General features: G+C 38.4%; 1 protein-coding gene and 1 pseudogene across 6 annotated transcripts; one reads left to right on the forward strand and one right to left on the reverse strand.

Annotated features, from left to right (window-relative positions):
• Window positions 1–1976: 1976 nt before the first annotated feature.
• On the forward strand, window positions 1977–59479 carry LOC118982062 (integrator complex subunit 6-like). Of its 6 annotated transcripts, XM_037038951.1 has the most exons (19): window positions 2013–2035; window positions 2373–2458; window positions 2589–2666; window positions 26618–26767; window positions 27758–27847; window positions 28081–28264; window positions 28519–28647; window positions 31028–31191; window positions 33504–33656; window positions 37988–38120; window positions 45182–45276; window positions 46284–46394; window positions 48559–48777; window positions 49670–49793; window positions 52366–52508; window positions 54155–54389; window positions 57136–57510; window positions 58382–58475; window positions 59266–59479. In XM_037038951.1, exons 2-19 carry the CDS (start codon window positions 2387–2389, stop codon window positions 59372–59374), a joined length of 2658 nt encoding a protein of 885 aa, XP_036894846.1. In that variant the 5' UTR covers window positions 2013–2035; window positions 2373–2386; the 3' UTR covers window positions 59375–59479. The 6 variants fall into 6 exon arrangements, with proteins under 6 accessions (XP_036894850.1, XP_036894845.1, XP_036894848.1 ...); XM_037038950.1 differs by having other exon boundaries at window positions 1978–2458; XM_037038953.1 differs by having other exon boundaries at window positions 1978–2458; window positions 54155–54257.
• LOC118982086 (coiled-coil-helix-coiled-coil-helix domain-containing protein 2-like) lies at window positions 18370–21963 on the reverse strand (annotated as a pseudogene).
• Window positions 59480–72089: the final 12610 nt, after the last annotated feature.

Here is a 72089-nt window from a genome sequence, read left to right on the forward strand (position 1 = left end):
TCAGCTTTGACATAGCCGGAGTCTTCATTCTGTCTGCAAGAAGTCTCCTAATCTCTTGACTGCCTTACTTCCCCTGTCTGACTTCAGCCTGAAACAATGCCGGAGGGCCATGCAGTCCTGGGTGGTTCCTGGGGGTGATCAGGCCTAAGAAAGAATACATAAAATCCTTCAAAACCTGCTTTGCTAAGAATGCCCTCAATTTTCTAATAAGGGTCCAAGCCTGAAATAAGTTTGTTTCCCAAAGTTTTATAGCCCTTTAGCTAACTGACCCTGACTCAGAATAAATTCTCATAATTCTTTGTATGTTATCTATTGTTCAATCCTTACTGCCTGACAGTGATTGATTAGCTTTTCCTGTATTGCTGTGCAAATTGAACCCAATAAAAGCCCATTGAGGAAAAGGGTTCTGGCCCTTCTCCTTTGAGAGTTCGGCCACCTTTCCTCCATGAGCAGCTCATGTCTTGGTAGACTTATTCTCATGGCAGATGGGGGGCTCTGTGGGCAAAGCTCCCCCACACTACTGAGTTTATGGTAATTTGTCACACAGAAATAGAAAACTGACACACCAGCCCCCACCAGTCCTGTACTTTTTGGCACTGTAGCCCATGTAGGCATTGCCCTTCTCCAGTAATATTTGTGTCAGAATGGAAATGGGGACTTTCAGTGTCTATTTCCCCATTTATCCCCACCAGGTGTATCCCACCAGACTTGACTGAAATGCACCATGCATATTACTATCTCTGGCTGGATTTTGTTTTCACCATTCCTTCCAACCCAGAATCCCACTCTCCCTGCTTTGTATCTCATCTATGAAACCTTTAGAACTTCTAGACAACTGGACCATCGCTTCCATTGCAGTTTTTGTTTGCATCAGTTGTTTGTCCTTCATTCACATACTACCATCTGGCTTCTTCTGAAACCTTACTTTTCTGAAAATATTATTTTATGTGTGCACATATCTCTAGTATATAATACAAAGACCATAGAAAAGATAAGTTAATGATATACATATTAATACAATTACAAAATTATTGAATCGTAGGAGTCCACATTATGCATAGCATCCTGCTAGGAATACACACCTCCACAGTTTAAAAATTGTGTTGCATAAAGTAGTCAGCCAAGTGTGGTAACCAGCCACATATTGAGCCTCTCCTTGGAGCCAGACCAGAGAGCATCCCTCCTTGTTGCCATAGTCTGGCTGAGCTGCACTTCTCTTTACTAAAAAGTGTAGAGTAGATGGCTACTGTATCATTTCAAGGATTAAATGGGGCTAATGCAGGTGCCTGGCACTTCATGGATGCTCAATAAATGAATTGAGTCCAATCTTGGTTGGCAAACCTTCCACGTGCAAAGGCTGCACAGACACAAGAGTGGATGAATTTATCACAGGCAGACTAATACTTCAAAGAGCTCAATGAAACTGAAGAAGCTTGTGTACACAAAGGGACATTTTATATAACTGTGTTTAAATTTCAGTTTCCTTTAAAAGTAGATATATGTGGAATGCAAGGCCAGCGACTGACATAAATACCGGTCAAGAGTGAGCATAGGCTAAAGGAATGCGAGTATGTACTGACAGGAATGATGTTTCTGCTTCTAAAGTGCTTTGATCTTAGCCACCAGCAGGATTGATCGATTGCAGTTAGCAAAGCATTTTCTGTGCAGCCAGTCCAAGCATCTGCTTCTGTATTTCTGTAAAACTGTTGCTCAAATTCACCCTTCCTTTGGAATGAATCAACATCTTCGAAGAGCAAGAGAAACTCCATCCAACTACCCTAAGTAGCCTAACACCTCCCAAGGCCTTTAAAGGAGGGTCCTTAACATTTCCACTCGCCCCTGCCTGATCCAAACTTCAACTCCCAGGGTTCGCCCAAATCCCTCCCCTCGCTTTGTCATCTAATGAATATGCAAATATCACATAATTGCCAGCCAATGGCGTAGGTTCTGGTCACATGGTGCCGGTGGTAGGTGAGCGAACAGAAGTTGTGTGTCGGTGAACGGAGACAGTTCTCAGTCTGGGGCGAGCGCTTGAGTGAGCTTGGACGGATGCTTGGGCAGTAGTCTGCGGCAGCGGTGGCGGTGGCGGCATTAGTGGTGGCAGAAGAGAGGAAGGGAAAGGGCCCCTGAGGGCTACACACGCTCACACTTTCAAGTTCCCTGGGAGGTGGAGGAGGTGGGGCTGCAGAAAGAGGAGGCCAGGAGCAGTTTCATCCTCTCAGTCCCGTCTCTCCTCTGGCTCCCTGAGCCCTGGTTCTGCTACAGTTGAGGGTTCGGGTGGCAGTACACAGCAGTGAGGGCAAGAGGGCCAGGAGAGTGGGTAGCGAAGCCAGGGGCAAGGGGGAAGATGCCCATCCTGCTGTTCCTCATAGACACGTCCGCCTCTATGAACCAGCGCACTGACCTGGGCACCTCCTATTTGGACATTGCCAAAGGCGCTGTGGAGTTATTCTTAAAGGTAAAAAGAGGGGAGGGAAGATATGGGAAGAGCTCCTGTGGGTGGTGGTGGTGAATTTAGGTGCTTCTGTAACGTTTGTGTCGCCCCCTCCTCCTCTTCGTGTCCCCCTCCGTCATCCCTCGTCCCGCAGCTGCGCGCCAGGGACCCAGCCAGCCGCGGAGACAGGTACATGCTGGTCACCTACGACGAACCCCCATACTGCATCAAGGTAAAGGGGCCATCAGGGGGTGGGGCGGCCAGAGATCGGGAGCCAGTTGGCTAAAGCGGCTTCCCCTTCTTGTCCTAATCTGAGCGGTCCTGCGTCCAGAGAGGGGTGCGGATGGGAGGGCGCTGAGGGCTGGCGGAGATGTGTGGTGGGTGGTTTCGAGTCGCTGCGGTGCTGGAGGCCAGGGGAGGGGCAGCCCTGGGGAGAAACCACAGGAGAGCTTGGCCAGTGGTGGCGACAACCACTGTGGCCTCTGAAGATGGCGGACATTTTGCTTTTGTATGAGCCAGAGAGGGAGACTGTGGGCGCTGCTGAGATGGAAAGGAGCGAGAAGAGGGAGGGGAAGAGACCCGCCCCTTCGGGGTACACCCCGCGGCTGCGGCCGAGGGGCAGGGCTAGCCTTCGACTCCGCCCAGGTGCTCTGGTCTGGCTCAGGCTTGCCTTTTGCCTTGGCTCCTCCTCTGGCTCCTCCTTCCTCCCCCGTCCAGCTCGGTGCTGCATCTCCTCCCCCCAGTTTCATCCCGCTTCTCCTGCCCGCCCCCTTCCTGCTGAGTGCGAGGCAGCGGCAGCGTCAGCCAACGGCCTTCAAAGATTAGACTACTGCTTTTGCGCTTCTGTGGTCTTTAACCCGCCCCCGCCCAATGGAAAATCTGTCTGCTGAGCAAGCCTCTCAACCTCAGACCAGAAAAACTGTTTTTGTTTCTTCTTCGGAATTGGTTTGGCTGTCGATTGCCTCAGCTACTGTTAGTGTTTCATTGGAGACAAGCCAGGACAGGATGGGGCGGAGAGATGCCCAGTTGGAATCCACACGGGGCAGCGCTTTTTATAGGAACCTGGCCTACCTATTTACATCTTAAGTTAGGTTTGTGTTAACCTTGTAGGGATTTGTCCAGTGAAAAACAAAGGACGGAAGAGAGAACTAGACTGCACAAAGTTACAGTAATAAAATTGGATGATTTGATCCACAGGATTCAGACCTACAGGAGAAAAGTAGGGAGAACTTCACTTCCATGGGGTAGTTAAGTATGTTACAAATGGAGACGAGATAAAGAACTGCTTTTCTTGCAGTGAACCGATGAAATAGAACTCAGACTATGAAATTAACCGGTGTAAGAGTCCTGCTTGCATATTAAACCTTAAAAATATATATTATCATAGTCCTTGAAGTCTTTTGCTAGAAGCCCTCATCTTCTCATAATCATCTTAATAGTGCTGGGGAGGAGCCATCTGGATGTGTTGTAATTCGTGTCAGCCAAGTAAGGTTTTAAAAGAAGGGAGCTACCAAACTGAATAGCTGGTTAAAGAGAGCGTTCCTTCAGAAAGAAAACCAAATGGGGGAAAGAACACAAAAAAGGGGGAGGCTTTAACTTTGTAACTTGCAGTTTGAACAATTTGATTACTACATTCTCCTTAAAACTTCTGGTTTTGATACTTTGTTTGCAGTTTTCAATTTGTCCATTTAGAGAAGTGGAGCAAGTGGACATCTTTCAAAATGCCATAATCTTTTTCAAAATGTCAATTTCCCAAAAGTGTGTGACCATTTCTTCCCCCTACAAGAGCAGATGTTTGCACATCCTAAGTCTAAAGTTCTACACCCCTTGAGTACTCATACAGATAAGAACCAGATAAGAACCCACCATTTATAGTGTGGCCATTTAAAGTCCTTAATTTGAAATAGTAAAAAGGATAAACTACAAAGAGTGTGCCTTTTATTTTCTTTAAAGAAACCAATTGTTAAGCATTTTTCTGAATGTCAAGACTCAATTTAAAAATGAATTTTGAACAAACGAACAAACTCATAGATACAGACAATATAAAATGTAATAAAAATGGGTTTTAATCTATAAAAGTTTCATGGTAATATTTACAAAATTTTGGGGGGAAAAAGAAAGTTTCATCCCCGCATCAACCATTATCACATCTTTTTACCAAGCTTTGTAATCACAGTGTACACATTACTTTGTGTTCTGCTTTTTCCACCTATAATATCCCACAAATTTTTCTGGGCTGCCACATAATCCTTATACTTAAAATTTTTAGTAGCTGTGTAATTTGTTCATGATATTTTAGAGGCTCAAGACAGTTCTATGAACAGAGGGGGAAACTTGAATATGGTTTTTAGGGGAAATTTCATCTGTTAGTTCTTCTTATTCTGCTGTCTTATACACTACATTTTTTCCTGAAGTAGAAAAAAAAGAATTCTTTCCAGTTGAGTTTAATCTTTTTTCCTTATGTAGGCTAGGTATGGGAAGATACTTTCTATAATTCCTTTAATTATTAATCATGTTATTTTCTTATTTAGTCTTTATGCTTTCCCAAGGTTATTCAGGTTTTTCATTTTAATCTTACATAATTACATGTGCTAGGACATGGCTAATGATCTTAATGATATTCTTGTCCTGTTGCAATCTATACTTGAATTACTAATGATATGCCATAGTATGAGAGTGTTTTCTTCTTCTGAATTTCTTTCAGCTACTCCCCCCTGCTCACCCCAGCCCTCCCCTCAGCATGTGGTAACTATTTGTTCTTTTGCTGTTAGGATCTGGCCATTTTGGAAGGTCTGAAATTTTAGAACAGCTGTTGAATTTTTCTTAAAATTTAGTCTAGTTTTGTACTTGCTCATCTTAGTTCCTACTTAAATCTTCACTCTTCATTAGCAGCCTTATGTCATTTCAGCAAAATGATGTTAGGGTTTGATTTGTAGCTTGTTTTTCTGCATAATAATGTGAAGTGTATTTTTCAATTTCTCTATGGTTGGAGGGCCTTTGTTTATCTTTCCTCAAAATAACTGTTTATTTCTTGAGTGTTGGTTATATCCAACTCTAAACACTGCAAATGAAAGGTGTTTTTTTTTCTACTAGACAATTCAGTGTTATTGGTGTTATAGCAGGAATAAGTTGTACATTTTGGTTGGGAGGGTTTTTTTTTTCACTAATAGGCATGGAACTATTCCCAGTGTATCCACTTACACCCTCTGACAATAAATCTTGTTGTGAAAAGTTACTGTGACTGAAACTTTTCACTAATGTACACTGTTGAGTACGTGAATATAGTATTTCACCTAGTACTTAGTAACTTCTTACTGCACATCCCTTAGGACATGATATGCACTCCTTTTAAAATTAGTCATACCTGTTACTTGAATTCAGTTTTGGATAGATGGAATTAAGTTTGATTTGGGGGCCATATAAAATTATACAAATTTTAAGCATTTTGTGCCACATCTGTTTCAAGTATTGCTTTGCAGACAGTTTTTTAAGTATTTATTTATTTATTTTTGGAGAGGGGAAGGGAGGGAGAAAGAGAGGGAGAGAAACATCAATGTGTGGTTGCCTCTCATGTGGCCCCCATTGGGGACCTGGCCCATAACCCAGGCATGTGCCCTGACTAGGAGTCGAACTGGTGACCCTTTGGTTTATAGCCCGCACTCAACTCACTGAGCTACACCAGCTGGGGCCAGACAAGTTTTATACAGTGTCACAAGTGTTAACACTACATTTATACCATGATATCTTTAGTGTACACTAAGGTGAAGCTCTAATATTTTAAAATTTCCATTCTATCCTCATAAGACTAAAATATAGTTTTTTTAAGTGGGGGTTTTGGTATACTAGTTCTTAATAGTTTTGTCTGTGGTTCTGATGTCTTGTATGTTTTGTTTTGTTATAAATCAAAATTTCATCTTATTAAGTGAATAGCAGAAGTAAGCTTGTCACTACTACTAACTCTGGGTAAATTAAGGGCATCAAGAAGAAACAGCCATATGACTGAGGTATATAATAATGGAAAGATTCAAAGTAGTTTCATGTTTGAAGTCACTTTCTTAAAATGAATTTTTATCGAAGGAAATACTTTTCAAATGTAAAACCAAGGCACTTTTCCTGAAATGGCTGAAACACATGTATACATAGTGGACAGAAGGTTTTTTTTTAAATGAATAGGAAGAGTTGTTTCAAATAAACATCCCGAGTCTATAATTTGAAAAAAATGAAAATTTCCCTTGAGTGTTGCTTTTTCAGGTTCTGTAGCTAGCTTGTCAGCATGTATCAGTAAAAGATAACTTTTTGGCTTATATATTTTGGAAGTAAACTTAGGCTTTTTTCAATTATCTGTGTTCCAAACATAAGTTTTTATATGCTCATTAATAGATTTATTGGTCTTATTTTTTAAAAGAATGACTTTTAGGGGAGCCTTTTATTGTGGTTGGAAGCTAAGGAAGTGCTTTTGAGTGAAATAGTTGCAACATGGCCTGTGAGAGCAGCCTGAGACAATAGAAGGGGCATTTAGATTTAAAACTCAAAATGCTACAAAGGCAATGCAGTGACTTATGATGAATTATTTCTTCCCTGGTCTTGTTTCCTCTTCACCTTCCTCTTTGGCCATGTGAAGTATATGGTGATAGATATTTTGAAATGAAAGGGGAGAGGAACCATCAAGAAATTAAAAGGCAACCTACTGAAGAAAATATTGACAAATCATATCTCTGATAAGGAATTAATATTCAAAGTATACAGATAACTCATAAACTCTATAGCAAAAAACAAACTGATTTTAAAAAAATGGGCAAAGGATCTGAGTAGACATTTTTATAAAGAAGACATACAGATGCCTAACAGGTACATTAAAAGATCCTCAACATCACGAATCATCACAGACATGCAAATAAAAACCACAATGAGATATTATGTCACATCTGTTAGAAGGGCTACTATCAAAAAGAAAAGAGATGTGTTGGTGAGGATGTGGAGAAAAGGCACCCTTGTGCATTGTTGGTGGGAAAGTAAATTGGTTCAGCCACTATGGAAAACAGTATGGAGCTTCCTCAAAAAATTAAAAATAAAACTACCATACAACCCAGGATTTCCACTTTTGGGTATTTATCTGAAGAAAATGAAAACACTAACTTGAAAGGTATTTCTACCCCCATGTTCACTTCAGCATTAATTATAATAAGCCAAGATATGGAAACAACCTAAGTGTCTACTGAGGGATAAATGGATAAAGAAAACTTAATTATATTAAAGTTCATGCATGCTTATGTCACTAAATTGATCATTCTTAAAATATAATAAAGTAAAATAGAAAGTTACTCTCCTACTAAAAATTCTTCAGTGGCCTTCCATTACACTTCAGAATAAAATCCAAACTCCTTAACCTGGTTTTCGAGGCCTTCATGATCTTTTATCAGACCTTTCCAACAATGTCACCCTACTCTCTTCTCTTCTCCTAGACCTCAGGCTCCAGCCACAATGAGAAATTAGGCCATTTCTCCAAACTAATTCTGCCTCTTGCTTCTGTGCCATTTCTGTGTTTTCCTCTGCCTGGGACACAGTGGTTGGCCTGACATGCCTCACCTCTTCATTCCACATTCTCAAAAGTCATTCTGCTTCTCTGTCCCACCACTACTCCAGTGTAAGAACTCCCATTGTAGTTTCTTAACACTTTGTCAGACCTTAACTATAGCAGTTAACGTGTTATGTGTTGATAGTGTTCGTGTTGGCCTCCCTGATATGAGCTCTTTAAGAACACATATTTGAACTTCTCTTTATTTGACCTCAAATACCAAGGGAGTGCCTGGATTTTACTAGGTACTCAATGAATTAAGGGGGGGGGGAGATTTCAAGTAATGAATAAATGTGAACCTACTCAGCCCCACCTCCCATTTTCACTACTCTTCTCTAGAGGGTGATCACCATTAACAACTGCATATGTCTAATATTTATTACAGGTAGCATTTTCACCTAGGTTCAGGTTTATAATATGGTAGAATCATATTTTTACAAGATCAGTGTATTATGTGTCCCCATTCTTTTGTTTATTGAAGTATAATTTATATAATGAAATACATCAGTCTTAATGACTTGATGCTTTTGTATGTCTTTGTACATTCATGAAACCACCACTCCAAGCCAAGATACAGAACATTTTTATCAACTCATAAAATGTCTCTTGCGTCTTTGGGCAATCCCTTTCTTCCCTACTGATAACTGCTGATCTGACTTTTATCAGCAATGTAGCAATATGATCAAAATGGTGTTTGTGGAAGATAAGTCTGACATTAGATTACTACCACAGCAATGTAAGCATTCATTTACCCTATGTTTATTGAGCACTATCTCCGGACCAGGCTTCATTATAGGGGCCTAAAGTGACATCAAGAAAGACCTGACCCTAGAAGAGATCAGAATAGTTCTATTCATCAAGGGTCTTGAGAATACTCATTGTAGAAAGGTGACAAGATGTGGATTAAGGTGAGGGAGATGTGAAGATGGTGGACTTTATTAACCAACAGATTAGAAGTGGGGGAGGATGGGCAGGACCCAGTAAAAATTCAGTTTATCTAGCCAAAATTGTGATGACTTTAGGACTGTATTACAAAAGGGCTTTGAAACCTGCAAGCTATAGTTTGCATACCTCTCTTGGGTTAAATCACTGTGATGGATTTGAAGAGAAATAGGGCAAGGCTTGCTGTTTGTATGCTTGTTTGGCTATTACATAGAATCATATGTTGTGGTGAGGTGGGGAGAGGGGATAATTAAATGTGGGGGAGACTCTAAAGGTATAGTTGAAATTGTGTAGTTTTATATTAGTGCTGGCCACTCACTTGAGAGCTTTTGGCCTTGAGTTTGGGATTAGGGTGGGAGGGGGATGGCAGAAGGTCAGGGCCACACTAAGCAAAGGGAAAATATTGTACTTTTCAGTTTGCCTTTGGTTCAGGAAGATAATTAGAACTGCTCAGGCGACAGAGTTCTTTGTTTCAGGGTGGCTAATCATTGCAGCTGTTTCACATCTCAGGGAGAAATGTGCTTTCCAGAGAAGGGCAGATTTGAAGGACCCTCTGTATGGGAGAGGGGAACAGGGATGAAGAAGGGAACCCCACTAGTTTAAGTCCTTAAATGAAAAACTGGTAATCATGGCTTTCGGTTCCCTTTCACTGAGTTTAAATGAGAGATCCAGGTAGTTCCTCTGTGTCCATACTGGAAGTTTGGAACACACTCTCTTCTGGATACAGTGTTCTAAATGCTGATTAGGTTCCCAGACCTTCTTCCCCAGGAAAGCTTTTTTAACCCTTAATGTTACTTAACCATAGAACTATTGTGTTTGTTATTGTTTCTACTGGGGAATGGATTTGGGTTTCCAAGGTGATTTGTTAAAAACATGCTTCCCCTCTTCCTTCATCAAAGAGGGTGAGAGATGAGGTGGTGGTTAGGGTAGGCATAGCTCTTCAAATATACCAGTCATTTATATTTTAGATTGACTGCGTTTACACTATTCAGTACAGCATCCACTAGCCATGAGTAGTTATTGAGCACTCAAAAATCAGTTAGTCTGAATCAGATATTCTGTAAGTGTAAATTAAACACTCAATTTTGAAGACTTAGTACAAAAATATGTAAAATATCTTTTTAACGATTTCTATATTCATAGCAAGTTTAAATAATATTTTTATATATTGGGTTAAATAAAATACATTATTAATTTCACCTGTTTCTTTCTATTTTTATTGTGGCTACTTGAAAATATAAAATAACCCATGTGGCTTGCACTATATTTCTGTTAGATGGATGTGTCAGTCTATGATGAAGTTACTTCTGGAGGAGGATCCTTTCTGTCAAAGTTCTGTTTTAAATTAACAATGCCATATGGGACTCACTTATGCATAAAAGGTTATCATACAGTTCAGAGTTGATGGGTTGATAACTATTAGCCCTGGGGCAAAAATATGAAAGTATCCCATTTTTATTTGTATTGAAAGCCAGTTTGGGTGCTTAGACTTTTGAATGTAGTTGGTGGTCCAACTGGTTGGATTAGAATTTTTTTATCCTGGGCTAAGTACAATAGAAGATACATATGAACTCCTAATGCAATTACAGTAATTCAGAATTCTGTTTGTAATATGTGCTCACCAGTGGCACTAAATGTTTCATGACTTTAATGTTATTAGAAATACATAGGCTATCCCTTATTAGGTTTGCATACCTACTTGACTCAAGAATTTCCAGGAACAGTATTTATCAAGAAAAGTGGGCTAAATGATAAATTATCTAGCCTGGCATAATGTAAAGCCTAAAAAACGAAGTGGAGTTTGTACACTGCTGTTTTTGAAGACTTTCTTGATGTTCCCTATCAGAGCCTTTGTCTTATATCATGGGAAGTCATCAGTTGCCTTAAAAGAATGGGAGAGGTTCAGATCCACAAAACAGGAGGGTTCCCAGGATTATTACTTTCTCTAAGCTCATTTCTCTTAATGGGAATTACAGAAGTGACCATGTTATTTTTTTGTTACTGTAATGGCTCCCATTTAAGGAATAATGCTGATGTTTAATTCTGAGGCTGGTTAAAAGTAGAGATGTGTTCATGAATAGCACACATAGGAGGTGAGACCATTTTACAGCCCTAGTTTTGGGGCCTCCTAAGACCCTTCCTATTGTCAGAGGTATTATCTGGCTTCTACAGATATGATTTGATTTATATCTACCTCCTCAAAATAATTAACAATAATATAATAGTTTCCTAATAAAAACACCAGCTGACATTTATAGAGTAATGCTTATGTATTACTCTGTGTGCCAATGTGCCATGTGAAAATAAAGCAATGTGCCAATGAAAATAAAGTGCTTTATTATATTTATCTTCTCAACAAGCCTAAGGTGTAGTTACTATTATTATCCCTATTTAACAGATAAGGAAGCCATCCGGAGAGTTTAAATCACTCGGCTGAATAGTAACCCAGGTCTGTCTCTATTCCAGAATCTTAAGTAATGAGCCATTTCTTTCTCCTAATCATGATATAACATTCCTTTTAATAACATCTCACTGGTATTTTCTAATTATGATATATGCCCCAGAAACATGTTTTTTTAGACAGAATTGTCATGCTATTGTTTATAGTTGCCTTTGGTATAACAGTGCTTGGCATTGTAGCAAGCACTTAATAAATGAAAATTGCTAGCACCAGTGTTACCATTTTTATTATTCTCTGGCTACTTCTAGGTGAATATTATGATCCATTTGTTTGTGAAACACTTTGATGTCTACAGTTATGCCCCTGCTCAGGGACAGATGTGGAATTATTGGGGTTCTAAACTGATGGAGCTTGAAATAGTATGTATATTTTGGGGGTGGAGTTTAAGGACTGGTGGCCTAAGCTAACAGGAACAGTAGTAGTAGGTTTAAAAAAGTGACAGGGTAGTCTTTGGCTATCACAGTGCCCTACAGAAATTGATTTGCCATCTTCACTTTATCAAACTCTTGATAAATGTTTTTCTTGCAGAGAAAAGAAAGACATTCAGTCTACCCCACAGTAACCATTGAGTTTCTCCTAATCTACAACTTGTGGGGGAAGCAGAAGTGGTTACATGAAAGGCCTGAATGCAACATACCATCTTTGTGGAGTTTTATGTAGTAGCCTGTGCCTCATGTAATTCTGTAGTTTTCATTTCGTCCATATCTCCCATTCTCCTCCAGCCACAACCCTGCCATAGCCAGATAGCTTTTTTTCTTTCATGCTTAGTTAGATTGCTAAGGAGTGGATTTCAGAGAAGGAATGGAGATATTGCCAAACCAACGACTGGGGGAAAAAACAGAAAGAGTTATGTTAGACTTTTGTGTTGATGTGCCAGATGTTTGTAGAAAAAATAGAGTTCTGCCCTGGCTGGTGTGGCTCAGTGGGTTGAGTGCTGGCCTGTGAACCAAAGGGTCATTGGTTCGATTCCTAGTCCTGGCATGTGGACCGGGTCCCCAGTAGGGGGTGGAAAAGAGGCAACCACACATTGATGTTTCTCTCCCTCTTTCTCTCCCTTCCCCATCTCTAAAAAAGAAATAAAATCTTTAAAAAAAGAAAAAGTAGAGTTCTGTATCTCAAACCATATTTACCTGATTAGATTATTCATTTGTGGCAGTTGCTCTTTCGTTATTTATATCCTGCCCTGCAGTTTGAATTCAGTAAACTTAGTACCAAGAGCTAAACTCTGGACTTGAATGCTTTTGAACAAAAGATTGGAAACATTTATATATGCACAAGTAAGGAACAGTACTAGTGAAAAAAGAAAATGTGATTTACTAAGGTTTTAGGATTTACTATATAGTTACTTGGGCCAATTTACTAATGTTTATTCTCTGACTACATTTGAAACTTAATTCTTCTGTAGCTGTTATTCCTTCCCTTCCTTCCTTCCTTCCTTCCTTCCTTCCTTCCTTCCTTCCTTCCTTCCTTCCTTCCTTCCAGAAACTTATCGCCCCCTCTATTTTGTTTCTCCATCCTTCTCTGATAAATTGTTTCCTGTCTTCTAGATTCTTTCCCTTGTTGAGTGCATCTTCCCTCATTCGTGTTTCAAATAGTCCTTCTACAGTGAGGCCTCTCCATCTTCAGCTTCTCACTCAGGTGTCTCTAGCTATCTACAGAACATCTCCACCTGTTTATCACTTCTGCCATCAGCTCATACATAGTTAACATGTCAAGACCTCCTATAGCTGTAAAGCCTATCCCCTCTCCCATATTCCCCATCTTTTAGTCACCTAGGATTAAAAGGTAGGCATTATTTAGCATTCATCATGTCCTTCATCTTCTTCTAAGACCCATCTATCATTCCTTTGAAATATTCCTTTTAGAGAGAAGGAAGGGGAAGGAAGGGGAGAGAAACATCAATGTGTGGTTGCCTCTTGTGTGCCCCTTACTGGGAGCCTGGCCTGCAAGCCAGGCATGTGCCCAGACTGTAATTGAACCAGCAACCCTTTGGTTTGCAGGCCAGCACTCAATCCACTGAGCCACACCAGCCAGGGTCCTTTGAAATGTTTTTTACATATGTTCCTTCAACACAATTTCTGCTGCTATCACTTGAGTCTGGATCCTGACCTTTTATGCTTTGACCACAATAACAACCTTATATGTGCTCCCCCAGGAATCTCCAAAATTCCTACTCTCTACCCATACCAACAGTTTACTTTATAAAAATGTTGGTTTCATCATATCACTTCCCTCTCCCAAACCTTCGAAGACTTCCCGTGGCTATGAATGCCATTCTGAGCTCTCCTGGATATGCTCCATATGTCTATATAAACTTAGTTTCTATCATTTTCCTACAGGAGTCCTGTGCTTCAGCCAGGCCTGTCTCTCTCGCCCCATTAGAGTATCAGTTAACAAAAGGAAGAGGAGATAGAAAGCCAGGAGAACTGGAGGCCTGGGGGAGGAGAACAAGCAAACCAAAAGCATTCCTGTAAGGGTGTGGTTTGAAGGGGGTGCTATTTCGATAACAAGGAGTTGCAGAAAGAAGAGGGAGGAGGCTGTTTATGACCTTTAGTGGCCGATTAAACTGAACTACACCAAAATATTTTGATTTAGATTGGACTGGAAGCACTTCTGCTTAATTAGAAGCCCCAGTTTGTCTTGCATTGTTTCTGCAGAAAGAAACCCACATAGTGAGACAGTAGAAATAGAATTCTAGGGAGGGTATTTAAGCTTTCATGCATCCATGGCATTGGAAAGTTGGGAGTCCTTCTTGTTTTATTACTTGTAGGAGATTGCTAAAGATATGCGGAGCAAAGCTCTCCATTTTTTTGGAGATTTTATTTATTTATTTTTAGACAGAGGGGAAGGAAGGGAGAAAGAGAAGCAGAGAAACACCAGTGTGTGGTTGCCTCTTGTATGCCCCTATTGGGTCCTGCCCCACAACACAGGCATGTGCTCTGACTGGGAATTGAACTGGTGACCCTTTGGTCTGCAGGCCAGTGCTCAATCCATTGAGCCACACCAGCCAGGGCTCCATTTTTCTTAAAAGCTTATATATGTGTATAGACATTGTAAACTCCATTTCAGGCTGATGCCCATGAGCTATATGTCAGAAGTCTGTTTAAGGCTAAGTACTTTTATAAAAATCAAATTTAAAAAAAAATGGTCATAGTACTGCCTGTCTGGGAGATTACACCATCCACTGTCATGTAAATCTGGCAACTTTTGTCACTTTTGCAGCTCTGTAAAGAGTGCTGGGCTGGAAGGAAGGAGAACAGTGTTCTTAGCCAGTCTTCTACTAATCGGATATATACATGACCCAGGGCAATTCACTTAGCCTTTTTTATTTATTGATTTATTTTTATTTATTGATGAGACAGAGAGAGAGAAACATTGATCTGCTGTTCCACCCATCCACGCATTCGTTGGATGATTTCTGCATGTGCCCTGACCAGGAATGGAACCCACAACCTTGGTGTATCAGCACAATGCTCCAACCAACTGCGCTACCTGGCCAGGACTTAACATTTTTTAGATGTCAGTTTTCTTATCTTTAAAATGAAGGGATTAAACTAGATTATTAATACTATTCCTTACAAAAAATACAAAAAAAGAATTCTATAACTAAAAGGCAAGAAGGGGAATAATTGAGGCATGGAGTTCAGAGTGATTTCAAAACTGATTTAAAGTTTAGAAAATAGTTCCTATACATGTGTAATGTGCTACATCTCACAATGGTTAAATCAGTAAATATCACTCCATCTTATTAACATTTTTGTTTGTTTGTTTGTTTGTTTGTTTTCTGCCAACAGTTCAACATTCAGGACAGAGTCCTAGCAATAGTTACCTCTGAAGGGTGGAGCTGAGAGTTTGGTGAAGAGATAGACTGACCTTGTATTTCCGTTGGAATTTTTAACAAGGAATGCGTGTTACTTTTATGATGTAAAAAACAGCTCATAAAATTTTTTAGAGAGTGATTTTTAAAATTTAGTCAGTAGGAAGGGGATGCTATATAGTCTTTAGAAAGTAGTGAATGGCCTTTCTGCTATCTTTTCTGTTCAGCTCTTTCTGCAATGTTTGGATGGCTTAGTCTCACTCTTGTCTTTGTGTATTTTCCCAAGACCACCTTTTAAAATTTTTATTTTGTGTATGTGTTCAGAAAATATCTCTTATCTGAGCCCAAAATCTAAATAATTAAACATGTGATCTGCACAATAACATTTTTTTTCTGATATAGATATTGGTTAATAGCTGCTATTGAAGTGGTCTGAGAATGAGAGAGGAAACTTGACATTTTTATCTGAGCAAGTTTGGCAAATTCTTTGCAACTCTACTATATTTTTCCTGCAATAACAATGCAATTGATTCCAAGACTATTCTCCAGAAGGAGAATAGTTTCTAAAATTCACATGTTAGCATCCTCTGGTGAGGATCAAATTTCTTCTCTTTTTTTTTGAAGAAAATCATCACTTTATTCTAATTGATTCACAAACAGTAACACCACAAAAGTTGGTTTAAGAAGACCATACCAAAAAAAAGTTGACTTCCAGCCAAGATAGAGGCATAGGTGGAAACATTATGCCTCCTCGCACAACTAAGTTTACAGACAACGAAGTTTTAGTAACAAAAATGCAGCCAAAACACAGAAAATTGAACTGTACGGAAGTCCGACAACAATGAACCATTCAGCCAGACCAGTAAGAGGGGCAGAGTCAGAGGTGGAGTGGGGCTGAGCAGGAAAGATCGTTCAGTACCAACCCGGGAGTGTAGGCGGCAGCAGTTGGTGGATCCCAGGTGTGGGGTGGTGACTGGTGGATCCAGTGAGGGCACAGAGGGGCTGGCTGACCGTGGTCACACATTCGCGCACAAATAAACCAAGTGAAGTAGCTAACAGTGAGACAGACTGCTCAGGCTAGGGCCCCAGCAATGAGAATTAGAGCCTGAAAGCACCAATTGGAAAGACTTTCGGGGTTGAGGTGCTGGGAAAGGCTCCCAGGCTCACAGAGAGTTCATTGGAGAGACCCACAGGGTCCTGGAGGGTACACAGGCCCACACACCCAGGAGCTGGCACCAGAAGGGCCCAATTTGCTTGTGGAAAGCTGCAGAGGGGACAGAAATCTGAGAAACGGTACAGAAAAGTGCCATTTTTTTTCCCTCTCTGACCCTGCCCCCACATACAGCATCACAACCCAGCGATCTGGGTCGCCCCACCCTGGTGAACACCTAAGGCTCTGCCCTTCACACCTAACAGGTGCGAACAGACCAAAACATTATGGCTCAAGAAGAACTCAAAGCCCCAGAGCCTATAATTCTAAGTGACCAAGAAATAGCCAACCTTTCAGATGCACAGTTCAAAACACTGGTGATCAGGATGCTCACAGAATTGGTTGATTTTAGTCACAAATTAGAGGAACAAATGAAGGCTAAACTGATTGAAATGAAGGGAAATGCACAGGAAACCAATAGTGATGGAAAGGAAACTGGGACTCAAATCAAGGGAATGGGCCAGAAGGAAGAAAAAAATGACCAAACAGGAAAGAATGAAGAAACAAGAATTGAGAAAAATAAGGAGAGGCTTGGGAACCTCCAGGGCATCTTTAAATGTTCCAACATCTGAATTATAGGAGTACCAGAAGGGGAAGAGGAACAGCCACAAGTGGAAAACTTATTTGAACAAATAAAAAAGGAGAACTTCCCCAGTCTGGCAAAGGAAATGCACTTCCAGGAAATCCAGGAAGCTCAGAGAGTCCCAAAGAAGTTGGACCCAAGGAGGAACACACCAAGGCACGTCATCATTACATTAGCCAAGATAAAAATGAAGGAGAGAATCCTAGAAGCAGCAAGAGATAAGGGGGCAATCACCTACAAAGGAGTTCCCATCAGACTGTCAGCGGATCTCAAAAGAGACCTTACAGGCAAGAAGGGGCTGGAAAGAAGTATTCCAAGTCATGAAAGGCAAGGCCCTACATCCAAGATTGCTCTATCCAGCAAAGCTTTCATTTAGAATAGAAGGACAGATAAAGTGCTTCTCAGATAAGGTCAAGTTCAAGGAGTTCATCATCACCAAGCCCTTACTGTATGAAATGCTAAAGGGACTTATCTAAGAAAAAGAAGGTGAAAAATATGAACAGTGAAAGGACAGCAAACTCACAGTTATTAACAACCACACCTAAAACAAAAGCAAACCAAGAGGACAGCTAGATCAGGAGTGGAACCATAGAAATGAATAACACATGGAGGGTTAGCAACAGGGGAGTGGGAGGAGGAGAAGGGGGGAGAAGGTACAGAGAATAAGTAGCATAGACAGTGGGTAGAAAATAGACTGGGCGGGGCAAGAATACTATGGCAAATACAGAATCTAAAGAACTTGTGGCACACGGACATAAACGAAAGAGGTGAATGGTGGGGTGGGGTGTGTAGGGTAGAGGGAAATAGGACAACTGTAATGGCATAATCAAGGGGGGGAATAGGACAACTGTAATGGCATAATCAATAAAATATATTTTAAAAATAAATAAATGAAAAAGAAAGAAAGAATAAAAAAGAAGGCCATACAAACACTTGCCCAGACCCAAACTCAATATCACCTTAATGAACTTCTACACAGTAAGAACACTTTTTTCCATTGCAATTCTGAGGCAAGGAAACTATTAATGATAGGAGAGGTTTAATTGGTAGTTTTATACTTGCACTACCAATTATATCTTTATACCAAATTAACTTGGTTATGAGAGATGATTTTTTGTTTCTTCAAAATGAACTTTTTTAAAGATTTTATTTATTTATCTTTAGAGGGGAAGGGAAGGAGAGAAGGAGAGGAATATCAATGTATGGTTGCTTCTCATGAGTCCCCTGCTGGGAACTGGCCTGCAACCCAGGCATGTGCCCTGACTGGGAATTGAACCATGATCGTGTGGTTCGCAGGCCCACGCTCAATCCACTGAGCTACACCAGCCAGGTCTCAAAATGAACTTCTTAATTAGGCTTATCCATTTGCAAAATCTGCAGTTTTAGCACCTTGCTGAAGTCCTCACAAAGCTTAAAGTCACACTGTTTCTGTGGATACTCCAAAAACTGTTTCATCTCATAGTGACATGGGTGGGTCAAATTGCTGGGATGTCAGTTGAGTTCCCTGAGGCTCCTGATAAGTGATGTCAGGCCTTGAGGTCTCAGCATTACTTTCTCCACTGAAGCCCCCAGTGATGGCATGACCTAGTGTATGGCTGACAGCAGAGACCACAACCCCACCAGCTGCAGGGATTGCTATCTGGGCCATGAGACCTGGCTGCCAGGGGAAGCAGCAGGTGAACCCACAGCAGATGGTGGAGCTGGCACTGGCGGGTGAGCTGTTGGCGCTGGCCTGGGTGCAGCTCTCCTCTGATGTACCCTGCTGGCCTGAGTGGCCATGTGGGAGGTGCAGCTTTGGCTGCCATGTGGCAGCGCAACTGCAGCTCTTCGTCTACAAGTACTCAAATTTCTTTTGATGTTGTCATGCTTTCACGGAGATGTGTGTTATTTCATAATTTTGTTCTAATTTACTGCAGTAAGAATTGAAAAATCATAAATGTATTTTGCAGGTATTTTAGACAAATCCTTATGATTATTTATACACTAAAAAAATTCATACTCTGTTTTAAAGAAACAGGTAACACAAAATAGTGAACTTTGTGTCAGTAGAATCAAATTGTGAATTATTTCTTTGCCAAGTTTATTTTTTAAATTTATTTTTCAATTATAGTTGGCATACAATGTTATATTAGTTTCAGGTTGCCCAAGTTATTTTAAAATATGTAGTCATGAAAGTCTGCTGAAGAAAAAAAAAACAATTCAGCAGGCTCCAACCAAGTAAGTTTTTGCAATATCATTAAAGGATCAATTTCTTAACAACCTTTTTAAAAGTATAAGACTCAGTTAAACCAGAATAATTTTATGTAGTCATGACCAGTAGTATTTCCTAAAGTTTGTTCATGAAAATTTGTGGACCAAACCAAAGAGTAATAGCAGTCCTAGTTCTCAGGGAGAGAATGGATGCAGTCAAATAAAATGGACTTTGAGCATTTTAGCAAGTTCAGGACACTAAGAAGTGCCCCTGGGAAAGTAACTTTCAAAAAAAAGGAATCTGGCCCTGGCTGGCGTAGCTCAGTGGATTGAGCACAGGCCTGCAAACCAGAGGATCGCGGTTCGATTCCCAGTCAGGGCACATGCCTGGGTTGCAGGCCAGTTCCCTGAAGGTCAACTCCCAGCAGGGGACCCACGAAAGGCAACCATACATTGATGTCTCTCTCCCTCTTCCCTCCCCTCTAAAGATAAATAAATAAATAAATAAATCTTTAAAAAAAAAGAAAAAAAAGGAATCCAAGAGAACTGGATGTTTTTGAAACAAGTAATTTTATAAGAAAAGGCTATATTCGTATGAAATAAACACAGAATAAGTAGAATTCCTCCTTTGAACGTAGAAATGTATCAGTACCTGAGTCAAGTGAGAAAACCACAAAAAAGTGAAATCAGACCAAATTACTAGAGTATTGAGGGGAATACTGTATCAGGTAGGGTCAGAAAATATAATGCAAGAGAGTTTTAAAAGGAGATACAAGAAGCAAGACAGTTCCATTCTTTTAATGATACAGCAGCTTCCAAAAGTGCACTTTGCAATAAAAAAAAAAAAAACCTTTATAGGCGTGCTTCATAGAGAGCAGGCTGACAACTCTAGGGATGGGGTGGGGTTGGGGAGTGGAGGGACTGAGGAAAAAGGACTCATGGACACAAAGAACAGTGTGGTGAGTGAGGAGGGGTAGAGGTGGAAGAGGACGTAAAGGGGATAAATGATAATGGAAAAATACAAAAATATAATAAAATAAACTACTAAAAATAAACTGCAGCAATAATAAAAAGACAGTTGAGCATTTTAAGGTGATTCATCCCTCACAGTGTTTTGTTCATCTGAGGGGGCAAACCTTGTCTTATGTCTGTCAAAATTGGGGCCCATTTGGGTTGGACGAAGAAAATTCTTGAAGTCAAAAAGTTTTAACTCACACAAATATTCCATGTAGTGTTAGGGGGAAAGACCAAGGGGAAAGTCATTTGTCTCCTTGGGAGATAAAGTTGATTACAAAAGCAGGGATTCTTATTTTTCATCTCATTCTGTTTCGCTAGTTAGTTTACCAACAAAGGAATGGTTTGCGATGACAAAGATGACAGAATGTTAAATTGGAGGATAAAGTACTTTGGTTGAAAAGTCACTGTTGAAATTGATGTATTCAATTGTCTGGTTTGTTGCAGAACAAGTTTCCCCCAAAGAAACTTGTAGAGCACACATGGAAAAAGGAAAATAGTTTATCTTTCAACAAGAGATATAATGGCCCTACTAAATTTAGACTATGGCTTTAACTTGGGACATCTGGGAAAATACTGAAATCCATTAATCATGTAATTTGTAACCACCTAGAAGAGCCCAAGGTCCAGGATGGCCTTCTATGCGGGATAACAAAGGGCAAAGATTATCAGGCTATTTCCTTTAATAAAAGATAAAAAGTCTTGTCAAGAGGAAAGCAACATGAATTGTCTCTCTGGGTTCCAGCAAAGCTTTTTATACATTGTGAAGGGCTTGCTAACAAGCTAGGAAGACTTGGACTTGAACTGAACTACTGTCCAAATAGGCTTTTGGGTGTGTGTGCCCCAAATGGGTCAGTGCAGTGGCTCAGCACCAAGTCAGAGGAACATAGTAAGTGGTGCCTTGCATGAGAGGTTTTCTCACTGTTGTAGGAGAAAGCCTAGCTTGTCACCATCTATAATATAGAAAGATGATTTTTTAAAGATTTCGTTTGTTTAGTTTCAGAGAGCGGGAAGGGGAGGGAGAGAAATGTCCATGTGAGAGAGAAACATCTATTGGTTGCCTCTCACAGGTACCCTGAGCTGGAACCGAACTCAAAACCCAAGCAGGTGCCCCAGTGGGGGATGGAACCAGCAAGCTTTTGCTTTGCTGGGGGACGACCAACCAACTGAGCCACACCAGTCAGGTCTAGAAGGATTATTTTTGCTCTTTGAAAAGATTCACTGTCATTCTCTTTCAATAACTCTCATCCCAGAGAATTTTAATTATTCTCTTGATTTACAGATATCCAATCTACAATTTTTAAGGGGCATGTCTCTTGTGGAAAGTTAGATGCAGCTAACCTAAAAATGTTTTTCAGTTACCTTGGATGGGAAAATTGATAGCATGTTCATTAAATCTGCACATTATGCAAAGACTGACCAGGTCACATGTGTTTTAGAAAAGGATTACAAGGATTACATTTAGAGATAGAGCAGCGATTTTCAGAAAGGGCTCTAGCATTATTCCCACATCCCCTTCAAGGTTAATTGATGTGCTTTTCTCTCTTTTACTTGTTTATATTTCCTGGCAATATTTCAATGAAGGAAAGGGTTCTTCTATTTAAAAAAATAATTTAAAATGGCAGAATCAGAGAAATGATCCAGACAAAATAGGATGAAGTTCAGAAAAGACAAGTAATTAGGATGTTGAAGTTTGGGGGACCAACTAAATAATACCCTCACCTTTCCCTCCTCCATTGTTGTTAAAACTGGACTGGAGGATATATCGTAGATGTGTGTTCACAAAGAGCTTACAAATAGTTCATGTATCAACAGACCTCTCATATAGGTCAGTTGGAAAGGCACAGTCTACCTCATAACCACCATATAACAGAGAACATACCAGAAATTTACAAAAAGCTTCAGCAACAGGCCTAGAGGGAGCATGTCAGTTTCCTGTTGCCAAACCCACTCTTCAAATAAGAAGATGCAAATAAGGGTGCAGGGGGTCAGAAACAGCCCCAATAGGAGTAAATGACTTACTTTGGACCACTTGCTTTGCTAGTTACAGCCAGGAACAGACTAGGGTCTTCCAAATCCTAAGCCACTGCTCCCACACCTAGTTGGTCTGCATTTAGACAAGAAAATAGGCTTAAACAAATTTGAAAATTCTGTTAAACTTGCAAACTTTTAAGCTAATATAACAAGACATATCTGTGAGGTGAATATGTGGAATATGCAGAAGAATCTCTAGTATAGTGGTTTAAATTGGTAGGCTCTGAAATTAGGTTACCTGGATTCAAATCCTGGCTGTATCATTTACTAGTTCTTTGAGCTGGACAAGTTGCCTATCCTCTCTGAGTCTCAGTGTGCTCAACTATAAAATGGAAATAGTAATAGCACCTACTTCATGGGGTGATCATAAGGCTCCGATGAGAAGGATACATATAAAATACTGTGCTTAGCATAAATAAATTCCTGACACATAGACACTGATAAATATTACCTGTTATTATTATTGATAAATTAAACCATGCCAATTATATTGGGCTGTCCTAAGCAAATGTGAAATGTGGAAGTGCTTTGTAAGCTGTAAAGCTTGATGAGAACGTAGGGAAGTTATTATCAGGAGTAATGATTTTACTGACATGAGAGCAGGATATCTTTGGAGTGATTTGAAAGAAAAGACAGTATTTAGAAGGCAATAGGGCTGTCTTGAATTCGTTTGTGAAAAAAAATCAACTCCAAGCAATGAAAGAAGAATATAAATGTATACCTTCTCTCACAAGCTCTTCATAATGATCTTTTTGAAAGAAATTTGTCACATTAATAAGATTTGCTAAATATTTAAATTAATCTGTAAGCCTTTCCCCCCCTCCTTCAGTATGTTGAGGAATAGATTTAAAGGCATTTAATTCTTCTCTTGAAGGATCTATACTGCTACCAAATAGTTTATTGCTTTGGGTAGTATATGTAGCTCATATACTTTCTAATACTGAAGTAGAAGAAGCATTCAAATTAATTTGCTTCATTGCAAAGAATTGGAATTGACCTAAAAACAGAACACCAGTGATTAAGGTAGATAAATGATTTTTCAAATGTTTTCAACCCATATTATAAGGGAAATTTTAAATAGTAATTATTCTGAAAGGTTGATTAGTAAGATTACACAGAGAACACATTATTTTAAATATTGATGAGTTATGGGGTGTTTGCTTAAGTGATACACAAATCTTATTCCAGCCCTTTACCAATTAAGTAGTCTATTAATTTTTCTTTAGTATTGCCTTGAAACTATCTTGTAGCTCTCAGGAGTTCAACACCTGCTATAGATATAACTCTTAAGTTTACAGTGTGGGAAGTGAGATTTCTAAATGAAGTAACTCTGAGAAAAAAACCCTCAAATTTATAAAGTGGCTTCTAGCTTTACAGGTTTGTCCCAGTCAGAAACCTCAACCTAATGTATAACCCTTTTACCCTCACCCCTCCCTCTAATTAGATTCTCAGTCCTTCTGACTCCACTTCTGAAATACTTCTTTTATCTACAACTTCCTCTCCATCCCCACTGCCCTCACTCGGGCTTTCATCGCTTTTCTTATAAACTTTTGCAACAATCTTCAAACCAGTTTTCCTGCCTCAAACTTCAGCCTCCCCTCCACCCCGCAATTTATTCTCCAACTCCCAGCAGAATGACCTTGCTAAAATACAGATCTGATCATGCCACTCCCCGAATTAAAAACCTCAAGTTATTCCCAGAGCCAGATAAGATCCAAACTACTGAGCACAATGTACAAAGTGCATTCCAGTCAGAGCCTGACTTATCAGCTTTGCCTTCTGCCGTGTACCCAGAAAAATGGTAATCAAATTACTTGCAATTCCCCAGGAGGTCCTGTCCTCTTACGAACTTTGTTCTTTTCCCTTGGCCTGCCCCCTTCACTCCTCACTTCAGTGTGGGGAGTCCCATGATATTCATGTGCTAGGGCATTCTCAAATGCCCTGTTTTCTGTGAGGAGCCTTCCTTAACTTTCTGATATTTCAGTCTCCATAACTGCATTCTTTATTTGTATCAGGAACTCCTCAAGGTTAATTCCTGTCTGTATCCCCACAATATAACATTCTGCCCAACATAATTATAGTTGGTTCATAAAAAATTGTTGAGTAAATAAAGGAAAGAATTGATGCCATCCCTCCCAACCCTATACCTTTCTCTTCTACCCTAAAGAGTAAAGCTAATTGTTTAATTCAGTGTGATTTGCAATCACCTGCTGATATTTCTAGGTATTTGATGAGGACAATGAAAATTGTAATCCTTCCTTTTAGCTTTAGTTTAGATTGTGTAGTTCAGTAAGATTTTCCTTGGGCTACAAACACTTATTCTCATGCTCTACTTCCCCCTGGTACTTTTAAAGGCATATATACAATCTGGCCAAGAGAATACCTGGGAAGGTTTTACCTTTAGATCCTTTGACACATAGAATATTTTGGGAATAATTTTTTAAAAAAAACTAAGCACATCTTTTTTGTTTTTATTTAATTATTGTTCAAGTACAGTTTTCTCTCTTATATTCCCAACTCTGCCCACCCCCTCCTCAGTGCTCCCCTCCTCCCTCCCATTTCCACCTCCCACCTTAGTTATTGTCCATGTGTCCTTTATGCTTGTTTATGTGAATCCTTCCCCTTTTCCCCTGTGATTCTCTCCCCTCTCCCCTCTGGTCCCTGTCAGCCTGTTCTGTATTTCAGTGTCTTTGGTCAGATTTTGCTTGCTTGTTTGTTTTGTTGTTTAGATTCCTGTTAAAGGTGAGATCATATGGTATTTGTCTTTCACCGCCTGGCTTATTTCACTCAGCATAATGCTTTCCAGTTCCATCCATGATGTTGCAAAGGGTAGGAGCTCCTTCTTTCTTTCTGCTGCATAGAATTCCATTGTGTAAATGTACCATCGTTTTTTGATCCATTCATTTACCAATGGGCATCTAGGTTGCTTCCAGCTCTTGGCTATCATAAATTAACTAAGCACATCTTTAATTATACAGAATCCCAGACTACTGAACTGGAGTAGATCTTAATTAGGACCACTTTCACCTTGTATGGTTATGCAGGTTGTGTGTTGTCCAACCTTAGGGAGCACCATGCTCAGTCACCATTACAATGTGAATGACCCTCCTCCAGGGTTGTATCATTCACAGCCTTACACAGTATCCCTGTTTATATAATCCTCTTCATTTTAAGTTAATGAAATTTAGGTTCTAATAGCCAACAGGTTTGCTCAAGGTCACACAGATAGTTCATGGGAAGGTATAGTTAATAATCTACCCCTTTTCTTCCTCTCATTCATTCTGATCCAAATTACTTCAGGAAACTGAAACTAGAAAAGATAGTATTTGCTATAGTTTTATGGATAGAGGCAGTATGTCTTTAGCTAAACATGAAATTTAAATCACTTGGTGTATCTCTATATTATATTTGCTCTTGCTTTCCACCTTCAGCTGTACTGCCCTAGTTGACATGACTTTAGCATTCAGAATATTACTGCTGCCCTCAGGGCTACCAAGACTCAAGTAGATATTTTGTTCCAACAAGCTACCAAACTATGCTGTGTGCTTTCTACCTTGCTGGCCTACTGTTAGCTCCCTTCTTCTTTTGGCTTCTCTTCTTAGCATTTTGTGTTGTTTTGTTTTTATAGCCATCATTGACCAGTCAACATTATTCTTTGTTCTGTTCTACAAACCATCCACGCATAGCATGTTGGCTGTTGACCTTGGGTCTTTGGTTCTTTTCTGCTGCTTATAACTGCTGGGGATGTATAAGGGAGGCTGCTTCTTTGCCAAAACTTTTTTGTTTCTCTCCTTTCTTCCATTATTCTACATTTGGGGCCTTCTGAATGTTTGAAGATGCCAGAAGGATTGTCTCCAAATATTTGTGGCTCTATTTCTATAACCACCCCCCCCTTTACTCTTGCTTGGGAGGAAAAATCTTGGTTAGAAAAGTTTATGTAGATTGGACACCCAGTAGCTAATTGTCTCTTTCAAGGACAACACATTTAAAAATATTCCTTTCTCTATCCATTACTCCATGTTCATCATTAGTGTCAAACTAAGGTAAATACTGAGGTGTTTTGGTAGGTCTCTTTGAGCCTGAACAGAAAACTGGACTTCTTGAGCCAAAGCCCTGTGGCCATATGGACAATGAATTGTTTGCTTACATTTTTGCTTTTGATTGATAATGCTGGAAGATCTTTCTGAAACTAATTACTTGCCTTAGTTCCACTTAATCAGTCCAGATATAGAATAGAATTAGACTAAGGAACTATTAATTTGTTAGAGGTTTGATACTTGCTGTTTAGTGGTTGTTTGAACTTTATATATTATTCACTGTATAATTGGAAATTTCTTTGTAAATGTTTGGTTTTCAGGCTGGTTGGAAGGAAAATCACGCAACATTCATGAGTGAACTAAAAAATCTTCAAGCTTCTGGACTGACTACTCTTGGTCAGGCTCTAAGATCCTCATTTGATTTGTTAAATCTCAATAGATTAATATCTGGAATAGACAATTATGGACAGGTAAAAAATTTTTTTGAGTGAGTACAGCTAATTTATTTTGGTGACTTGGGGTAAGAATTTAAAATTGGGCATTGTTACCAAGTTTTGTGCTGCTTTTTGTAACTTCCAAAAAGAGGTCCACTTACCTTTTAAATATATAGTTTTAAAATACCCTTTTTGGGGGGGTCTTCTATGCGGCTTGATCATAAAATAGTTAAAATTGCCTACCCATCAGATCATTAGATATCTGATAATGAGATGAGTAAATTGCTGAGAAATACTGGGACAAGACAATTGAAGAAAAACGTTCAGTGTTTTTAACTCCCTCACCTCTCCCAATCCAGTGAAAAAGCTCTAGCAGGGGTGCCCAACCTTTTGGCATCTCTGGGCCACACTGGAAGAAGAAGAGTTGTCTTAGGACACACATGAAATACACAAACACTGACAAAAACTAATGAGCAAAAGAAAGGTTTTAAGTAAATTTATGATTTTGTATTGGGCTACATTCATAGCACTCTCAGGCTGCAGGATTGGACACCCCTGCTCTAGAGTGAAAGGAAGGCAGAATAGCATTTGCTGCTGCTACCACTGCCCTTTCCTACTTTAAAAACTCTGCTCACAATAACCAGCGTCACTCTCCAGGGCAGAGCCTAAGTCCCTAATGGTCTCCTATCTGTGCCAGGATTTGACCCAGGTGAATGGTGTGGATGATGCTGCCATTATAATCTAATATCTTTCTTTTATGGTGACTTGGAAAGCAGAGGGAGAGGAGTATTTGGATGTTAAAGTTTGGAAGTTCCTGAATTATGAGAATTCCTCAGTTTATTCTGAATGTTACCTCTTCAGGGATTGTTATTTTGATTCCCATCCACTCAGTCCCAAATCTTCTCCTTCTTATTTATCTAGGCAAATTTTATCACACTCTTAGGAGATCACTGGCAAGGCAAATGTAAAAGTTTAAATACAATTTTATTATATCACATGGCTCTAATGCTTTTAAATGTATTTTAGGGAAGAAATCCGTTTTTTTTAGAACCATCTATTTTAATTACCATCACAGATGGGAACAAGTTAACAAGTACGGCTGGTGTTCAAGAAGAGGTAAGATTTCATTTTTTAAATTTTTGTTTAAATGGCAGAGAACATGAAGCTATTTCTGTGGGAGGCATATACTTCTGGTTAAGAATGTTTAATGAAACCTTCTATTTTGGTAATCCTTGAAAGTTTGCTTAATTTTATTGAGTACATGAAAGAAAAGTGAACCCTTTAATTCTTTAACTTTTTCTTCTTGTATGGGTTGTTATGATGAAACTTTACAAATTTTGCCTTATCAGCTTCATCTTCCTTTGAATTCTCCTCTACCTGGGAGTGAACTAACCAAAGAACCTTTTCGTTGGGATCAAAGGTTATTTGCCCTGGTGTTGCGTTTGCCTGGATTGGCTTCTACTGAGCCAGAGCAACTAGGGAGTGTACCAACTGATGAATCTGCTATCACACAGATGTGTGAAGTCACTGGAGGTATTGACAATATTAATATTTCTAAAGGAAGAATTCAAGGCAGCAAAGTACTTCTATTAAATGCCATGTCCAGTCTTTACTTGTTTTCCTTCAGAATTTTTAACTCTGCTGCTTAAAATCTTTATTAGTGTGGTGTTTGCTGCCAAAGTAGTTATGATTATGTCAGGTTATATTTTAGAATTTCAAATGCTCCTATTGTGCAACAGTATTTTATTTGATCAAACATGTACTATTTGTTTTTCCTTCTGGTATAGGTCGCTCCTACTGTGTTAGAACACAAAGAATGTTGAATCAGTGTTTAGAATCTCTAGTTCAAAAAGTTCAAAGTGGTGTAGTTATTAACTTTGAGAAAACAGGACCAGATCCACTTCTTGTTGGAGAAGGTATGTTAGATAACTTTGTTTTTACCCTATACTGTTATTGAGGAGAGCCATCTGTGATTGGAAAAACATTAAAATAATCATAATAAACAGTCTTCACTATCCACATGCATTTAAGGGGTTACAAACATCCATCCAAAGAGCTACCATGTATTCATTTTCTATATATGCATGTCAGGTAGTCAAATTCTAGCAACTTTAATTAGATGTGAAATCTTCCTTAGAAAATTATTTTTTCCCTACCCGTCTCATAGTCCCTGGCCCAGTCCCAGGATGACACTGAATTATTTACCTCTCCATTCACAGAATATCTGGAGATTTACTAGGGAGTGCCACTTAACTGATTTTGGTCTTGTAAGCATCCCAAATGTGTATTCTATAAGAGCCTACATCAGTATTTTCCTGGCCGCTTTTTAACTACAGAACTTTTTATCTTCAAATGAGATTTTTAATGAAAGTTCAACACCTCAAAATAGATGAAAGCAGGTATATTTTTGTATAGAGGAAGGAACTTCTCTATACAAAGGCTTCTCCTCATTGCTGACAATTCACATACATACACACTTTTGTGTACCTCATTACCAAAGTGCTTGTCTGATCTGATCCATGCATTTTCATTTCTGTGGCCCCAATCAGTGGTAGCTAGCTGCCTAGACAACAAAAGGGGGCAAGTACACAGGGGCAGAAAGACATACATTTCTGTCTTTCTAAAATGTGTGTCTTTCAGAAGACAGTGGATCCTGTGGTAACTGATCTTTTTTCTGTTTAGTTCCTGGAACCCTTTGAGAAACTGTTGGAAAAACAGTGTCCCCTCTCCCTAGAAAAATGGGCATAGACTGCACACACACAATTTTGTATTTAATTTCAGGTGTTTCTTGGACACCAGTTTAAGAACACCAGCCATAGAAAACTTAGGTGTCACAGCCTATTTTAAATTAATTAAGCTAAGCATAAAGGAAGCACATGTTATATGGGTAACAATTGACTTTTCAATCCACAGTTTTGTGTTCATTACCTTCACACGAACTGGGAACTTTCATACTGAAAATCAATTGGTGTCATATAAATAGCTCAGATTTTCTTTGTAGCTCCATTTACCCTTCATCTAGACTTGTTAATCATTGAGATTCTCATGAAATCTAAGAACTCTCTTCTCAGAAAAATGTGCATCCCCAGAATTGTGAGCTCAACTTCGGAGGAGAGGTCTCTTTTTTTTTTAATTTTTTTTAAAGATTTTATTTATTTATCTTTAGAGGGGAAGGGAAGGAGAGAGGGAGAGAAACAACAATGTGTGGTTGCCTTTCGTGCGTCCCCTGCTGGGAACTGGCCTGCAGGGAACTGGCCTGCAACCCAGGCATGTGCCCTGACTGGGAATCGAACCACGATCATCTGAGTCGCAGGCCCGCGCTCAATCCACTGAGCTACACCAGCCAGGGCTCCGGAGGAGAGGTCTCTTATTTCCCTGAAGCAATTCCATGTATTGTCTAGAACCTCATAGATGCCAATAAATCTGTTGGTCTAAAGTAGTTACTTGTTTGAAGTAACAAATAAATAAATCAAATGACCTGTAATTTACAAAAAATGAGACTCAAATAATTAAAACATATGTTTTAGAAATGTAATTTAGATTGATGAATGATCTGTTTTGCCCCTTTTTTTTGCAGGGGGCCAAATGAAATATGCTAGTTTAAATCATTAAAATACATTCAGAATAATTTTTATGCAGCATTGTACAATATCTCCAATATCTGCATTTTCCTTGGAATTTTAATTGTTATGGGGAAGCTGTCATGAATTAGTCCACTGTAACCTTGATGCATTTGCTTTGTTTGCCCTCCCCCAACTCTGTACGTAGAGTATATTGTCAGCATCTCTTTTATCTTTAAGTGAGTTGGATAGTTTTTATTTTGCCTTTGTGGTGATTGGTTCTAACTGCTTAGTAAAGAATACTTTTGTCATCTAATTGAGTTTATAAAAAATATGAATGGAATTTATGACCTATTTTGTCAGATTCCAATAATGTAAAACTATACCAGGAAATGAACGATTTCATTTACCTAATTTGAAAAAGTAACTCTAGTGGTTTGATGTGTTTATTTGTCTAAAACTCAGATAATTTAAAACTAATTTTGCAATAGTTTTCCCTATTCTGCCTATTTTGGTTGTAATTAAGGATGGGGGTGGGATGTTGGGTTAGAAAGGATGGATGAGATGAAAAGAATTGCTAGGGAGAACATTCAGAAATCCTAGTAGAGTCATTTTTTGCTTCCATTTTTCATGAAACACTGTTTTGTTCTTGATTTTAGCTGAAAATTTTATGCCAGCAGATGAGCAGCTGCAAAAAGAAATTCATGCCTTCATCTGTCTTTTGTTCAACTTTTAGATGGACTTATGGATTCATCTAGGTCAGGCAACTCATTTGCTACTCAACCATGGCATAGTTGTCATAAGCTCATTTATGTACGACCTAACTCTAAAACTGGTGTTCCTGTTGGACATTGGCCCATTCCAGAATCTTTTTGGCCAGATCAGAATTTACCTTCACTAGTAAGTATAAAGCAGAAGGTAAACATCCTTCTGGATTTTCAATTTGCTGATTACAGTGAACCTTTTAAAGTAGCTTTGAGGCTTCTGAGCCATGCCTTCTACCTCTTGCCCGAAGTCTAGCATATACCTAAAAGCAAGAGAGGACCGTCTATTCTGGCATTCTTTCTTTCAGTTGCCTTTACCACTTGGACTGCCTTTTTTGGATGTTAAAGCATTGCTATTTTTAATGCCGTTGCAATCTGTGACTTGGTTTTTATTTCAGGGCAGCTGACTTGATTTACATGGTAAACACAATATTTAGTAGTGTTGGCATTGCTTTTCATTGTATCCTAAAGAAATTAGGACTTATTCTAAACCTTGTATAAGTTCTAGAAACACATTTAAACCATGACTTGGGGGTGGTGAATGCACAATGCAGTATACAGATGATATAATATAGACTTGTACACCTGAAACCTATATAATTATATTAACCAATGTCACCCCAATAAATTCCATGAAAGTAAAAAATAAGGTTTAGAAACACACTCTAGTTAGAGGTCATTCTGCTTCCTCCCAGGAAGTCATTAGACAGCAAGTGGAACTTTGTAGACCTACTTTTCATCTTTTTATAATCATTGGACTTGTGTTCCTTGGCAAGATTCCTTTCAATGAAGGGTGATTAAGCAACATTTTAAAATTATCTCTAAGCAAGGATTTGCCTCTTTGTGCATTGCACTTGGTAGAAGGGGAGTTGATATTTTAGTTCTGCTTAGTCCTGATGAATTAGCTTTGGTGATAGGGGTAGTATGTAGTAAAAAGTCAAATTATATGAATTTAATTCTCCCTTTCATTTTCCTTCTTCCCTCCAGGAGGGGGGGCTAGGGCCCCAAAAGGATCGCTGCTCTTCCAGTTTGGCACCTTTCTGGTTTAACTGATATGCAGTCTGTCTAAGTTTTAGAAATTTCTGGCATGAACTGCATTTTTCCCTGGATTACTATTTTTAGGCTCCTGCATATTTTTTCAGGAGGGGGCATGAAAGGCCTGAAGGTTCTTCAGATGGTTGAAGAACCCTTTGAGCCTCTGCTGTGGGAGAGGGTAAATCTTTTCCTTCTTCCCTCAGGACTCTAAGGTGGCACACTGGTCAAATCTCAATGCCCCTTTAAACCCCTGAGTAAATGTTTTAGTTATAATGAAGTTACTTCATTATTACCAATGACATGGATTCACTCATGGCATTGTTGCTTTTTTATAAGTTTATATCAATAAGACAAAATATTTCTCAAGTTTAATTAAAATTAAAACCAGAAAAAAATGGAGTAAAGAAACTCCAAGTAACTCACACGTAGTTCATGTTACCATGCCTTTAGATTTAAAAGCACATTTGAAGGCTATTTTTCTCAGCTCCCAAAACATCTTGTAGGTTTGTAAGTCATAAAAGGAAGTGAGCAGGTTTTCCCCTTTTGTAAAGGAAACAGATATTTTGTTATATTTGTATTAGCCTTACAGTTCTCAGCAAGAATAAGGGGAGCCATGTCTCGCCCTTGTCCCTAGGACTTGCCTTATCTCCTTATCTCTCCATATTACCCTTGCTGCCACCATTCCTTTCTCTCTGATGCTCTCCATTCCCACAAGTTGCACTTGTTAATAAAATGGCTGCTCCATCAATCTGCTCTGGCTCCCCAGGCACACAGGCCTTTGCAGCCCAGCCAAAAGCACCCCCACATCTAGCTATTCAAAGCAAGTGTGTGGGTGTGAGAAATGCTGTAAAAAATCAACTGGAAAAAACTCTACTGGGCCCTGGAGTTTTGACTGGCTCAGTTTGGGTGTATTCTATTTTGCCTTTTCTATGTCTTTACAATTTTTCATCTGGCTTGTTAGTGGCTTTCTAGCTCTGTTATTACCTACTTAGAAAGGTTCATGGATTTCTTCTTCAGCAGTGTCTGGACTATCTGTAACCTCACGGTACAAAAGAATGAAGGACAGATATTGCTTGGAGGTTGCAAAATGGATCTGAAATCAAGGCTTGATCCTACAAATTGTAATGACTTCTTAAACATATTCAAAGCAGTTTTATTTTTTTATTTCACTGAGATTGTACTTACGAGCATTGTAATTTACCTTTCTTTATCCTGTTGCCAAATAGATGGTAGAGATAAAGAATCTGAGTGCTCTCCCCCTATTGAAGCCATTCGTGATGCCTAGAGACCAGCAGTCTTTTTCTCAAAACACTAGTCCATATTTCTGTGATGGTTTATAAAAGGGGTTGCAGAATTGTTAGAAATGTAAGCCCACTTGTAATGGACCATGTTTCCCCCCTCTTGTTTTTTTAGCCTCCACGAACGTCTCATCCTATTGTGAGGTTCTCCTGTATAGATTGTGAGCCAATGGTAATAGACAAACTTCCCTTTGATAAATATGAACTTGAACCTTCACCTTTAACTCAGTACATCTTGGAACGCAAGTCTCCCCATACCTGCTGGCAGGTACTTATCCTTACCTGTTAAACAAGTATCTATAACTACTCTTGGATGTGGGAATTGTTTAAACAAGTTTCAAAGGTTTATCTAGAAATAATTGGGCTTAGTCTGTGAATAATGTTTCTCAAAAATGTAATCAAGTGGACAACAGGGCCAAGCAAATAATTTCACACTGATATGAATCATTAGACTACTGTACATTGCCACGTAAGGCAGTCAAATCTGATGAAACCTGTGTATTTGAGGATTTGGAGAATTCCCCTGAAACCTATTCAGGGACCCCAGGTTAAGAATCCCTAACCTAAGGGATATAATTTTATTTAGCTGTGGCTTCTGCAGCTGAAGCAAAGTTCTCAACCCTTAGTGTGAATTTGACGGATAAGAAGAACAAGATATTGTGACAAAAAGCCATAAGCCCTGAAACTTTCTGTATTAGTGTAATATAATCAAACTCTTTTTGTGGTGCCAAGCATATTGGTGTGTGTAGTGTGGATTTTACTTAGACAAAGCAAATGCACATTCACTGGCTCTTGCAAGTGTGATCCTTCAACCAGGAGGTCTTGCTGATCTTTACTAGACTCACTTTTGGATTTTAATTTGTAAAAATCCGACACAGCAGTCATAGCCTTTTTATTTGGATGTGATAAGGAAGTTGTACACTGTAGAGATGTTTGTTCTATTTCTAAACTATAGCATCGTATAGCAATCAGTAATTGTTAGTTTCTATTTACACAAGGAACATTTTCAGACTGCCATCTGTTTCATACTAAAATATGTTTTATGCTATTGAAGTTGTCTTTAAGCTACTTAAATCCTCCAAAGATGCTAAAACTGGGTAGAAAAAAAGGGAACAGGCTTAAAGCAAGGATGTGAAAGTGCAAGAAACAGAATAATCTAATAAATATAACATTGAATGAAAGAAGGCAAACATGGAAGGGCACATACTATATGATTCTGCTTTATGTATATTCAAAAAGAGGACAAACTGATTTACTTCATTAGAGGTCAGGATAGTGGTTTCTCTCAAGGGTGCAGAGTAGTAACCAGAAAAGGACATGAGGGGCCTTGTAGTCATGTTCTATTTCTTGAGCTGTGTGCTGATCACACATGTGAATTCACTTTGTGAACATTCATTGAGCTATAATATATACTTACAATTCATGCACTATTTTGGATGTATGTTTATATTTCAATAAAATATACCCAAAATGTTGTCGAAATATAGAGATATGGGTAATAGAATGCTAACTTAAAGTCAACGTAGGTCATTTGAATTTATGGGTTGAAAAAGAGTTGCAAAAAAAATCATAAATTTTACCTTTTCCCTAAAATAAACCCTCTTTTCTATGTAGCACATTGCATGTGAATGCTCTCCAAAGAAACTTAAATTCTGTCCTTGCTCCTTTCCCCACCCCTCAATATGCCATATGCTTTTCTCCTGTACCTTATGTTACTTTGATTTAGAATAGTTTTAATATGATTAACTAGTTAGTGGGTGTGAAAAAGATTTAGATGAACCAGGAGCCAGGAAATTTGGCAAAACCATAATGGAGACTGGATTTTAGCCCCAGCTCTGCCACCAGGTTTTGAACCAGATGCTTATTTTTTCTAGACTAGGTGGTCTCTAATGATCACTTTGAACCCCCAAATGCTATGAATCTGCAAGTGATAAGGAATTTGGAGAACTCAAGGAGCTCAAGAGAGTTATGGGAAATAAGGAAGGTAGAAAGGGAGGGAGGGAAGAGAGGGAAAGAATGTGAGAAAGGAACAAAAGCAGTGCTTTTCCTTTATGGGAATCACAGATCTGACCTTTGATGGCTGTGTGCAAAGTTTTTTATCCTTTATGATGATCCCCCTTAGCCCCTGCTTCTAGCATACACAATTAGGAAACAGGGGGGAAATCCAACATGTTTTATTACTGTTTTCTGTTTATATTAAGCTTCAAATGAACACATGAAATCTGATAGATGAGTCATGTTTTAGCACAACTCATTGTTTTGTGGAATCATAAATTACATAGGAAGGATTTATTCTTAGCTATAACTAAGTATAGCAAGGATTTAGTGAACTGGCAGGTGATAGTGCTGGCACCAAGAATTATCAAGGTAAATGGATCCTGTCCACCATCAGAGTTTGATTTTTCTCTTAAATGATACTGTTGAAGGACTTGTGAAACACAGAGAAAATGTGGTAGCTAGAGGACTCCAGCACAGCATATCAAGTATATGGGACCTGACAATATAATATATATCGAATCAAGAATATCAATAAGGAATCAGATGATAGTCATATGAGATAAAGATTAATGTTTTAATTATTATTGAATGTTTGCTCTACCAGCATAGTTTACAAGATCAATGATTTCCAGATTGAACCAAAGTATCTCCTTGCTGCCTCAAAATAATTAGCAGCGGTGCCTGACTTATCAGTAAATATTTATTGGATAAAAAATGAATAGTGGGCAGGAGAATGGGGCATCAAAGGGAAGTTGGGCAAGATTTAATAGTAATACACATGAAGAGTGTTAGCATAATCCCTTTTTTAGCATAGTCCTTCAGATGGGCTTTGCTCTAGGCATGGGGCTACATTCCATTTCCTAAAAGTCTTTACTGTGGTCACCATTTCTTCTTTTGAAAAGTCAATTTTTAAAATAATTTTTATTTAATTATTGTTCAAGTACAGTTTTCTGTCTTTTACTCCCATCCCAGCCCACGCCCCCCAGTGCTCCCCACCTCCCTCCCATTTCCACCCCCCTTAGTTTTTGCCTATGTGTCCTTTATACTTGTTCCTGAAAACCCTTCCCCTTTTTCCCCTGAAATTCCCTCCCCTCCCCCTGATCACTGTCCCCTGTTCTGGTCACTGTCCCCCTGTTCTCTATTTCAGTCTTTGTTTTTATTTTGCCTGCTTGTTTGTTTTGCTGGTTAGTCAATTTGTTTTAATGGCCAGTATCACTTAATGATATTTCAGTCTTATTTTCCATGTGTTAACCAAGTAAATATTTGGGAATTGGTGATGTAGACTACAAACTGAATGGTTATTGCATATTACAGTTTCATTTCTTTTTTAAAAGATTTTATTTATTTATTTTTACAGAAAGGGGAAGGAAGGGAGGGAGAGAAACAGCAATGTGTGGTTGCCTCTTGTGTGCCCCCTATTGGGGACCTGGCCTGCAACCCAGACATGTGCCCTTGTTGGGGTGACTTTCCTAGCAAGTCCCCCCAACTGCCACGAATGAGAGTAAATGTGACTGAGACATGATGTGCTCTGCTTAGGGAGGAGAAGTGGCCATTTTCCCAGAGGAAAAAGGCCGTGAGCTGTGGCCAGTTTCTCAGGGGAAAAAGGCCAGCAGCAGCCAGTTTCTCTGAGGAAAATGAGGCCTCTAGCCCCCTCCTCCAGGGACTTTTATTGGTTTGCAATACACAGGAACACAGGGCGGCAAGGATCAAACAGTAGATAACAATTCAAAGAAATCTGAGGGTTTGGTATGAGTCAGAGTCTGTCAAGAACAGAGTTTTAGGGTTTCTTGCTCGAACCCTTAATATATGAATGAAAGCCCTCTTAGCAGAGCAGATTTCACAGGTTTATCAGGAAGTCTTTGTGATGCCAGATTTTTCCCCAGGACATGCTCTAGCAAGGCAAGGAGCTGCACTTCTCCCCAACAGGTATTCAGGCCTCAGGGGATTAGAGCCAGGAAACATTTCTCCCAAAGAACATGAGAACTCGGGCTTTGTGAAAGATGGGGGGCAAGAGTCCATTGCTCCCTTTTTGTTGAAGCCCCCCCCGCCCGAGTCCTTCCATGAAGGCCTCCAAGTGATCGAGTCTGGTTTAGGTTGTTCCCCGCTGTTGGGGGGGGGTGCGTCTTACCCATCATTGACTTCCCACCAAGCTTTGGGGGCAGGGAAAGGAAACTGAGGCAGCGCTTGCTGCCAGAGACAAGCTTTGTCTCCTGTGACTCCCATTCCAAAGGTCATCCCTTGCCAGCCCTTAGCCACAAGGGATTGAGATACAATTTCTAGAACCAGGCAGAGCGGTCTACAACATGCCCTGACTGGGAATTGAACCAGTAAACCTTTGGTTCACAGGCCAGCACTCAATCCACTGAGCCACACCAGCCAGGGCAACAGTTTCATTTCTTATTATAAGTTCTGAAAGAATTGCAGTCTTAACATTCTTATTTAGTATTATATATTTCATATAACCATAGGCTAAAAGCGCTATTCTCATTTTAAAATTACAATTAGTTGTGCCATAGATGTGGCTATGGAATATTGCTGTGAGTTTAGTTTTACATAAAATCCTTATTGTCATAACTGTATATTATGTCATGTTATTCTCAGGTATTTGTTACTAGCAGTGGAAAATATAATGAACTTGGATATCCATTTGGTTATTTAAAAGCTAGTACAACTTTAACTTGTGTAAATCTCTTTGTGATGCCGTACAACTACCCAGTTTTACTCCCTCTTTTAGGTAAGTAAAGTATGTCCTATTTAATCATCTTTGGAATACAACAAAACAAAAAATACATGGTGGGCTAAGCACTTTACATATATCAAAGAGTAGCTGATATCTGATTATATAAAATCTAAAATCTAAAAACTGATTTGAAAGTATAGAATTTTCACACTTTTCTGTTTTGTTTTCTTTTTCTTGTTTTCACATCAAACAGAAGAGACAGCTCTGGTGTGTGATTTTTATGCTGTTCTTTATGTTGCAAGGTCCAATGCTGTCACCCCCACCCTAACCCCCAGTTTTAAGTGTACTTGCCATTTCATAGGCCAGTTTAAGCCAAAAAATACCATTATTTGGATTAAAGCTCCAAAAATATAATGGTTTTCTTCAGAAAGTAGGACTTCTGTAGCAGTATTGGCTCACACTAATTCCTCCACAAAAGAATATTTGATGTTCTTGAGGCATTTGTTTTAGGTACAAGAGTAAATTCTGCAATAATTGTAGTTGTAAAAGCTGTGGTTTCCATGGCAATGTTCTAAAAGGAACAACTCCACAAGCTGTTATTCAGATATCACCAAAAACCTGTGTTGAGATTTTTTTCTCATTTAAAGAGCCACATTTTTTTAGAGTAATATAATACCATATGGTATCCTTCTAGTTGTAAAGTTGTGAGCATTTTATTTGGTGAAGTTTCTTTTTTTTTATTTGATGAAGTTTCTTAATTTTTGCAAAGAGGACCAAACCTTTACTGAGTTTGAATATAATCATTAAAAGCATAATATTTTTATTATAAGTAAAATAAGCCAGATAGACAAATAGCATATGTTTTCATGTATATGTGGAATCTAAAAAAATAAATGAGCAAAACAGAGGCAAACTCACAGATATAGAGAACTTTTTGATGATTCCAAATGGGAGGGATTTTGGGGGTTGGGTAAAAAAGGAGAAGGGATTAAGTTGTGCAAATTGCCAGTTATAAAAACTGCACAAAGGCTGTGTACAAACTTACAATAACCAAGTACAGCATAAGAAATACACTCAATAATATTGTAATAGCTATGTATGATACCAGATGGGTACACTAGGTTCCTCTTACAGGTGAGATCATATCGTGTTTGTCTTTCACTGCCTGGCTTACTTCACTTAGCATAATGCTTTCCAGTTTTATCCATGCTGTCACACAGAGGATAGGAGCTCCCTTTTTCTTTCTGCTGTGTAGTATTCCATTGTATAAAAGTACCACAGTTTTTTGATCCACTCATTTAATGATGGGCACTTACCCTGTTTCTAGCACCTGGCTATTGTAAATTGCACCGCTATGAACATTGAGGTGCATAGGTTCTTTTGAATTGGTGTTTCAGGATTCGTAGGGTATAATCCCAGCAGTGGAATTGCTGGGTCAAAAGGCATTTCCATTTTTAGTTTTTTGGGGAAATTCCATACTGTTTTCCACAGTGGCTGCACCAGTCTGTATTCCCACCAACAGTGTACTAGGGTTCCCATTTCTCTACAACCTCTCCAGTAGTTGATGCTTGTTGATTAGTTTATGATGGCCATTCCAACCAGTTGTGAAGTGGTATCTCATTGTGGTTTTAATTTGCATCTCTCTGATAGCTAGTGATGCTGAGCATCCTTTCATATCTCTCTGGGCCCTCTGTATGTCCTCCTTGGAGAAGCATCTGTTCAGGTCCTTTTGCCCATTTTGTAATCGGATTGTTTGTCTTCCTGGTATGGAGTCATGTGAATTCTTTATATATTTTGGAGCTCAAACCCTTGTCAGAGATATAACTGGCAAATATGTTTTCCCATATGGTTGGTTCCCTTTTCATTTTGCTGATGATTTCTTTAGCCATGCAGAAACTTTTAAAAAAATTAATTTATTAAATTATTGTTAAAGTACAGTTTTCTGTCTTTTACTACCATGCCAGCCCACTCCTCCAGTGCTCCCCACCTCCCTCCCATTTCGCCCTCTGCCTTACTTAGTTTTTGTCCATGTGTCCTTTATACTTGTTCCTGTGAATCCTTCCCCTTTTCCCCTGAAATTTTAATTTGATGAAGTTTCATTTGTTTATTCTTTCCTTTATGCCCCTTGCACTAGGGGACATATCCATGAAAATATTCCTGCATGGAATATCGGAAATTTTCCTGCCTATGTTCTCCTCTAAGAATTTTATGGTAGCATGACTTACATTTGCCTTTTATCCATCTTCCATTTATTGAAAACCAAAAATTATCTTTAAAAGCATAAGATTTCTTTTTATTGCTATAAATACTCTATGTATTAAATGTACCCAAAAAAGCAATTCTTTTAAGTGTTCCATGTTGCATAATTTTTAATTGCATTTTATGGGTTCAAAAGTTGCAAGTTAAGGTTAAGAATGGGTCATGATAAATATACTAGCATGATTGTTCTGTGTAGTCAGTCTATTTTCTTTATTTCTTAGTCTAAAAGTATCCTCTAAAATGTGATTGTCACTGATGTATAATATAGGTTAGGTGTCTGATTAATAAGACTACCAACAAAAACTCCCTGTATTTTGTGGATTTACCCCTTTTTCTTTTTTTTTACTTGTGTGTTTTGATTTTTAATTCAATATAATAATTTTCAGTTTTCTTCTTTTTTGCTCATTCCAATTCCATGTTTTGGTACTACACTTTGACCCTGAATCATTGATCAAGGTTTATAGTAGGAGAATAAAATTATGTTCTGGCAAAACAAGCTACATTTATGACCTCAGTTTTCAGATTATACAGTGAAGGATTACACTAGATACTCTTTATTTAAACTGTAAATAGTATTATTTTTCTATTTTAAGTACACATTTTATTTTGAGAAAATTATAGATTTACATGCAGTTGTAAAAAATAAAAATAGACATGACACCAAAAACACAGAGAACAGAAGCACAAATAAACACATGGACTACATAAAACTTAAAACCTTTTGTACATCAAAGGACACAACCCACAGAGTGACAAGGCAACCAATGGAATGGGGAAAACTTGCAAATCATACATCTGGTCATTTTGGGGGGAGGTGTGTTTTCTGTTACTCATATTGGGTGATTTCTTTTAAAAAAATATTTTCTCGCCCTGGCTGGTGTAGCTCAGTGGATTGAGAGCGGGCCTGTGAACCAAAGGATCGAGGTTTGATTCCCAGTCAGGGCACATGCCTGGGTTGCAGGCAAGTTCCCAGCAGGGGACACACAAGAGGCAACCATACACTGATATTTCTCTCCGTCTCCCCTTCCCCTCTAAAGATAAATAAATAAAATCTTTAATTTTTTCTCTTTTAAAGGATTTATATGTCTATATTTAGAGAGAAGAGAAGGGAAGGAGAAAGAGAGGGAGAGAAACATCAGTGTGTGGTTGCCTCTTGCATGCCCCCTACTGGGGACCTGGCCTGCAACCCAAGCACATGCCTGAACTGGGAATTGAATCGGTGACCATTTGATTCACAGGCCAGCACTCAATCTACTGAGCCACATCAGCCAGGGCCATATTGGGTGATTTCTATTCTATTTTCCAGTTTACTATTTCCTCTATACCCTGTATTCTGCCTTTGAGTCCACCCATTGTGCTTTTTGTTGTTGTTGTTGTTATTGCTTTTTTTGAATTCGAAGATTTCCATTTGGTTCTTCTTTATAGCTTCAACTCTCACTTTCTAGTTCTTTCCTGAGGCTTTTAATTTTCTTTCATTTGTTTCAATTGTGTCTATAATTGGGTGTTGAAATATTTTTTTTGTTATGGTGGGTCCTTTAAACCTATACTGAATATTTTAAATCATTTTCATTGTTATTCTGTTACAGTTGTCCCAATTTTTCATCTTCTGCCCTTTTCTTTTATTGATTATTTTTTATTGTTGTTCAGTCACAGTTGTCCCCATTTTCCCTCTGTTGCCCTCCCCTGCCCTGTCCAACCTCTGCTCCCAAAGACAATCTCCACCCCACTGTCCTTGTTCATGGGTCCTTTGTACATGTTCCTTGACTTGACCCTTCCCCTTTTGTGATTTTGGTGTTAATGTCTCTTGGTTGTCATTTTGAATTTGTTTTGAGATCTTCCTCGTTCCTGGTATGGTGAATAATTTTCAGGCAGAGATTTTGAGGTACTGCCTCATTGGTGCCAAGCGGGTAGAAGTCCAGGTTCCCCAACTGGCCTCTCTTGACCCCCAGATGGAGGGGGCTCCTTGCTACTGCTGTGCAGGGATAGGAGTTCTGGATCTTCACTAAAATGATACCATCCTGGTTGGGAGAAGTAGGGGTTCTTCATTTCTCATCCTCACATGGTCTCCACGGACACCATAGGGGTGGAGGTGCCTTCATTACTGCAGGGCAGTAGAAAAGGTTTTAGAACTATTATGGGTTGAATTCTAGTATTTCATCTTTGTTCTAAACTCAGGTTGCCTTCCAAATCATTATATGAAAATGCCCCTAAGTAGAGTAGCTGGTCTTCAGTCAGAAATTGAGACACATAGCACTTTGTAATAGCAAGATTAACCCTCTAAAATTGGTCTTGGCTGGACTTGCAGGTAATAGAGGTCAGATGTGGACATGACATAACAGTTAAGAGGAAGCATTTAGATCTTCCTTTGCCTCAAATCTTCTGTGCTTAAGTTGCCACATTCTCAGAGTCCCCAGTAATATGTAAGGTCAAATCCTGACACTGTCTTCCTGGTTACCTGTTAGTCTGTGTCACTCTATTCCATAAATGCCATTTTCCTTCTCTCTGAAATGTCTTCTAACACCAGAGAGACATATGTGGCATTTAACATGGTCCTCATTAACCTAAAACACCAAGAATCCAGTGCAAATGATGCTTTTGCAAATATCCCAAACCAGAATCCTCTGAGGCATCTTTTATTCCTTCCCCCTCCCTAAACCCACATATTCATTTCAGGGCTATCCATTCCTTGGCTTAGTTCCCATTCTGCCCTTTGGCTTCATATACCTATTTCCAGGCTTTTATATAACTTGTATATTCTAAGAAGCATGGGGTTTTCACAGCCTTTGAGGCTGGAGGTCCTTGTGCCTGTGAATCTCAAACTTGGGTTTCATGTTGAGGTTCTGAAATAGACACTTTATATTTCTACCATTACTTCACTTTCTGGGTTATGTAGCTTCCATAGTGCTTAAGAGTATGTACTGTAGGGCATAGCTACCCTAGTATGAATCCTGGCTCTGCTGTTTCCTAGCTTTGTGACCATGGATAAGATACTTAACCTCTCTGTGCTTCAGTTGTTTCATCTATGAAGTGAGAAGAATGATAGTTCTTAACTAAAGTAATTCAGAATTTCAAAGAACAGCCCTATTTGTAGATAAATTATGCATATGGTATAGGAATTGCCTTGTCATTAGAAGTAAAGGCATTTGGTTTTGGATAAGAACCAATGAAACCTCAAGAAACAAAACAAAGGATGAATTTGTAAAAATCTTTGGTATTTATGGTAAGTGTGGCAGGTTCATGTTGATATCTGGGGATGTCAATTTAAATTATTACATTAGAAAAGAATATTTTGTCTTACCCTTGGAAGGAAATAATGAGATGTTTTAGAAATTTTCATGTGGTGTATAGAATGCATTTAGGTTATTAAAATAATGAATTAAAAAATAAAAATGAAATAAAATAATGAATTATAGGTGTGAAAAGATGGGGGATCTGCTTATTTAAGGAAATATCTTTAGTTTTATTAATTCACATGATATTCAAGAAACATATTTAGTTGTGCAGAATTTAAACTTCAGCATAACATTTCTACTTGCTTTTACTAATGCCATCACCCAATCTTTTAAAGTATTTTTTATTTTTCAATTACAGTTGACATACAATATTATATTAATTTCAGATATACAATTTAGCGATTGTACATTATATAACTTACTAAGTGATCATCCCAATAAGTCTAGTACCCACCAGGCACCATAGATAGTTATTATAGTATTATTGACTGTATTCCTCATGCTGTACTTTACATCCTGGTGACTGTTCTGTAAATCCTAATTTGTACTTCTTATTCCCTTATCCTTTTTTATCCATCCTCTCAACCCCACTCCCATCTGGTGCCCACTTGTTAACTAATATTTGAGAGACCGAAAGTTTGGTTTAAAATGTCTGACCATTGAAAGCAAAGAAATAAAGAGGGGGAAATATGGCTAACAAAGTTTAGGCTGATTGTGGAGAATTTAAAATATAATTTAGAGCTTGCCATCATTACCTAGAGATTAGAGGCTTAACTTTTGTGCTCATATACTTTTTGAAGACTCTTACTTTGGTCTTTCAGCAAAAAGTATGACACTATATTTGTTTATTTGTTATGGAAATATAATTGATATATAACATCATATCAGTTTCAGATATATAACATAATGATTCGATATTTGTATTATTGTGAAATGATCACCAGGGTAAGTCTAGTTAACATCTATTACCATACATAGTTACAATTTTTATCTTACGATGAAAAGTTTTAAGATATACTGTTAGCAACTTCCAGATATGCACTACAGTACTATTAACTTTAGTCACTGTGCTGTACATAGTATTCACATGACTTATTTGTAATTGCGAGTTTGTATTACCTGACCACCTTCAGTCATTTTGCCCATCTCCCACTCTATGCTTACCTCTGGCAACCACCAATCTGTTCTTGGTATGAATTCAGTTTTGTTGTTATTGTTGTTTTTCACATCCTCTATTTAGATTAAGGTAATATTCCATCAACAAGTAACCATGGATTCCTTGTCAAGTGATAATCACAACAGTTGAGTTACCAATATGTAAAAGGTCAAAAAATATTTCACATAGATCAGAGTTAGTGTTGTAATATTATACTTTATGTAGCCTCACAGGCAAAAGAGAAATATGTAACTTGAGAATTTATTTCATTTTCTAGAAAAATACTGTATAGAACTTTGGTATAAATAGTACTAAAAAAAGACAAATTAATTCCAATGAAAGGTTCATCTAATGTAAGTAAAACTTGAGATTTCCAGGAAATGATATAATAGAAGTGGGTTGCTTGATTTAGATCTTGATATTTGAGATTGGAATAATGTAATATTTTATTTGATTTTCTCTTACAGATGACTTGTTTAAAGTTCACAAGCTTAAGCCAAATCTGAAGTGGCGACAGGCTTTTGACAGCTACTTAAAAACTCTGCCTCCATATTACCTATTAGTATGTATTTATGTGTATATATGTATTAAATGTATCAGTACTGATTCTTGCTACAAGAAATATATATTTAATCAAAAACTTTACCCCTGGAATGAGACTTTTTTAATTTATAAATATTTGTGTTGCCATTATCTTCTCAAATTATGTATAAGAGCTTGGAGATGTCATAGTAAAACAAAGAGAACTGTTTTGTTTATATTATTTCCTTTAACTGCCATGGTTATTTTTTATAAAACACATCTATATTTCTCTTATTAAAATTAACCTTAGGAATTATAATTTTGGAATTGAAGAAGAATAGGTCTGGATTCATGTATTATATTAACTTTCCTTTTTAACTCTAGAAATTCTCAATATGGAGTTTCCCTCTGAAAAAAATTCTGAAGACATATTTGCTTATTGCCTGTTAAAATGTGTCTTAAACACAGCATGAAGCAGAAGCACTTGTATAGGGGCAAAGGGTCGGGATCCAAAAAGAGTTAAAAGTTACTTGGCCTCATTTCAGTTTTTACCATTTGAGATACATATTCCTGATGATTTTGAACTGGTCACATAATTTAAATCATGATTTATCTAATCATTTCAGAGGTGGATATGGTAAACTTTAAGTCAAGTTTCTAGAGGTGAAAAGGCAGAACCACAGTATCTGGTGTCCCTGGGAGGAGAAATTGGGGTGTGTTAGTAATATTTACCATGGCAGGAATGGGGTGCACAATAAATTGCAATATGAAATAATTTTGTGACTTTGGAATTAAGACTGAAAGAATTTACCTGTTTGAATTTGCTATTACTTGCTCTTCTTATCCCACTCTTTTCTGATTGTTTTACTTTCTGTTCCTTACTTCTCTGCTATTTTCATTGCCACTTTTTAATGTTCCATGTTTGGTTTTATGTGCAGCACCTTGACTTCTAAGAAATGAATCATATCCCTTTGCCCCTTATAACTGAACTTTGAGTATTTTAAGATTTATTCTATTCTTACTGTTGTGTATTTTGTTTCCTTATAGCCATTAAAGAAAGCACTAAGGATGATGGGAGCTCCAAATCTGATATCAGATAATTTAGATTGTGGACTTAGTTACAGTGTTATCTCTTACCTTAAAAAACTCAGCCAACAGGTAGTATTGGTAAAAACAAACAAACAAAAATCCTTTGCCCTCAGAAGTGCATTTCCTTATTCTCTAGTGTAATTGTAACTTTTCAAATTAAATGTGTATATATTTCTACACTTTATGGAATAGTACTAATGTGATTCTCTATGGCTTCTAGCTTCACCATTAAACTGCAGTTAAGGGTCTGTCAGTATCATATGATGCTGTGCCATTTCTCCTTTTGCTTGCCAGTTTGTCCTACCCGCAAGCTGGTTGATATTTTGTGGCCTAAGAGGGACAGAGGCTATCCTTAACCTAGTTTTTCCTAAAATCACATTGGGCTAGAGCATCCCCTTGTATAGGTCAGCACATTGGGGCATGGTATGATTAAATGACTTGCCTGAAATTAGTTTTTAGGCCATAAATATCCATATGCTTTTTCTTGAAGAGGGGGAGATGAGACCAGTATTCCTCATACTAGAGGGTGATAGACCCAAGGGGACCTGAAGAGTGGAGTCCAATCTCCTCTCTTCTTGCCCTCCATCTGTTACTTTATACCCACACCTCATTTACCATTATTCACCTTGTCCCTTGCCTGCCCCTCTCTATTAGTACCTCATCCTCCACTCACCCCTACTTATCATACTTCTCACCTTTACCTAGCCCGTTCTTGCAGGATGGAAATGTTTGAGAACTACTGAGTTAGAGCTTTACTGCAATACAAATGCATTGTATTATATGACAAACTTATATAGTAGCTTTACTTTCTTATGCACAAATGTATTCCCAGGTAGGGAACAGTAGTACCATTTTCAGTGACTAAAAGCTTTAATTTGGATATATTTGGAAGTTGGTCCTCTAAAAAACATAGAGTAGTAACCAAGAAAGTATAATATTTCACTAAAGATCCAAATGCCTCCACAGTTTGGGATGCTGACACACCTTGCTGAGGACTGGCAAAAAACTTAAGTATGCTCTGGAGTTTAACAGCTCCCACCAGCCCAGTGTGGTCATAAATGTAAAGAAAGGAAAGGCAAACCCAGATTTTTGGTCGATCAAGTGTCTTCTTAACCCCTTTTTCTCTGCTGATATATTTTTGTTGTTAATGTTTTCTTTTTGATTATTATTTATTGATCTGTTGATTTATATATTTTAGTTGATGTTTACTTTAGGCCTTTAAGGCTGTGTCAGCAGGGTGTGGCCACAAGGAAGAATAGTGAACAGAGTTGAAACTCATGCAAGTTCTGGGATTTTCTGGGATACGTTGCTTATATAATTTTATAAATGAGCTTTCAGGACCATTTATGGAAACAGACCCTTCATTTGTTCTTATCACTTGTATCATGACTTGATTAAAAATAATAAACATACTTAATTCCAATAATTAGGGAAAATTAATGAATATATCTAACCAAACCACAAAAAGTTCAAAATTATTTTGAGCTTACTGGACATTGGTGGAATTCCATCCTTTAGAAAGAAAGAAAAGATAATTACTAATTTAAAATAGCTCTAATTACTAATTTAATAAGTGTTATTAAATTACCAGTGTTTCTTGAACTGGTTCAAATGTATGTAAATCACAAAATATGCCCAATATGCTGTCACAATACACTTTTAAACACTATTTATCAATATGGCATAATAGTCTTTAGGAAGAGCATTTTTTTTGTTATAAGTTGAAACATTGAGCATATATTACATATTATTGGTAGTACTTGTTAAGCATTAATTTTTGGATGGTGCAATATTAGAAATAAACTGTTTGATTTTTTAAAATGTAATACTAATCTATATAATCTGAATTTTAGCACAAGTTTACATTTATAAATACAGGGTTTTAAACCTTTATGAATATATAGACTAGATTTTACAGTAACAAAATGTGATTTTAAATGTTTAGGAATTAATTATTATCCCTGGTTTCCATTCCCTCCACAATTCAATCATAATTTTGAAACAAGACAAGATAAAAAAACATATGAAGTCATTTGTCTTTCTAGCCAGCCCCCCACCCCTGTTTGCTGTGGTAGTACAGAGAAGCACAGGAAAATGTTTAATTACCCCTTTTTCTGTGATTTACAATTGAAATTTTTTCTGTGTGGTTTTTAAAGTATTATCTTTCTTAAGTAGTAAAAATGACAGTGATAATACAGATCTTTTTATAACATACTATGTACTTTCATTTTAGACCAAACTAGAGTCAGAACGAATTCTAGCATCAGTGGGGAAGAAACCTCCCCAGGAAGCTGGAATCAAAGTGAAAAATCATTCTGGAGGTGTTGTGCCCTTGACTCACAGTAAAACTTTTAGAAAACTATTGAAAGAAATCATAGGGGAAACTTCACCAAGACTGACAGAATTGAATACCAAAGAATTTGCTGGCTTTCACATAGGGCTCTTAAACAAGGTAAATTATAACATAAATAGTTTATGTTTGAACTTGTCTGATATATTTATGTCTTTCATATTACTTTAGTTTTTAAATAATTACAATCCTGTTTTGGGCCTTATAGTTATTAATGGACCAGTTTAGGAATTATCTGCCAGCAGATACCAATATAGAATTAAGTGTACAAGATATGTTTAGAGGTAATGTCTATAAAAGGTAAAGGGGAGAGGGAACAGGAGTAAGCAGGGAGAGCCTTCAGATTACACTGCTGATTTAGTATGCTCTGGAGTTTAAGGAAGGGGGTGCAAGGAACGAGGAATGGTTATGAAGTGCCTCAGACATTGGTATAGCTGGGAGAAAATCTTGGCCTGCCCAACAGGGACCTCTGGCACCAAGATTTCCCATAGAGGAGGTTCACATTGGGCAGAACTGTCCAGGCCCTAACACTCCTCCCCCACCTTTCTCAGTCACTGGCAGGGAGCATCCTGGGGAATGCATGGCTTCAGTTCAAATGCTTAAGTACATCCCTAAGTTAAGCTAACTGCACTCTTCTCAGGATAAGCCATTGCTTTCTGAAGGGAGATTGCAGCAACTTACCTCCATGGTGCCAGAAGAACACATCTAGGTTATAAGCAGTGGGCCTGCAAGGCAGCCACAAACATGATTCTCAGAATTTGGAGTTAAATGACATACTTAAAAAAAGGATATTCCCAGTGGTTTTAATACTTTGTGGGTGTATTAGAATTCAGAACAAGACCAGCAAAGTGTAAATTTCCCGCTGGGAAAATGCTACCGTAGTCAATTATACTGAATGTAGAGTCCTTCACTAAGATTTTAAGAGAATTAAGAATTGTATTTTTATATTAAAAGCTTCAGGAGTAACTGAAATTATTTCTTTCGTTTCAAATAGGATTTGAAACCTCAGACATACAGAAATGCCTATGATATTTCACGTAGAGGTCTTTTAGACCAGTTAACCAGAATGAGATCCAATCTGCTGAAAACGCACAAGTTTATTGTTGGACAAGATGAAGGTAAATAAACATAAACATCATTTTTGTTGATTAGGAAAATGCCAAATCTGGTGTAAATGGTGTTTATTATGTAATGACTAGGTTATTTTGTAATATTTTAATGTTTAGAATGTCTGTTTTTGCTAAATCCCTGTATCTATCCAGACACAAGTTTATTATTCCCAGGTTTAAGAAAAAGTGTACATTAATCAGTGCACATATCGCACAACCCATGCTTTAACTCCTACAAGCCTCAAAATAAACTCATGAAATAGATAATATTTTATGCCTGTCTTATGGTATGAGAACCAAGAGTGAACATTTTAGTAGTTTGCCCAGGATTAGTGAGCTGGAAAGTGGCAGAACCTCAGTCTGTCAGATTTTGGAAATTGCATGCACCAATACTGTATCATTCAGCCCACTGTGGTGAATTCAGTTCATAGTTCCTCAGCTACATGAAAAGAATGAACCAGATAGTGTCCAGGATAATTGGTGACAGTGTACAATTCCTCTATACTCCATTTCATTCATTTTAAATGAGGTCATTTTTTTTCATTAAAATGTATAAATCTTAGCCTGATCAACCTCCCGAAATTATACACCAAGTTTTGTGGGGAGAGGAGGACTTTTCTAGGAAAAGAGCTTGTAGCTTTAACCAAATTCTCCAAGAGGATGAGACCCACTAACCAAGGTTGTCTGGATGATAACAGAAAACCATGGAGCTTAGGCTCTTTGAAACACAGAGCAAATATGGTGTTTTGGGTTGGGTGGTAGTATAAGAGATGTCAGCCCATTGTCAAACCTGGTTTGAAGGGTAATGGAGTTTTTTCTTGAACTAGTGATTTAAGCTTGTAGGCAGTAGTATTGGTAGACTGGTAATGAGTGGGATGAAGAGAGATGATTTTAGGTCCTAGAATGCTAGATTTGAGGTTTTAGAATATCACATGCCAACATATGGGGTCTGTCTAGAAAATGTCCAGCCGTGGTTAACATAATGAGAATAGTTTGTGCAATATCGATGTAACCTTGCAGCCAAGGAGAGTGTGGACTGGAATGCGCATACGAGAACAATGACAACTTGTCTGCTAGTCAGTGGGAGCAGTAGATGCCATTGAGTGAGCATGTGTACTATGTGGCTGTCACATTCAAAATGACTGAGCAAGTAGAGCAACAAATCTGCATCAAATTTTGTGTTAAGCTTGAACATTCCTCTGGAAACTATTCGGATGATTCAGGAGGCTTTTAGGGATGATGCAATAAGTGCAGCACAAATAAAACTGTGGCACAAATGCTTCAAAGATGGTCAAGAGTCTGTTGAAAGTGATGCATGTTCTGAAAGCCTGCAACAAGCAGAACATCTGAGAATATAAAACGTGTACGGGCTGCAAACAATAAAGCGGTTACTGACAGTGCAAGAACTAGAACCTGATGTGGGGATTCCAAAAACTACTGTGTCTGATATTTTGACTCAGGATCTTGGCATGAAACCTGTCTTGGCAAAATTCATTCCATGGCTTCTGCTACCAGAGCAGAAGGAACATCATGCTGCAGTTGCTAATGACTTGATTCAAACTGCTACCAATGAACCACATTTCCTCAGGAGGATCATAACTGGAGATGAATTGTAGGTCTGTCTATGATTCAAAAATGAAGGCCCAGTCATCCCAATGGAAGTCACATGGTTCTCCACACCCAAAGAAGGCACAGAAAAGTTGCACCAAGATCAAGACCATGCTAACTGTGTTTTTTGATTCACAAGGTGTTGTCCATCATGCTTATGCTCCTCCAGGCCAAACAGTTAATAAGGGGTACCACTTCAATATTCTTTGTCAGTTGAGAGATACAGTCACATGATGAAAACAGCCACAGCTATGGGTAACTGGTAATTGGCAGCTTCATCACAACAGTGCACCTACTCATGCATCACATCTTGTGCAGAGTGTTTTTGTGAAACATGAAATCACCCAGGTGACTCAGCTGCCCTACAGCCCAGATTTAGTGCCCTGTGACTTTGGGCTTTTCCCAAAACTCAAAGCACCTTTGAAAGGGAGCCCTGGCTGGTGTAGCTCAGTTGATGAGCGCGGGCCTGCGAACCACACAATCAAGGTTCGATTCCCAGTCAGGGCACATGCTTGGGTTGCGGGCCAGTTCCCAGCAGGAGACTCATGAGAGGCAACCACACATTGATATTTCTCTCCTTCTCTCCTTCCCTTTGCCTCTAAAGATAAATAAATAAAATCTTTTTTAAAAATCTCACCACTAAAAACATTTTTAAAAAATCACCTTTGAAAGGGAAGAGATTTCAGACCATCAATGAGATCCAGGAAAATACAATGGGACAGCTGATGGTGACTGGGAGAACTGTGTGAGATCCCAAGGTGCCTACTTTGAAGGGGATGGAGGTGTCATTTTCTTGTGTACAGTGTTTCTTGTATCTTGTGTCAACTTCAATAAATGTCTTTTTCATAGTATACAGCTGGATACTTTCTGAATAGATATTGCATATATTGCTAAGCAGACTATGATCATGTCCTTTCAAAAGACCATATACTTAAGTTATATAGCATCTGTTTCTTTTCTGGTGATTTGGCAGATTCCCTTCATAGTGTTCCAGTCTCGCAAATGGGTAACTATCAGGAATATCTAAAGACATTGGCTTCACCACTTCGAGAGATTGATCCAGATCAACCCAAAAGACTGCATACCTTTGGCAATCCATTTAAACAAGATAAGAAGGTAGGATACCTATTTCTATGTCTTCCCAAATTGTGCTATTTTTGCTATAATTCATTTATTCTTGGTAAGATGAATATAATTAAGAGATTCTCCTGTTTATTTAAAAGATAAACTATGACTCCAGGACTCTTTGTGAATAGAAAGTAGGAGCCTCCTGGTGCAGGATTGTCTTGGTTGAAGAAAATAATAGCTGACATTTATTGAGTACCTAGTAGGAGCCGGTGTCTGAAATGATCACATTTAATGTTTACAACCATTCTGCAGATGAGTATTACTATCTGTTCTTTAATATAGAGAAATCAAAGTTCCTAGTGGTAAAATGATTTACCTTAAGTGACACAGCTAATAAGAGCCAGGATTTAAACCTATATCTTTGCAGTTCCAGAGTCTGTATTCATTCCCTCCATATACTAATTCATTTAATATTGAAATCACAATTTATTTCCTGTTTCCATTATTCAGAGGTCTAGTGTTCTATCTAGATAGTGGTGAAATGCTCCTCTTGAAATATGAAGTACAAAGTGATGTTGCTTTATTTGGATTGTCCTACTAGAGATCTAAATGTAAGGGGTGTGTGTGTGTGAGAGATAGAGACAGAGACAGAGACAGAGAGAGATATATACACAGAGAGAGACAAAGAGAGACAGAGACTGACTTGACCATTTAGCCATGAGGACAAAGAAGATTATATCTGTACTCAAGGAGGGGACCATCAGGGTGCAGACCATGCAATAATCTCTTCTGTAACAAAACTAGATTGAGAGGTATTCTCTTTCATCCCAATCCTCAATTAATTGGAGTTTTTCTGAATCTTGCCATGCCTTGGTTTCCTCATTTGCAGCACTGGGGATAATTATTACACCTAACTCATGGAGCTCTCTGGAGGATTGAGTTATTACATGAATACCATTTAGAACATTACCTGACATGTAGTAAATGCTAGTGAAAATGTTTTCCCTTTCTGTATTGTTTTGCTTTGGAAAATGCTTTGGAAAAATAATTTATCATGATTTTATTAAAATGATGTGAGTATATATTCTTGGGCTATCCTTGGATGAGAACAGTTTTTAACTAACCTTCATACAAGAGGCTCTCATCTTTCATCTGCTCCAAGAATGAAAAGTTCCTTATCCTTGTCTAGCACCAAGGTGGACATATTTGAATCTCTATGAGATTATTGCTGGAGGAATTACATTTTTGTGTCTGCTCTTAATCATTTACATGCAGCACTCTGTACAGTGATAATCAATATTTCTTAGTGATAAGTATAAGGCACAAAAGCACACAAAAAGGGATAATTTCCCTTGCCAAGGGTTGGTTCAAAATGGTGTATACTTCTTCAAAGGTCACTGTGTTTATTCCCATTATGGTTGTGGAGGGTTGCTCATTCTTCAAGGTTTCTGGTTAATCATGATTGTATTATGCTTGATCTTGGGCAACACCTTATATTTTCATTTCCTCCTTGTTGTGCTTAGACTGGATTAAAATTGAGTAGTGTTTTCTGAGAACAGAGTTTGTGTGGGGTATGATAAATATTTGGCCCATGATTAAGACCAATGTTGATGATGTAATACATGATTGTATGTGCATATGAAGAGAGCTTCCAGTGTTGTCTTTAATGGCGTACATCCATTGATGTTTTTTAGGGAATGATGATTGATGAAGCAGATGAGTTTGTAGCAGGGCCACAAAACAAAGTGAAACGTCCTGGAGAACCCAACAACCCTCTGTCATCTAAGAGAAAGCGGAGTATGTCCCTGCTGATGAGGAAACCACAAACACCACCTACTGTAACTAACCATGTGGGCGGAAAGGGACCATCCTCAGCCTTGTGGTTCCCATCTTATCCAAACCTCATAAAGCCCACCCTTGTATATACAGGTATAGAGTAGTGGTTGTGATTTCCTTATGGCTCCTATAGATCTAAGACACTAAACAGTTTTGTTCCCTTTGTATCATTTCTTTTGTATTCACTTTTGTTTTCACTAAGTAAACCAATATGAAGTCATCGATGTGGTAGGTACAGAGGGCATGGGGAAGTAAGGAAGCAGAGACCCTGTTTCAAAGATCTCAATTTCTGTGAGGGGGGAAGATCCATACTTACATAGTAGTTAACATAAAATGGAGAAATGGAGAGATATGAGCCTGTTTTCCCAGTCAGGACAGGGCATAATAATGTGCAAACATCTGGAATTGCTATTCAAGTCAGAGTGATGGAGCAGGTTCCCTAGGCAGTAGGAGCAAGTGGGCTCAATAAGATCAGTGTGTACTAGCTCTCTATGTCCTCATCTCCTCTTTATGCTTTAACCCAGTGCAGTCTGGTTCTGCCTGCCCGACTCCACTGAAAGATGTCTTATCAAGTGCCCTACTGTCTGCTGTAGATTGCCATTACTTAGCATCATTTGACACACTTGTTCACTGCCTCCTGCATGGAAATTTTCTCAGGTTCCCTGAAACCACAAACTCCTGGGTTTATTTCACACTTCACAGCGACTCTTTTTCATTATCTTTTCTGGTTTCCCCCTCTTTTTCCCCACCTCTTAATAGTGTAAGGACCCAAAGCTCAATTCTAGACCCTCTCCTCTTCTCTGCATTCTCTCCCTAGCTGATTGTATGCAGTCTTAGGGCTTTAAATAAGATTTATATTTCAACAACTCAGATCTTTATACCTCTAGACTACAACTTGTTCCAAACTCCAGAGTCATATTTAACTGTGGACACAGTATCTACACTTAGCTGACTAACAGACATATAAAACTCAGTAGGTTTCATTTGTTTCAAGTAAACTCATAACCTTGACTCTCGGAAACAGCTCTACTTACAGCCTTCTTCAGTGCAGTTGATAACACCAATGAGCAGTGTGCTGGTAAAGCTTTGGGAGCCAGCTGTGCATAGGTGTAAGGATTGGGACAGTGGAAAAGCCATGGATCATAGTGTTTGCAGATCTCCACAGTGTAAACAATGCCAACATTATCGACATCAAGCTTTCAATGTGAGGTCACTGAACCAGATCAGGAAGAAGTGCACACAATCCACTCTTGTGAGCAGTTGTGCACCAGTACCTGCCTACCACTGGCATTATTTACCCAGTGGTTCAGGTGAAAAACCATAGAGTCACCATGATTTCTCCTTTACTCTCCTCTCACTCCCTTATATGGACCAATCCAGGCAATTTGATGACCAGTATGATCACTGCATCCCACATTTCTCTGCATCTCTCAGTCTATGATGCCATCATCTATCTGTTTGTAACCAAGCTATGACGGTAGCTTCTTATTTGATTACCAGGCTGCCCATCTTCTCCTCGTCTAACCTATTTCTATCCTGCAGCCAGAGTGATCATGATAACACAGAAATCAGATCATGCCATATCCATATCGAAAACCCATCATGAACTTTCCTATACACTCACAACAAAATCTAAACTCCCAACTGTAGTCAACAAGATCTGTACGACCTGGCCCTGCCATTCTCATTCTATCTCTCTCCCATTCCCACCTTCCCTCCCTCCCTTAAACTTTTATTGAATTTATTGGGGTGACATTGGTTAAAAAATTATATAGGTTTCTGTGGTACAGTTCTATAATACATCACCTATATATTTTATTGTGCAGTCACCACCCCAATTCAAGTCTCCTTCCATCACTGTTTATACCCCTTTACCCTCTTCCTGCCATTTTTTCTTAGCATGTGTCTGTGTCTGGTCTGTCTCCTCCTTGTTCTCTCTGCCTGTGACTTACTCTATGGTCCTGGCTTGGAGCCTCCTAGGGGTCCTGTACTTGCCCTGACCACAGCCTGGAACTTCCTCTACATGTGCACAGGGCAGGCTCTTTTCCTCCTTCAGGTCCTGCCTGACCACCCCAACCACTGAGGATCCCCCTTCTGCTGTCTGTCACATTCCTGCTTACTTTTCCCAAACATAAATTGAAACTGTCATTATTTCACTTGCTCATTGTGCCCTTACTGTCTGACCTCCCCATTAGAATGTAAGTTCAATGATGGTTGGGGTTGTTTCAGTTTATCTTGTTCACTGCTGATCCCTATCTAGTGGCACAGTGCCTGGCACAGAGGAGTATGAGAAAATGAAGTAGGGTGTTAGACTTGGAGTAAGATAGAAATTCACTTTCCTGAGACTGAAAAGGTAGATGAGGAGGATCGTATACTGGGTGGGATTTTTGATTATGGAGTACACATAGGATCTTCATACCTAATGGCCACCTCTGTTCTTTCAGAACTTTTGAGGATGAGAGGTCTGGTGTGAAGCTTAGAAAAGCATGGCATTTTATAGGCAAATTACAGAAATCATGACATCAAGTTAGACTTGCTGTTTTTCATCTTATAAAGCACAGCTGCCACTAAGCCACAAGTGCCAGGGATCTGAGAATATTTATTAGTTGCACTGTCTTACATAGTTTCCATATGTATTCATAATGCCATGAGGGAAAAAAAGTGGTTTAGTTTTATCATCTCCCTAAGCTCAGTTTGAGGGGTCTTAGACTCCATCTGGTAACATCTTCTTGCTTTATGAAACAACTAATTTCCTCAAAACTGAGGAGTGCTGGGATCTACTTGTGGAGCAGATATAACACACCTGCCTCACAGCTCAGCTTCTAAATTTGGTTTCCAGATGCTACTGTCACTCATGATGTTCATGAGGAAAAGGTGGAAAATGGCCAAATCCCACCTGATGTCTTCTTGTCAAAACCTGCTGCACCAGAACTTATGAATATAACAGGAGATGGTATTCCACCCAACCAATTGGATTCTCTGTCTGATGACTTCACGAGCCTAAGGAAAGATGGCCTGATTCATAAACCCAGTAGTAATGCACTTGTTGGAGGAACCAAAAACTGCAGTGTCCCTGCATATGATCAAAGAGCCTCAGTAACATCCACATTCAGAACTATGCCAAATGCACTGCAAATAACTCCTGCTATGGCACAAGGAATCAATGCTGATATAAAACATCAATTAATGAAGGAAGTTCGAAAATTTGGACGAAGTAAGTAGTGAAAGAACATCTATGAATCGTAATGGGGGATCATCCTGTATAATTCAGAGTAGTTTCAAGTTCTCTCTTGGCATGAATTTTGGGGAGGCATTGCATGTCCACATAATTTAAAGTGACTCCTTTTGCTTTATCTGAATAACTCCAATATACCTTTCTCTCTCTTTTCCCCTTATTTAATGTAATAGTTTCCTTTTTGCTGCTATAACAAGTTACCACAAACTTAGTGGCTTAAAGCAATATTATCTTATAGTTAGAGAAATCAGAATTCTGAAATTATTTTTACTGGATTAACATGAAGTTGTTGAAAGGCCAGTATTTCTTCCAGAGGGTCTGGAGAGAATCTACTTCCTTGGCTTTTATAACGTCTACAGGTTGCCTGTGTTCCTTAGATCATGGCCCCTTCCATTTTAAATCACAATGTTAGCAATTTCTCTCCTCTCTAACCTCAGCTGCCCTGCCAACTGTACATCTTTTTCTCTGATTCTAACTCTGCCACCTTCCTTTTAGAAGATATCTGTGATTACTTGGGCCTACATGCACAAACCTGGGCAATCTCCCTATCTCAAGACCCATAACTTAATTATATCTTCAAAGCAAAGTCCCTTTTGACATATAAAATAAGATATTCGCAGGTTTGGAAATTAGGACATGGACAGCATTTGGGACTATTATTCAGCCTCCCACATTTGATTAGTGTTTACAACATTACCTTAGTAGATATCCACAGATGCTTTGATTTGAGTGTTTAAAATACAAACTAACTTTCCACCTCATGAAAAATGATTACTTAGGATATGTAAAGGTTGAATTTTATTTCACATTCATATTTTTTAAGTATAGAAGTTTTTTTTAATATCTTCAGAGTATGAAAGAATTTTCATTTTGCTTGAAGAAGTGCAAGGACCTCTTGCAGTCAAGAAGCAATTTCTTGAATTTACCATCAAGGAAGCTGCAAGGTAGGTGTAAAGAGTACCTTTTTGTTCTTTTTTAATCAGTAGTGCCCAATGCAGGACAGGGGGATAAAGTCTCTGCCATGCTTTTCTCAAACCCTGGCCCTCACTCACAGTTAAAGCTGACATCAGAAGCATTTAGAATTATCTGAGTCCAACTCATTCATCAACTCTATGGAGCCTTGTAGGCTCACCACAGTCTGAGGTGGACACAGTATTTGCTAAACCCTCATTACATGAGGATACATTTCTATTCAATATTGAACACTAACTATTGTTAGTTCCATTTGTACTGTGTACAGTGTGTTGCATTTCACAGTCCTTTAAGTATCTTTTTTAAAAGATTTTTATTTATTTATCTTTAGAGAGGAAGGGAAGGAGAGAGAGAGAGAAATATCAATGTATGTTTGTCTCTCATGCATCCCCTGCTGGGAACTGGCCTGCAACCCAGGCATGTGCCCTGACTGGGAATCGAACCACGATCCTTTGGTTCACAGGCCCGCACTCAATCCACTGAGCTACACCAGCCAGGCCTTTAAGCACCTTTTTAAAAAAGATTTTTTGTTTATTCATTTTTAGAAAGAGGGGGAAGGAGGGAAGAAGAGGGAGAGAAGCATCAGTTGGTTGCCTCTAGAACATCCCAAAATGGGGACATCCACAACCCAGACATGTGCCCTGACTGGGAATCAAACCAGGGACCTTTTGGTCTGCAGGCTGGCACTTGAGCCCCTGAGCCACAATAGCCAGTGCTGCTTTAAGTATCTTTTGGTTAATAAAATGTTTCTTTATTTTTTAGGTTTAAAAGACGAGTCTTAATTCAGTACCTTGAGAAGGTACTAGAAAAAATAGATTCCCACCACCTTCCCAACAATATTAATCACATCAACAGCAGATCATCAAGTTAATGCAAAGACCAAGGAGAAAAAAAGGACAAGTTTTCTGTGCTGTAGTATGGAACAGAATATTGTTGAAACTCCCTAGAATGTTTTAGTCATGGGAATTGCCTTCCAGAAGCTAAGAAAAAACAGTGGAGATTTTTTTTTTATTTTATGATTCTCTGGCAGTAAAAGCTGGCTTTTGCCCTAAGAATTTTCTCGGAAAGATTAAATTGTTATTTCTTTTCCCAGTTGAGGAAGGTAATGCAGCAGGTTAAATTCAGCACACACTGTTACCCTTACCACAGGTGATAAGGGTTCACTCATGTGAACTTTCTGTTCTAGGCATTTCCAGAGTGACTAGGGCCCACCTGCAAGTGGAGCGCCACTTGGTGCTGTTACTATGTCCTTTAGAAAGAATAGATGTTCAGAACACAATTAGTAATCTTGTGTGTGCCGAACAAAGTTTTCAACAATTTCCAGCTGTGCCTTTTAAATCATGACATAATCAGGACAGCTTGAATCAAAGAGTAAGAAAGCTGCTATTTGGGTAATTTATTTCTCTGTGGGAGGGGGGCAGGGAGAATCACCACACAATCTACCTCCAACTCTCTTCTATTTTGTCTAGAGACATTACAAAGTGCACCTGAGGCTGCCCCAACCCCTGACATTTGTTCTTGCATGCGACAACAGAATCTTCAGGTGGACTTGTCCATTTTGTGCTTTGAAAGCACCAGAGTAAAAAATGGTGTATAAATTTCCTTTAATGTTTATACAAAGGTTTATATGGAGCACTATTGTTATGTTTGTATTAATTGGAAAAATGATGTATACAAAGAGATTTTGACTTTGAATATATGAAATAAATCATTTTATTGATTTTCACAAGTTTATTAATGCTGGAGAAATTTCTAGTTGTATTTTTCTTATGATTAATTATTCCTTTAAGAAGAAAAGGAAACACTGTTCAGTTAAGATGTTAACATAATGATTTAAACTTCAAAATGTCACTGACAGAAATGAGTGATGGTTAAAATGGCGGAGTAAGGTACTCTGGAGGTCCCTCTCCAGAAAAACTGAAAATACTGGGAAGACACTGTCAGAATCAAGTTTATTTGAACTCTGGAAGATAGCAAAAATTTCATAGCAACCAATAGCAAGACAGAAGACTTATAACCTTGGAGAAATAGAAGAATCAGCCTTAGCACAACCTGATTGCACCTGTACAACAGCATACGAGATGTGGTGGGCAGAGTGACCCTCAGACAATCAGCTGGAGGGAAGGACCCACCAAAGAATAATCCAGCAAAACTCAAAACCCAATTACATCCAGAGAGCTAACATAAATGGCATAAAAGGCATCCCAAGACCATCAAGTTCAGGAGATCCCAGAGACTGCACCACTGAATCCCACAGGTCTCCTACCATAGCAGTTCACACCACAAACTCAGGGAGTCAAAGCAGATCATGTTATCAGCAGAAGCAAACAAGAAGAGTCTCAGAAATAATGGGAAGACAAAGAAACAACCCCCAATTGAAAGGAAAGGAGGGATCCTCAGAAAGAATGCTAAATGGAATAGAATCAAGTCAGTAATCAGATATTGGGTTCAAAACAATGGTTATAAGGGAGCTCAATGAGCTCAGTGAAAATTATAAATAGCTACAGGGAAACTATGAGGAGCTTACTGCAAACTATATCAGCATGAAAAAAAAAAGACAGAAACCATCCACAAGAGACAAGAGGAAATGAAGAATGCAGTTTCTGAATGGAAGAACACAGTAGAAGGAATAAAAAGCAGGCTAGATGAAGCAAAGGATTTAATCAGTGAGCTGGAGGACAAGGCAGGAAAAAAATCCCAGAAAGAGCAAGGAAAGGAAAAAAGACTCAAAAGGAATGAAGAGAGATTAAGGGAACTGCAAGACAACATGAAGCGTAATAATATCTGTATAATAGGGATACCAGAAGGAGAAGAAGAGGAGCAAGGAATAGAAAACCTGTTTGAAAAAGTAATGATGGAAAACTCCCATAATTTGACAAGAGAAAAAGTCACAAATCCAGGAAACAGAGAATCCCAGTCAAAGGGAATACAAAGAGGCCCGTTTCAAGACACATCATAATTAACATGACAAAATTCAAAGACCAAGAGAATCTTAAAGGCAGCAAAGGAGAAACAGGAAGTAACATACAAAGGAGCCTCTATATAAGTCTAGCAGCCTATTTCTCAACACTACAAGCCAGAAGGGAATGGCAAGAAATATTCCAAGTAATGGAAAGCAAAGGACTGCAACCAAAACTACTCTACTCAGCAAGGCTCCCAATTAAAATTAAAAGCCAAATAGGGAGTTTCCCAGATAAAAGAAGGCTGAAAGAACACAACTTCACCAAACCAGCTCTGCAAGATATGCTAAAATAACTGATTTAATATGAAGAAGAAAAAGAGTGAGAAAGGGGAACACAGGTACAAAGGAGGCAAAAAGGTAACAAATCAGTACTTATCAATAATAACCTTAAATGTAAATAGATTAAATGCTCCAATCAAAAGACATAAAGTAGCTGCATAGATGAGGGAACATGATCCGCACATATGCTGCCTGTAAGAGACCCACCTCAGAACAAAAGACTTCCACAGAATGAAGTGAAGGATTCGAAAAAAAGATTCCAAGGAAATGCACAGGACAAAAAAGCCAGGGTTGCAATACTTACAATAAAAAAATGGACTCAAAAACAAAGGCCAGAAAAAGGAGACACTGAAGGACACTTCATAATATTCAAGGGAAGAATCCATTAAGAAGCTATAAACATTATAAACATATATGTGCCCAATACAGGAACACGCAAATATATAAGGAAAATTTTGGAGGACTTCAAGAAAGATATAGACAGCAACAAACTTACACTAGGGGATTTTAACACCTCACTGTCAAATTGGATAGATCTTCCAAACAAAATCTCAACAAGGATATTGCAGCATTGAGCAATGCCCTAGATCAATGGACTTCACAGATATATATAGAACCTTTCATCCCAAAGAAGCTAAATACACATTCTTCTCAAATGCACATGGAACATATTCAAAGATGGACAATGTGATAGGACATAAAACAAGCCTCTAAAAATTCAAAAAATTGAAATTATAACAAGCCTTTTCTCAGACCACAAGGGTCTGAAACTGGTAACCAACCTCAAGGAATAAACTGAGAAACACAAATTTATGGAAGAGCATCCTATTAAAAAATGAATGGGTTAACAATCCCATTTATTGATCAAGGAAGAAATCAAAAAGTTTCTGAAAACAAATGAAGTTGAACTCACAACAACCCAAAACGTATGGGACACAGTGAAGGCAGTACAGATGGAAGTTCATAGTGATACAGGCCTACCTAAAAAGGTAGAAACATTTCTAATAAATAACCTAATCCTACATCTACAAGAACTGGAAGAACAACAACAAACAAAGCCCAGAGTGAGTACAAGGAAGGAAATACCAAGATTAGAGCAGAATTAAATGACATAGAGACTAAAAGAACAATTCAAAGGATCGATAAACCCAGGAGATAGTTTTTTGAAAAGATAAAATCAATAAGCCTTTAATCAGACTCATCAAGAAGAAAAGAGGACCCAAATAAACAAAATCAGAAAGGAAAGAGGAGCGATTACAACTAATACTGCAGAAACACAAAGGATTGTAAGAAATTACTATGAACAACATTATGCCAAGAAATTTGAAAAATTGGGTGAAATGGAAAAATTTCTAGAAATATATAATCTTTCAAAACTAAATGAAGAAAAAGCAGAAACCCTGAACTGACTGATAACAGATGGTAAAATTGAAGCAGTAATTAAAAAATTCCTGTCACACAAAAGCCCTGGACCAGACAGTTTCACAGGAGAATTTTACAAAACCTTTGAGTTAAGCCCTACTTTTCACAGACTATTCCAATAAATCCAAGAAGAGGGAAGACTCCCAAACTCTTACTTATGAAGCCAGCATTATCCTAATCCCAGAATTAGATAAAGAAATAACAAAGAAAGAAAACTCCAGGCCAATATTGCTGATGAACAAAGATGCTAAAATCCTAAAAAAAAAAAAAAATGGCAAACCACATCCAGCAGTACATTAAAGAGATCATACACCATGATCAAATGAGATTCATCCCAGGGATGCAAGGATTGTACAACATTTACAAATCAATGCACATAATGCACCACATAAACAAAAGGAAAGACAAAATCACACAATCATATCAGTAGATGTGGAAAAAGCATTTGAGAAGGTACAGCACCCATTTATAATAAAAACACTCAGCAGAATGGGAGTAGAGGGAACACACCTCAACATAATAAAGGCCGTATACAAGAGACCTAGAGCCAACGTTATACTTAGTGGGAAGAAACTAAAAGCTTTCCCACTAAAATCAGGAATAAGACAAGAATGTCTGCTTTTACCAGCTCCCTTCAACATAATATTGGAATTCCTAGCCACAGCGTGGCTAGGAATTTCATTTTTTAAGAAAAATAAAACTTAACCACCAACTTACACCATACAGAAAAATAGACTCAAGATGGATAAAAGACTTAAATATAAGTTTTAACATCATAAAAGTCCCAGAGGAGAACATAGACAGGAAAATCTGAATTGGAAAAGAGGAAGCAAAACTGTCATTTTCTGCAGATGACACTATAGTGTACATAGAATAATATCCTATAGACTCCACCAAAAAATACTTGACCTAATAAGTGAATTTGGTAAAGCAGCAGGATACAAAGTCAGTATTCAGAAAGCAAAGGCACTTTTGTACAGCAATAACGAAATATCAGGAACAGAAATCAGGAACAAGACATTAACCAGAGGGGAGGTGGGAGAAGATAATGAGGGGTAAAGGGTGAAGGGTTTTCTGGAACAACTATAATGGACACATGGGTAAAAGCAAGGGGGTGTGGAATCAAGGGAGGGAGGTGGGGATGGCTGGGGTTGGGAAGAGATGGAGGGAAAGGCAGACAACTGTACAGAAAAACAACACAATGTAAAAAAAATTAAAAAAGAAATTAGAAACAAAATCCCATTTGCTATAGCAACAAGAAAAATAAAATAGCTAGGAATAAACTTAACCAAGGAGGTAAAAGACCTGCACTCAGAAAACTATGCAACACTGAAAAAAAAAATTAAATGACACGAACAAGTGGAAGCATATACCGTGTTCATAGATTGGAAGAATTAACATCATCAAAATGTCCATACGACCCAAAGCAAGTTATAGATTCAAGGCAATCCGTACTAAAATACCAATGACATATTTCACAAATATAGAACAAACATTTCAAAAACTTATATGGAACCATAAACCACTCCAAATAGCTGAAGCAAATTTGAGAAAGAAGAACAAAGTAGGTGGGATCACCATACCTGGCACCAAACTCTATTACAAAGCTGCAGTAATCAAAAGAGTCTGATACTGGCATAAGAAGAGACACAGATTAATGGAACAGAATAGAGAGCCCAGAAATAAACCCAAGTGTCTGTGATCAGCTAATATTCAACAAAGGGGGCAGAAGCATAAAATGAAGTAAAAATAGCCTCTTTGACAAATGGTTTTGGGAGATGTGGACATATACAGGCAAAAAAAAAAAAAAACTTAACCACCAACTTACACCATACAGAAAAATAAACCCAAGATGGATAAAAGACTTAAATATATACGTTTTAACATCATAAAAGTCCTGGAGGAGAACATAGGCAGGAAAATCTCAGATATTTCACCCAGCAATATTTTTACTGATATGGCTCCTAGAGCAATGGGCATAAAGAAAAGAACAAACAAATGGGACTTCATTAAAATTAAAAGCTTCTGCAGGGCTAAAGGAAAGATCAACAAAATGAAAAGAGAACCAACCATATGGGAAAATATATTTGTCAATGATACCTCAGACAAGGTCTTGATCTCCAAAATACATAAAGAACTCACATAACCCCACACCAGGAAGACAAACAACCGGATTAAAAAATGGGCAAGGGATCTGGACACTTCTCTAAGGAGGACATACAGAGAACTCAGACACATATGAAAGGATGCTCAGCATCACTAGCCATCAGAGAGATGCAAATTAAAACCACAATAAGATACCACTTCACACTGGTCAGAATGGCCATCATAAACAAATCAACAAACAACAAGTGCTGGAGAGGTTATGGAGAAAAGGGAACTCTAGTGCTGTGTGGGTGGGAATGCAGTCTGGTATGACTGCTGTGGAAAGCAGTATGGAATTTCCTCAAGAAACTAAAAATGAAATTTCCTTTTGACCTGGAAATTCCACTGCTGGGATTATACCCTAAGAATCCTGAAATACCAATTCCAAAGAACCTATGCACCCCAGTGTTCATAGCAGCACAATTTACAGTAGCCAAGTGCTAGAAATATCGTAAGTGCCCATGAATAAATGAAAGGATCAAAAAAACTATGGTACATTTACCCAATGGAATACTGTGCAGCAGAAAGAAAGAAGGAACTCCTACCCTTTGCAACAGCATGGATGGAACTGGAGAGCATTATGCTAAGTGAAGTAAGGCAGGCACTGAAAGACAAACACCATATGATCTCATCTATAAGTAGAACCTAATCAACACAACAATCAAGCAAAATATAACCAGAGACATTGAAATAAAAAACAAACTGACAGTAACCAGAGGGGAGGGAGCAGGGGGTACCAGGGCAGGAAGGGGAAGGGTCATCAAGGAACATGTATAAAGGACACATGGACAAAGTCAAAGAGGGAGTAGGATCAATGATGGGAAGTAGGAGTGGGTGGGGCTGGGTAGGAGTGGTGGTGGGGGGACATGGAAACAACTGTACTTGAACAACAGTAGAAAAATTTTAAAGAAATGTTCATAGCAACCATGCAAATGCTGAATCCAGAGAAATGCCATTGAAACAGGATAGGAGAGTTTTGTGGCATTTTAACTTATTCTTGCCCTTATTCCCCTTCCTGGCATATCAGTGGTCCTGAACATGGCAGCCTTCATTCCAAATGTGGGCTACTGGTTCTGGATGGAGGAGAGTAGACTGATTCCCAAGGAACTGTTTTTGTGACTTTGAACCTGTCTGGGGTTGGGGTGCTCCCTGAGGGTCTGACACAAGGAGATTGATTGGTTTTATTTCACCTAACTCCAAACTCTCCTAGTGTGGAAAATAGGTCATGTGGAGAATGGTCCTCAAAAATATTGAAAGGCAAGTTAACAGTCTGTTGCTGTGTGTGAAAAACAGTGGACATGCCAACATCCTGGGAGCAAAAATTGAGGAGTGAAATACTTTGAAGCATAAAGCCTTTGAAATACTGCCATGTATACCTGAGTATCTAGAAAATCATGTGCATGCCTTAGGAAGGACTCAGGGTCAGAGGGACCTGAGTAGACAGTAAGATTTTCTCTCTGGCTCATCTTTAGTCTTAGTACAATGACAGATAGAACAACTAGTCAGAAGATCAATATGCAAATGAGGACTTGAACAACACTGTAAACTAATTACATCTAATAGACACCTACAGAACACCCCACCCAACAACATAAGAGTACATTCTTCTTAAGTGCTGGTAGAGTATTCTCAAGAATTGACCATATATTGATCCACAGAACAAGTCTTAATAACTTTCCAAAGATCGAAACCATGCAAAGTAATTTCTTTGCTGTGGTGGAGTCAAACTAGAAATCAGCGGTTATTGAAATCACTCAGTGGTTATTGAGGGTTCACCTTATACCATATAAATTATTTATTTATTTTTTTACAATATTTATTTATTTATTTATTTTTAGACAGAGCGGGAGGGAGAGAAACATCAATGTGTGGTTGCCTATTGCATGCCCCCTGCTGGGGACCTGGCCTGCAACCCAGGCATGTGCCCCGACTGGGAATAGAACTGGTGACCCTTTGGTTCACAGGCCAGCACTCAGTCCACTGAATCATACCAGCCAGGGCCCATATATAAAAAGTTTAAATGACCTAAATATGTATGACCTAAAATCATAAAAATCTTAGAAGGAAACTTTAGAGTAAACCTTCATTATCTTGGATTTAGCAATAATTTCTTTTTAAACTTTTTTATTTTTAAAAGATTTTATTTATTTTTAGACAGAGAGAAAGGGTGGAAGAAAGAGAAGGAGAGAAACATCAGTATGTGGTTGCCTCTCATGTGCCCCCTACTGGAGAGATGGCCTGCAACCCAGGCATGTGCCCTGACTGGGAATTGAACCAGTGACCCTTTGGTTTGCAGGCCAGTGCTCAATCCACTGAGCCACAACAGCCAGGGCAATAATTTTTAAATATGACACAAAACCACAAACAACAAAAAAGATAATTTGACTTCATCAAAATTAAAAGTTTTTGTACATCCAATAACTATCAGAGAATGAAAAAAAACCCATCGGATGGGAGAAAATATTTGCAATGCATACAGTGATAAGAGTCTAGTATCCATAATATAAAAAGAATTTGAAAAGACACATTACCAGAGAACATGCACAGATGGCCAACAAACACATGAAAAGTTGCTCAGTATCATTAGTCATTAGAGACATGTAACTCAAAGCCACAAGATACCACTTCACACCTACTAGGATGGAAGTAATAAAAACAAATAGAGAAATAACTAATTTGGAGGTTGCAGAGAAATTGGAACTCTCACATATTGTTTGGAATAGAGTATTGATACATGTTATGACATACATGAACATAAAAACATGCATGTGAAAGAAAGCCAAGTCAAAACAAGGCACATATTGTAACATTCCATTTATATGTAATACCGATGACTGGCTAATCCGTAGAGTCAGAAAGTAGATAAAGGGGCTGGGGAAAGGGGGAAATGGGGAATGACTGTTAATGGAGTTTCCTTTTTTTAAAATTTAATTCTTGTTCAAGTACAGGTTTCTGTCTTATATTCCCAGCCCTGCCCCGCCAGTGCTCCCCACCTCCCTCCCATTCCCCCCTCACCTTAGTTATCGTCCATGTGTCCTTTATACTTGCTCATGTGAGTCCTTCCCCTTTTCCCCTGTGATTCTCTCCCCTCTCCCCTCTGGTCCCTGTCAGCCTGTTCTGTATTTAAGTGTCATTGGTCATATTTTGCTTGCTTGTTTGTTTTGTTGTTTAGATTCCTGTTAATGGTGATATCATATGGTATTTGTCTTTCACCACCTGGCTTATTTAGCTCAGCATAATGCTTTCCAGTTCCATGCATGATGTAGCAAAGGGTAGGAGTTCCTTCTTCCTTTCTGCAGCATAGAATTCCATTGTGTAAATGCGCCATAGTTTTTTGATCCAGTCATTGACTGATGGGCATCTAGGCTGCTTCCAACTCTTGGCTATTGTAAATTGTGCTGCTATGAACATCGGGGTGCATAGGTTCTTTTGGATTGGTGTTTCAGGGTTCTTAGGATATACTCCTAACAGTGGAATTGCTGGGTCAAAAGGCACATTCCTTTTTAGTTTTCTTAGAAAATTCCATACTGTTTTCCATAGTGGTTGTACCAGTCTGCAATCCCACCAACAGTGAACCAGGGTCCCCTTTTCCCCTCAACCTCTCCAGCATTTATTGTTTGTTTCTTTGTTTATGATAGCCATTCTGACTGGTGTAAAGTGGTATCTCATTGTGGTTTTAATTTGTGGAGTTTCCTTTTAAGATTATGAAAAGGCTCTAGAACCAGATAGTTTTGCTGTGGCTGCACAACATTATGAATGTTTATTGAATTATATATTTCTGAAAGGTAAATTTTATGTTATATACAATAACAACATGCTCCAAAGCAATCCAGCTGTCATCTGATGCCACTTTATGCCTTGTGGAGCAGAATGATTACCACCTCAGCCTTGCTCAAATTCCTGACATACAAAATTATGAGATGTAAAAATATTCTTTAAAATAGCTGACTTACAGTTTCCAGTACCACATGTAAAGAGCTTGGACATCTCCACTCCATCTCAACAATAAGTAAAAGGCTGAACAGACTGAAAAATCAACTCTTCTTATATCTGTAAGGGAAGAGAGACACAGGGTAAACCAGTGCCCCTGATATTGGAGAGACAAACAGGAAGATAACTGGGAGATATGGCTTACTGGGGAGGTGACTCATGACCAGAAATTACCATGAGAACCAGTGTTGGGGTAGGAAAACTTGGACTATTGTTGACAAATTACTGGATGCTCAGTGTGGACAAGTCTGAGACCACAACTCCAGCTTTGGATTGTCACAATGTCTGTTCTTCCCAAGTTGATTGATAGATTCAATGCAATCCCAATAAAAATCCGAGCAAGTTTTCTTCTGGATATCAATAAAGTGATTCTAACATTTATATAGAGAAGCAAAAGATGAAGAATAGCCAACACACTATTGAAGGAAAAGAACAAAGTTGGAGGACTAACAGTACCCAACTTCAAGACTTACTACTAAAGTTACAGTAATCAAGACAGTATGGTATTGGCAAAATAATAAACAAATAGAAAAATGGAACAGAACAGAGAACTCAGAAATAGACTCACATAAAAGAGTCAACTGACCTTTGACAAAAAAAGCAAAAGAAATACAATGGAGCAAAAATACTCTCTTAAGCAAATAGTGCTGGAACAACTGGGCATATACATGCAAAAAAAAACCCCAAATGTAGACACAAACTTTACACTTTTCACAAAAATTAACACAAAATTGTTCATAGACCTAAATGTAGAATGCAAAAGTATAAAACTTCTATAAGATAACATAGGAGAAAACATACAGGATCTTGGGTATGGTGATGAAGGTTTAGATATGACACTAAAGGCACAATTCAAAATCCATGAAGAAAAATTGACAAGCTGGACATCATTAAAATTCAAAATAGCTACTCTGAGAAAGACGATGTCAAGAGAATAGAAAGTCAAGCCACAGACTGGAAAAAATATTTGCAAAAGACATATGTGATAAAGGACCATTCTCCAAAATGTTCCAAGAACTGTTAAAACTGAATAATAAGGCCCTGGCTGGTGTAGCTCAGTGGATTGAGCGTGGGCCTGCGAACCACACGATCGCGGTTCGATTCCCAGTCAGGGCACATGCCTGGGTTGCAGGCCAATTTCCAGTTCCAGTTCCCGGCAGCGGACGCATGAGAGGCAACCATACATTGATATTTCTCTCCCTCTCTCCTTCCTTTCCCCTCTAAAGATAAATAAATAAAATCTTTATAAAAAACTGAATAATAAGAAAGAAAATAACCTGCCAAAAAAGGGCCAAAGATAACAGATATCTCACCAAAGATGATACAAATATAGCAAATAAGTATGAAAGCATACTCCACATCATACATCATCAAAGCAAATTCAAACAACAACGAAATATCACTGCACTACTGTTAGAATGGATCAAATCCAGAACACTGATAACATCACATGTTGGTGAGGATGTAGAGCAACAGGAACTCTCATTCTTGCTTGTGTGAACAGCCAACAAGAAATCAAGGACTACATGGCAAGGAACTGAATTATGCCAACAATCTGAATAAAATCGAAAGCACATTCCACACTACATCTTCCAGATAAGACCTCAGCTTGGCTAAAATCCTTATTTCAGCCTTTTAAGACCTGAAGCAGAGAAGTAACTCAACACTGTTCAGACTTCTGAACTACAGAACTGTGAAATTAAAAATGGGTGTTGTTTTAAGTCACTAAATTTGGGTAATGTGTTACACAAAATAAAAAACTAATGCACTCTCTGAATCTGTACCCATATCTTCATGTGGACTTCACTAAAACCAGTTGGCTAGAGAAGCAACATGTGAGACCTTTCTTTAGAAAGGTCTTTCTTTAGAAAGACCTTTCTTTAGGCATTTCTTTACAACATGCAGATAACTGCCTATGTTAGTTTTCTTCCAGAACAAAAAGAGAAACAGTAGAAATAATTTAGTCTGATATTTTTGATTTATACTTAATTTAAATGTATATATGAAGAAGTACTTCTGGATTGGTGGAGTAAGGTCCTTTGAAAATCCACTCTGGCATGAAAGCAATGTCAAATATTGTCAAAATAAACATTCTCAGAACTATAGAAATTAACCAAAGGTTTGTAACAACCAAAAGAGTGTTTATTCAAGAAAAATGACTAGAAAGCAATACAAACAGTCAGCATTGGGATGTTGTAAATTGCACTATTCTTACCTTCCTCTCCTTAGCTCCATGATAGCCTTGAAACCAATGACCTTTATCCTAGAGAAATCCTGAACCCAAGATACCTATCAGCCACCAGAGGGGACAAAACTGATTGGACCTTCCCAGCATCTCTATTCCCAGACAACTGTCACTGTTTGATATACCTGGTTGACTCCCTGAAAAGTACCATTCTCAGGATTTGTCTATAATTCGATAGTCTGGGAGCTGACTCTGTAAGGACAACCCTATTTGCTACCTGGAGGTACAAGATAGGAATTCCTATAATGCATTGTTGAACTGAAGGGGTGGCAGTGGACGTACTTGTCATGTTTTATCTTACAGGGAGTATTCCTAATTTCTCACCTAGGAATATTGTATGCTATAGATTTCTGGTATACACCCTTCTTAAATGCTTTTAGATTCTTTTGTGTAGTTGCTACCTTTTATCCCATGTGTTTTCTGAACTCATTGGGATGATCATGTGATTTTCCTCTTTTAATCTGTTAACAAAGTGTGCTGATTATATTGCCTGAGACTCCAAATTCACTCTTTTTTCTTGCTCTGTGAGTATGTTCTTGGACC

Source organism: Sturnira hondurensis, unplaced genomic scaffold, assembly GCF_014824575.4.
Source record: "Sturnira hondurensis isolate 20B ecotype Veracruz unplaced genomic scaffold, ASM1482457v3 Scaffold0024912, whole genome shotgun sequence".
Lineage (NCBI taxonomy): Eukaryota > Metazoa > Chordata > Mammalia > Chiroptera > Phyllostomidae > Sturnira > Sturnira hondurensis.

Bases quoted from the DNA above. Each gene is read 5' to 3' on its own strand.
- LOC118982062 (XM_037038950.1), top strand. From the start codon at position 2,348: ATGCCCATCCTGCTGTTCCTCATAGACACGTCCGCCTCTATGAACCAG. The intron at 28,265-28,518 runs GTATTGACAATA...CTTCTGGTATAG, and splicing joins GATGTGTGAAGTCACTGGAG to GTCGCTCCTACTGTGTTAGA. The intron at 58,476-59,265 runs GTAGGTGTAAAG...TTTATTTTTTAG, and splicing joins ACCATCAAGGAAGCTGCAAG to GTTTAAAAGACGAGTCTTAA.